The sequence below is a fragment of the Saimiri boliviensis genome, chromosome 1, assembly GCF_048565385.1.
Source record: "Saimiri boliviensis isolate mSaiBol1 chromosome 1, mSaiBol1.pri, whole genome shotgun sequence".
In the NCBI taxonomy this organism is placed as follows: Eukaryota; Metazoa; Chordata; class Mammalia; order Primates; family Cebidae; genus Saimiri; species Saimiri boliviensis.
The window spans coordinates 46,917,642-46,989,730 of NC_133449.1; positions in this window are offsets into that span (position 1 = coordinate 46,917,642).

Genomic DNA, 72,089 nt, shown 5'->3' on the forward strand with positions numbered 1-72,089 from the left:
CCCTCGGCCATATTGGCCCCATGCCTTTTCTGAAGCACACCAGACACACTTCCACCTCGGGGCTTTTACACTCACTGTTCCCTTTTCCTGGAATGCCACTTCCCCAGATACTCCCATGACCCACCTGCTCCCTCACCTTCCCCAGGCCTTTATTTAAATGCCACCTTAGCGAGCACCATGACTCATACCTGTAATCCCACCACTTCAGGAGGCCAAGGCAGGAGGAGAGGACTGCCAGAGCCCAGGAGTTCAAGACCAGCTTGGGCAACATAGTGAGACACCATCTCAAAAAAAGAAAAGAGTAAATGCCACCTTATCAGAGAAGCTTTCTCTGACCATCCTATCTAAAACAATACTCTCCATCATCCTCTGGGTGCTTAGCTCCCTTAATTTTCCTCTAGCACCTGTTAGTCCATAACTACTGGTTATTTTCTTTTATTTGTATGTCGTCTGCCTCCCCAGTCGGAATGTAAGCACCACCAGAATGGAGAGCTTTATCAGTCTGGTTCACTGCTCGGCACCTAGAAAACAACCTGGCACATAGTCAGTGCTCAATAAATTTGTGAAATGACTGAATGATTGTGCCAGGCACTAAGCCAAGTCCCAGGACAGGCCATGAATAATAAGCCTGGGCTCTTGCCCTTGAAGAACAGACTGGCGGACAGGCAGGTAATTACAAACCAGAGCGATGAGTGTTGTGTCTAAATACAGCTGTATATAAAGGACACATGAAAGCTCAAGGGAGGAAATAATTCACCCTGCCTGGAAATGAGAGGAAGGCATGAGTATGATGTCATCTGGTAGGGAAGAAAGGGAAAAGGCATACCAAGCAGAGAGAACAACCAGAGCAAAGGCTCTCAGAGGTGTGAACATATTTGACATGTTCAGGAGGTAGTGAGTCGACTGGCCTGGTTGGAGCACTGTCTGCGGGGCAGGTGTGGCAGGAGGTCATTTGGAAAGACAGGTTGCAGTCACATGATGAAGGGGCATGTGAGAACTATGACAACCAGCTCTCTAAATTTCAGATCTATGTCAGGCCAGTGGGGACATTGCAGGGCAAAGAATCTACTTCTAACCCCGGTGATGGCACCGTGGGAGCCACCCTGTCCTGCCTGGGGAAGGCCTGGGAATGTTGCATAGCTTCCCCAAGTGGGCAGGCTGGGCTCAGAGCACCTGTGGCAGCAGCCTGGTGGTTCTGCTTCCCTTCCTGTTGCTGATTTAAACAGGGCCCTCAGTAAGGACCCTGCCCAGCTCCGCAGGGCCCGAAAGAGTCCCTAGTCACGTGTCCACAGCCTTGATCACGAAGAATCTGTTTCAAAATGTCCTTATTTTGCAATCTGACTCAAAAGGTTGGGGAGTGGAAAAATTACAGACAGAAGCCACCAAGGGATCTTGTCTTAATATAACTGGTGACCTGGGAAACGACAGACGCAGAAAATAATTTCCCTTTTGGACTGAAGGATGGAGAGGACCTCTCATAGCTGATTCAAAATAAAGACTTTCCTTCAAGCAGAGAGATTATTTGTATATAGGGTTTCTTTTTTTTTTTTTTTGTAGACAGAGTCTTGTTTTGTCACCCAGGCTAGAGTGCAGTGACATGATCTTGGCTCACTGTAGCCTCCGCCTCCTGGGTTTAAGCAGTTCTCATGCCTCAGCCTTCAGAGTAGCTGGGACTACAGGTGCAGGACAGCACACCCAGCTAATTCTTTTTTTTTTGAGATGGAGCCTCGCTCTGTCTTCCAGGCTGGAGAGCAGTGATGCAATCTTGGCTTACTGCAAACTCTGCCTCCCGGGTTCAAGCAATTCTCCTTTTTCCACCTCCTCACTAGCTAGAACTACAGGCAAGTACTATCATGCCTGGCTAATTTTTTAAAAATATATTTTTAGTAGATACGAGGTTTCACAATGTTGACCAGGCCGGTCTTGAACTCCTGACCTCAGGTGATCCACCTGCCTCGGCCTCACAAAATGCTGGGATTATAGTTGTGAGCCACTGTGCCTGACCTAATTTTGGTATTTTCAGCGGAGACAGGGTTTCGCCATGTTGGCCAAGCTGGTCTTGAACTCCTGGCATTAAGTGATCCACCCACCTCAGCCTCCGGAAGTACTGGGACTACAGGCTTGCATCGTGCCCAGCCTGTCTGTAACTCTCTTTTCTCTGGCTCCCTCCCTTGTTATTTCGCTCGTCACTCCCCTCCCCTCTTCCCCCAGCCTGTCCTTGCCTCTCGATCCTTCCGGCTTTTCCTCTCTTTGGTTTCCTCCTTTCCCACACTTTTCTCCTTCTTTCCTTCCTTTCTCGGTTCCTTCAACTTAAGCACAAGACTCATATTTGAAACTGTTCAAGGGGCATTTTTAAAAGGTAAAATTATAACTCTTACGCAAATATTAAACAAGTCTGGGCATGGTGGCTCATACCACTAATCCCAGCACTTTGGGAGGCAGGGGCAGGAGGATTGCTTGAGCCCAGGAGTTAAAGACCAGCCTAGGAAACCTAGCAAAACCCTGTGTCTACAAAAAATACAAAAAGTATCCAGGCATGGTGGCATGCACCTGTAGTCCCAGCTATTAGCTTACTCAGGAAGCTAAGGTGGGAGGATTGACTGAGCTTGTGAAGTCGAGGCTGCAGTGAGCTGTGAGTGTGCCACTGCGCTCCAGCCTGGGTGACGAAGTGAGACCCTGTTTCAAAAACAAATTTTTTTTTTTAGATTTAAAAAATAAAAACTAAATAAAAATAAATATAAAATGAGCATGTCAGTGACTCAATTCAACTCACTAATTAATGAGGGAACCAGTAAGATGTTACAGCCAGTTCACAGAAAAATCCAGGAAACAGACACATATACAGGCAATAAGGGATGTTAAAGGGAATTTACTAATTGGTACAAAACTGGCCTCTTCATTTGCATTTCTATCGACAGGAATCTTATGTTTCGGCATCAGCCTACCATAAGTTAACTTCCGTCTCTACAGAGATGCCACATCACTGAAGACAATAAAAGGCACAGATCCCTGTAGAATCAGACAACCCAGGAAGGGTCCTCTGCTCTGGACAATGCCTGGCATTGTTGAAAGGACTCCCAAGAATCCTTGCCCATTTCAAAGCCTTCTACAAGTTTTCTTGACAAAATCTTAGAAGGGACTATGGGAGCTGGTTAATATTTTTTCTCTTCTTTTCTTCTTCTCCTTTTTTTTCTTTTTTTAAACAGAGTCTTATTCTGTCACCCAGACTGGAGTGTAGTGGTGCAATTATAGTTCACTGCAGCCTCAACCTCCCAGGATCAAGAGACCCTCCTACCTCAGTCTCCCAAGTAACTGGGACTACAAGTGTGTGCCATCACGCCCGGCTAATTTTTTTTATTTTTTATTTTTTATGGAGATAGGGTTTTGTCATGTTGCCCAGTCTGATCTCAAAGTCCTGGGCTCAAGCAGTCCTCCCACCTCGGCCTCCCAAAATGGTGGGATTACAGGCATGAGCCACCACCCAGCCAATGGAGTTGGTTAACTTTTTCAAGTTTCCAAACAGGTCTCTGTCTGGAGGTGGATATGGGCTCTAGCCCAGAGGCTTAGTCCTGGGCAGGAATGGGGTTGAAAACAATGATTGCCTGGCTGTGATCAAAGCTGAGGGTGATGGGACAGGTGACCACAGGCCAATGCCCCATAAGCCCTCATTCTTGTCATCTTACCATCATCTTCTGGCCTTGGATATGCAGAAAAGCTCAGGACAAGGTTGAGGGCAATCTACCCGACCTGTGCCCAGAGAGGTGGAAGCAGCCCTGGGTATGGAGATGGCCATCATCCCTTCTTAGACCATCCCTGGTATTTGGCTCTGTCCCCAGGTGACAGCTTCCAGGACCACCTCACCAGGCTTTCATGCCCATTTTTTGAGGCCTGTGACAGCCTTCATTCTCTGCGCTCAGACCCTGCACACACCCTGCCGTCCACTCCCAGGCTTCACACAAGTCCTCCTTCGCTACCTCTCCCCAGATTTGGCATTTCAGGATCTCTGCAGTTACCTGAAAAGCAATTAGACAGATTTCTAAGGTACACGTTCTGACAAGATATGTGAGCTTGGGAGTATGAAGCAATCTGTGAAAGTTTCCTGAACTGTCCAGGTTACTGAGTGCTGAGCCCTGAGTGAGATGCTTGGGAGATGCTGGGGTGGGGTGAGGGAGGATAACATTGGCAAAGAAGTTGTGATCCCTGCTCTCAGGGCATTTATAATCTGGTTTGGGAGGCCAAATACCCAGGAGATCCCAGCAGCTGGTGGTCATGCTCAATGTGTGGGGTGGGAATGAGGATGGCGGACATTCTGATCACAGGACCAGCCCTGGAGAAGGAAAGGAAGACCATTCCTTTCATGGGCAGAGAGCCTACATACTCCCTTATCTCCATGAAAGAAAGGGCAGCTACCTTCCTTGCCTGAGAAGATGTCCTGAAGTTCACTTCCCTATAGATAGAGCTGAGACTGGACCTCAGCCCCTGACCCCTGCCTCTTTATTCCCACCCTTGCAGAAGAGAACTGTTCAGCCTCCAGATAGAAACCTCAAGTGGGTAATGAAAAGATTAAAAGGTTTCTAATATGCAGAGGCTGAGTACGTGATGGAAAGTGCTCCACCAAACAAAGGGCTGTGGGGCAGGTCTTAGGACCAAGTCAGGGACACCCAGGTTTGGTTCTTCTGGTTACTTCGGTAGATAGTCGTATGACTCAGTGCAAATCATTTCCCAGCTCATCCGTCAACAAGGAAGTTGGACTCCCTAATTTCTTTGTTTCTTTTGCCTTTTATATTTTCGAGTGTGGCAAAATATGTGTAACATAAATGTGAGGGTTAATTTTTTTTTTTTTTTTTTTTTGAGACAGAGTTTTCACTCTTGTTACCCAGGCTGGAGTGCAATGGCGCGATCTCGGCTCACAGCAACCTCTGCCTCCTGGGTTCAGGCAATTCTCCTGCCTCAGCCTCCTGAGTAGCTGGGATTACAGGCATGCGCCACCATGCCCAGCTAATTTTTGTATTTTTAGTAGAGACGGGGTTTCACCATGTTGACCAGGATGGTCTCGATCTCTTGACCTCATGATCCACCTGCCTCGGCCTCCCAAAGTGCTGGGATTACAGGCTTGAGCCACCACGCCCGGCCGGGGGCTAATTTTATGTATCAACTTGCCTGGACTACAGAGTGCACAGATATTTGGTTAAACACTATTCTGGATGTGTCTGTGAGGCTGTTTCAGGAGAAGATTAACATTTGAATCAGTAGACTGAGTAAAGCAGATTGCCTGCCCTAATGTGGTCTCATCCAATCCCTTGAAGCCTAATTAGAATAAAAAGACTGATTAGGGGAAAGTTTGCTCTCTCTACCTGATAGTCCTCAAGCTGAAACATCAATTTCTTCCACCTTCAGCCTCAGATTCAGACTGGAACTATGCCATCAGCACTCCTGAGTGTCCAGCTTGCTGGATGCAAATGGGATTGGGACTTATCAACCTCTATAATCATATGATTCAATTTCTTGTAGTAAATTATATATAATTTTTACAAGTCTCTCATAGCTTCTATTGGTTCTGTTTCTCTAGGAAATCCTGGTTAATATAATAAAATTTGCCATTTTAATCTTTTTTTGAGACAGTCTCACTCTGTTGCCCAGGCTGGAGTACAATGGCATAATCTTGGCTCACTGTAACCTTGGCCTCCTGGGTTCAAGTGATTCTCCTACCTCAGCCTCCTGAGTAGCTGGGATTACTGGCATGTACCACTACGCCTAGCTGATTTTTGTATTTTTAGTAGAGACAGGGTTTCACCATGTTGTCCAGGCTGGTCTTGAACTCCTATCCTCAAGTGATCTGCCTGCCTTGGCCTCCCAAAGTGCTGGGATTTCAGGTGTGAGCCACCACGCTCTGCCAATTTTTATTTTTTTATAGATATGGGGTCTCCTTATGTTGTCCAAGTTGGTCTCAAACTCCTGAGCTCAAACAATCTTCCTGTCTCAGCCTCCCAGGTGCTGAGATTACAGGCATGAGCCACCATGCCCAGGCTCTTCTAGGAGTTTCATAGTTTTAGCTAGCTCTTCTCCTTATATTTGATCCATTTTGAATTAATTTTTGTATATGGTGTTAGATAAGGGTCTAACGTTATTCTGTTGCATGCGATGGTTAGGAATTTTGTTCAGCCTGAAGAAGTAACTGACTACAGTAGCCTAAACATACAAGCTTTTATTATTACACACAAAAGAAGTCCATGGGTAGCCTGTTCTCAGCTGCTATAATATGAAGGCTCCATATTCTTCTTTCTCATCATCCAGACATGACTTCCATTGTGGGCCCACTATGGCTGTGTGAACTCCGGCCAACACCTGGGAATTCCAGGCAGCAGAAAGGAGGAAGAGGGAAGAGATGAAAGAATATCACTCTCTTGAAAGGGCCAAGTCTTGAACACTTTCACTTAAATCTCATTGGCTAGAACTTAGTCTCATAGCTGCAAAGGAGTCTGGGAAATGACACACCCTTATCTGGGTACACAGGCATCCCAAATTAAATCAGGTCACTCTTGCGAAGGAGGAAAGGGCAAATGAATGTTGACTTAATAGCTAGCGGTCTCCACCTCAAGAACCTAATGCATCTGAAATTCTATGATGATCTGTCTCCTGGAGGAAAAAAAAAAATAAGAAAATGGTTGCACAGTGCTTAGCAAAATGTCTGGCCCAGGCTATGCCCTCAAAAAATGTTAGCTATTGTTTTTATCTGTATTACTCTCTGATCTCAGAGGTGGACCTGTTCTTATGCCTGGATGGAACCAGTGGGTCTCTATGTGGTGTAATGGATGGACCACAGAAGTGAAAGCTGGTCTCCAAAGAGACTCTCTGCCTTACGTGTTTCTCTCTTCAGATTCTGTTTTAAATAGAACGAGGGTGAAGTAGGAGAGGAACAGTTGGCCTTAAGAAATAGTTCATTTGGACACCTCAGCCTCAGTGCAGCTCTCTGTCTCTGAGCTTTCTGCCTGGCTGCTGGCTGGGATGCAAGCCCCATGGGCGTGGGGGTCGGAGGAAGGGGTCACATGGCAGCCAGGGAGTGCAGGCTAGATGTGGCGCCAGTGAGGACGGAATGCACAGGAAAGGGCTGGCGGCCGCATCTGTTGGGGAGCAGGGATGGGGCCATTTGAAGGGGATGAAGGGTGTGCTTTGCTCCTCCCTGTCCCTCCCAGGCCGTATCGGGACACACTGCCAGGCGTAGCCAGTTAATTGCAGTGAAACAGGGCAGGCCAGGAAGGCCTGAGGTCTGGGAGCTGAAACCAGCAGCACCTGTCAAGTGTGTGGAGGTGATGCAGAACACGGTCCCGCCGCGAAGCCAGGCCCAGGCAGCATCTGCCACATGGCTCCGAGACCTGGGGCCACTCAGAAGTCAGCTCGGAATAAGGTGTCAGCAGGCCCACACTGCCAGGAAGAGGAGTGGGACTGGAACTGGGACCTCATGTCAGAAACCAGGCCACAGGGGGCCTACTTGGCAGCAGAAGAGAGGGCCAGAGGTCGGCCCTGGTGGGCATGATATTGAGAATATGTAATCACCAGTATGGCCAGATTCCCATCAGTGAGGGCAGACCCAGGCCTTACAACGAGGACAGGGTTCTGGAGACCTCCTGCAAGGCCAGGGACCAACGCTTTATTTTCTGCATCATGGAAATGTTCTGGGGATGCAGCAGAGGAGTCAGGGGGTCTGGGTTGGCCGAGGGCACTCAGAGGACATGGGCTGCAGCTGTTTCTCCATTGGTACGGACATCTTTCCATATTTTAACCACTAGTAGAACTGAAGTCGTTCATTAGCATCTGAATGTGAGCCATGGACCTAAAATCAAATGTGGTTTAAAAGAGGCAAAGGAGCCGGGCGCGGTGGCTCAAGCCTGTAATCCCAGCACTTTGGGAGGCTGAGGCGGGTGGATCACGAGGTCAAGAGATTGAGACCATCCTGGTCAACATGGTAAAACCCCGTCTCTACTAAAGGTGCAAAAAATTAGCTGGGCATGGTGGCGCGTGCCTGTAATCCCAGCTACTCCGGAGGCTGAGGCAGGAGAATTGCCTGAACCCAGGAGGCGGAGGTTGCGGTGAGCCGAGATCGCGCCATTGCACTCCAGCCTGGGTAACAAGAGCGAAACTCCGTCTCAAAAAAAAAAAAAAAAAAAAAAGAGGCAAAGGAAACTTTAGGGTCCCCCACTTGCATGGGCTCTTTCCAAGACCCTGGAGAGGCCCAAGCCATGCATGCACGTTCTTTTCCTTAAAGGAGCTTTCCCCAAATTGATAAGCTCTATGCCCACAAAACCTGGCTCTAGTCTGGTCAGGCACCAGGTGATTTGGAGTCACATTTTTTTTTTTTTTTTTTTTTGAGACTGTGTTTCACTCTGTCACCCAGGCTAGAGTGCAATGGCACTATCTCGGCTCACTGCAATCTCTGCCTCCTGAGTCAAACAATTCTCCTGCTTCAGTCTCCTGAGTAGCTGGGATTACAGGCATGCACCACCGTGCCCAGCTAATTTTTGTATTTTTAGTAAAGACAGAGTTTTACCATTTTGGCCAGGCAGATCTCAAACTCCTAGCTTCAAGCGATCCACCCACCTTGGCCTCCCAAAGTGCTGGGAGCCACCACACCCAGCCCAGAGTCATTCCTTGACAAGTGAAAGACACAGGTGAGCACTCTTTCTACTGGGGAAGGCAAGGCTTCATGACCAGCAGTAGGCCAGCTGGTCTTTGGTAGCTTGACGTGTGCTTATTTATTTATTATCTCATAAAATAATAATACCATACATACCTAGCTCACTTTTGCCTTCGTTATCCCAGTCAGTCCTCCCAGAACCCTGTGAGATGAACAGGACAGGTCTTACCAACTCTGACTCAGAGATGATGAAACTGAGGCCCAGGGAAAAGAAGCTAAGAGGTCTACTCAAATTTTCAAGGCTGGCTGGAGACGGAAGTATGTCTTCAACTCCGTACTCTTTACAGCCAGATTTCTTCCCTTTCCTGATTCAAGACCAAACACAGTTATGACACAGCATAGTGTGAGGAGACTCACCCTCTGCACCTGGCAAGGTACCCAGTAGCTGTCTCAGCCACAAACATCTCCATCCTGGTTCTGGGGGCAAAGGAGGCTCACATGGATGTGAAGCACAGAACATAGGACCAGAAAAGCCCAGGAACTTTGGGAAGGGAAGAGGTCTTATTTAATCTTCCCCTGCATTCTTCCTGAACTTTGCATTCTTACTCACAAGTCATTTGAGTCAACTATATTTACTCTAAATATCAACACAGGCAATAATTTCTTTGCAGTGTCCAGACTGGAAACAATTGGAGTTTTAGGTGACCGACACACACACCAGCACACACATGTACATGCTAGCACACTCACGCATCTCCAATCTTTCAAAGCCACAACTGCGTGAAAGAGGGAGACTCAGATCCCACCCGAAATCAAAGCCTGATCTGTAGACTTGGTTTTGCCTAGAAAGACAAACTCACCCAGCAAACCTCAGTACCAAACCTACCAATCAAAATAACCGACAAGGAAAATAGCTGCAGAGTGAGTTGCCTGGATACCTTCAGTTGCTTTATCATGTATAGATAGATAGATAGATAGATAGATAGATAGATAGTTAGAGATATATATTTTTTGAGACAGGGTCTCAGTCATCCAGGCTGGAGTGCAGTAAAGCAATCATGGCACATTGCAGCCTTGACTTCCCAGGCTCAGGTGATTCTCCCACCTCAGCCTCCTGAGTAGGTGGGACCACAGGTGCACACCACCACACCTGGCTAATTTTTTCTATTTTTTGTAGAGACAGGGTTTCACCATGTTGCCTATGCTGGTCTTGACCTCTTGGGCTCAAGCAATCCTCCCACCTCAGCCTCCCAAAGTGCTAGGATTATAGGCATGAGCCACTGTGTCTGGCTCTTGTTATCCTAATAAGGCCACCTGGGGCCCCAGCATAAATAGGTCCAGGTCTCATGGGCCCTGGAGAAATTGTGCATGTGGCACCTCCAGGGCAATGTTCCAAACCTAGGAAGACCACTGAGGAGCAGTGGGAAGGAACAGGCTGAACATCTGAACTTCAGCTCACAAGCTGCTGTCTACATTCTCAATCCAGATCACCCCAGGGGACTAAGCTCCATTCAAGGACATCTTTGAATGTTCCTATAACGTCCTGGCTTTAAAAGAGGGAGTCCTTTCTTTTTTATTTTTTTATTTTTGACACGGAGTCTCGCTCTGTCACCAGGCTGGAGTGCAGTGGTGTACTCAGCTCACTGCGATCTCCGCCTCCCAGGTTCAAGTGACTTTCCTGCCTCAGCCTCCAGAATAGCTGGGATTACAGGCTGGGCCACCATGCCTGGCTAATTTTTTTATTTTTATTAGAGATGGGGTTTCACCATGTTAGCTAGGATGGTCTCAATCTCCTGATTTTGTGATCCACCCCCCTCAGCCTCCCAAAGTGCTGGGATTATAGGTGTGAGCCACTGTGCCCAGCCTTCTTTTTTATTGTATAGTCAGGATCTCACTGTGTTGCCCAGTCTGATCTTGAACTCCTGAGCTCAAGCAGTCCTCCTGCCTTGGCCTCCCAAAGTCCTGGAGTTACAGGGACGAGCCACCATGCCTGGCCTGGGAGCTCCTCTTTCTTTCTTTTCTTTTCTTTCTTTCTTTCTTTCCTTCTTTTTCTTTCTTTCTTTCTTTCCTTCTTTCTTTTTCTTTCTCTTTTTCTTTCTTTCTTTTTTTCTTTGAGACAAATTGTCACTCTGACACCCAAGCTGGAGTGCAGTGGCATGATCTCAGCTCACTGCAACCTCCACCTCCCAGGTTCAAGTGATTCTCCTGCCTCAGCCTCCCAGGTAGCTGGGATTACAGGTGTGCACCACCATGCCCGGCTAATTTTTTGTGTTTTTATTAGAGACAGGGTTTTACCTTGTTGACCAGGCTGTTCTTGAACTACTGACCTCAAGTGATCTGCCCGCCTCAGCCTCCCAAAGTGCTGGGATTACAGGTGTGAGCCACCATACCCAGCCCTGCTTTTGTTATTCTCCTGTAATTTGGCAGAATGGTCTCCTTTCCATCCCTTTCCTGATGTATAAACTCCATTCATGTCTTTCCCTTTATTCTGATGGTGACTCTGAATACTTCTTAGACTGTCTTCAGTCATTTTCCTCCCTCCATCTAATCCCTGCTCATTCCGCTGGATCCTCTGCAAAGCGATATAGCATGTTTCTTTGGAGATGCCATACTAGGATTTGGAGAACACAGAGGGATTCAATTGAAGTTGCCCTTTATCTTACGGCTTATGTGGCAGCCAGGTACCAAGATGTCCCTACAGTGAATGTACCTCCTGATTTTCACAGCCCTATTTAGTCCTCTCCCACATGATGGGCTGACCTTTGTAACCAACAGGATATTGCAGAAATGATGAAACGTGATTTCCAAGGCTAGATCATAGAAGACATTGCAGCTTCTGCCTTGTACTCTCTGCTGTGGCAGAAGCCAGACACCACATGGCGAGGGCATTCAGGAGGCCCTGTGGAGGAGCCTGCATGGTGATAAACTGAGACCTTCTGTGAGCAGCTAGCATAAGCTTGCTATGTGTGGGAGAGGGCCAACTTAAGTGGATTCTCCAGTCCCAATCGTGCCTTCAGATCACTACATCCCTAACTGGCATCTCGATCCTGTAACCTTGTGAGACAGCCTAAGCCAGAGCCAGATCCACCCAGCTTAGCCACTCTAAAATCCCTGACCCCAGATACTGTTTGAGATAAAAAATGCTTACCTTTTTTTTTTTTTTTTTTTTGAGACACAGTCTTGCTCTGTGGCCCCAGCCAGGCTGGAGTGCAATGGCTCACTGCAACCTCTGCCTCCTGGGTTCAAGTGATTCTCATGCCTCAGCCCTGAAAGTAGCTGGGACTACAGGTGTGCGCCACCACGCTCAGCTAATTTTCATATTTTTAGTAGAGACAGCATTTCGCTACATTGGCCAGTCTGGTCTGGAACTCCTGACCTTAGGTGATCTGCCCACGCCAGCCTCCCAAAGTGTTGGGATTACAGGTGTGAGGCACTGTGCTCAGCCTACTGTTTTAAGTTAATACATTTTGGAGTAATTTGCTATGCAGATTTATATAGCTAATAATACAGTTAATCATATTAACCATCAAAAGAAAAGGGAACAGAGGTAGAGAACTGTTTGGAACCCTGCCAAATTATTCTAGTTCTGGTGGGATGCCCAGGCTTCCACTGTCCCAGTGATGGGTGTGTGACCCCAGCTTGGTACACTAGACTCACTGTCTCCTTGTCTCCTTTCTAACTGAAGTTTCTGGAAGTCTGAGCTAAACAACTTCTTTCTCTTGCACATAAACGCTGAAGTAAGGGGATGACGCACAGTCACACACAGAAAAAGGCAGTCAAAAGTACAAAGATGAAGACAAGAAAGTTAAAGTGCCCAGTACTTCAGCCCAGTCAAGGAACAGGAAAGCAAACGGTTCCTAGTAGCTACATTGTGCATTTCCTTAACCATTTTTGATACTAATTCCTGTGCCCTGCCCTTTCTAGGGAGATAGAGACACTATTTGCCTCCATCTGTTTAAGGATAATTAAATGGATACAACTGAGTATTACATGTTGTAGTGGCTGCATTGTTTTTCTCCTATAATTAGGGACAGTGGAACGCTTTTCTACATGTTCTACTTATGGAACATAGATATGGGGGACGCAGGAGACAAGGAAGTATGGCCCTTCTTTTTCAAAAACTTGCTGTCTAAATAGACAATTACCCTCTACTAGGAAGAAATATCATAATTGCTAGGAAATAATGCACACACTGTCACAGCTTCTGAAGTCATTGGGATAGACCTTCCAGTCTGAGTCTGAAATAAACTCTGCAGTAAGTTTCTATGGTAAGAAACCCGCATTTGCTGTCAGCGTCTTAAATCTGTTGTCACTACTATGTTACATAAAGTGCGTTGAAAGCCATGGTAGCCATTTAGAAAACTGCAGCAGGAAGATCATGGTTTGTTTCTTGCGTATCGCTTTTTTTTTTTTCTTTAAAAAAACTGAGATATTAGCTGGATATGGGGGCTCACACCTGTAATCCTGGCACTTTGGGAGGCCAAGGCAGGCAGATTACGAGGTCAAGAGATGGAGACCATTCCTGGCCAACATGGTGAAACCCCATCTCTACTAAAAATACAAAATTAGCTGGTGTGGTGGTACGCACATGTAGTCCCAGCTCCTCGAGATGCCGAGGCAAGAGAATCACTTGAACCCGGGAGGCAGAGGTTGCAGTGAGCTGAGATGGTGCCACTGAACTTCAGCCTAGGCAACAAGAATGAAACTCTGGCCGTGCGTGGTGGCTCACGCCTGTAATCCCAGCACTTTGGGAGGCTGAGGCAGGTGGATCACCTGATGTCAGGAGTTCAAGACTAGCCTGGGCAACATGGTGAAACCTTGTCTCTACTAATAATACAAAAATTAGCCAAGTGTGGTGGCATATGCCTGTAATCCCAGCTACTTGGGAGGCTGAGTTAGGAGGATCGCTTGAACCCGGGAGGTGGAGGTTGCAATGAACCAAGATCGTGCCGCTGCACTCCAGCCTGGGGAAGACAAGCATGAAACTCCATCTCAAAAAAAAAAAAGAATGAAACACTGTCTCAAAAAAAAAAAAAAACAAAATTCAGTGGGTTTTAGTAAAAGTTTGTGCAATCATCACACCACTATCTAATTCTACAGCATTTTTAGTTGCTTCCCATTCCTCCCTTTCTCCAGCCCCTGGAAACCACTAATCTACCTTCTGTCTCTGTAAATTTGCCCACTCTGGACATTTCATATAAATCGGGTCATATATATCATGTGGTCTTTTGTGACTGGCTTTTTTCATGTAGCATTACATTTTCAAGATTTGTTTATGTTGTAGCAAGAATCAGTCCTTCATTTCTTTTCAATGCTGAACAATATTTCATTATATGAATAGACCATATTTTGTTTATCCATTCATTAGTTCATTCATCCATTCATACAAAAATTAGTTGGGCATGGTGGTGCATGCCTGTAGTCCCAGCTACAGGAGGCTGAGGCAGGAGGATCACTTGAAACCAGGAGGTTGAGGCTGCAGTCAGCCATGATTATGTCCCTGTACTCCAACTAAGGCAACAGAGTAAGACCTTGTCTCAAAAAAAAATTATTATAAGTGGTATTTCCTGTTTTCATAGTCAGTGTGGGCTGCTATAACAAAAATGCCATAGTCTGGATAGCTTAAATAACAGACATTTATATCTGACAGACAGTTCTGGAAGCTGGGAAGTCAAAGATTAAGGTGCCAGTATATCTGGTATCTGGTGAAGGCCCTCTTCCTAGTTTGCAGATAGCTGTCTTCTTGTTGTATCTCCACAACGTCAGGGGAGGCGGACACACGCACAAACACAGCCAGTCAGTTCCTTTTTTTTTTTTCTTTGAGACTGACTCTCGCTCTGTTGCCCAGGCTGGAGTGCAATAGCATTATCTCAGCTCATTGCAACCTCCACCTCCCGGGTTCAAGCCATTTTCCTGCCCCAGCCCCCTGAATAGCTGGGATTACAGACACCTGCCACCACATCCAGCCAATTTTTGTATTTTTTAGTAGAGTCAGGGGTTCAACATGTTGGTCAGGCTGGTCTTAAACTCCCGGTCTCAGGGGATCCACCTGTCTCTGTTTCCCAAAGTGTTGGAATTACAGGGGTGAGCCACCATGCTCTGCCCAGTCAGTCCTTATAAGGTCACTAATCCCATCATGAGAACTCCACCCTCAGAAACTGATTACTTCCCAAAGGCCTCACGTCCTAATGCTGTCCTACTGGGGAAGTTAAAATTTCAGTATATTTTGGAGGGGACACAAACACACAGTTCCTAACTCCTGTTCCCTCTCTCCCAGCTGTAGAGCGCCCACCCCACCCCAGGAATTGGTATACTCTGTGTCAGTGCAGTAAAGAAGGAAATCCTGTGTTCTGTGTATGGATGAAACCAGCTACGTAGCTTTGGATTGAGCACTGCAATATTAGCCCATGTTATGAAATTCACCCTGGGCATTTTTCTTACTACTCAGACAAGGTAGCTATTTTCTCAAGCCTTACCCAGTGAGCATGCTAGAATCCCCTTCCAGCCCTGTGTTTTGTGGAGAAAGACCTTCACAGCCCTCCTGCTTCAAAGCTTAGTGAGAGAGTAAGAACTCACCCCAGTGGGGGAACATTCATCTATTCATGAGAGGTCCACCCTCATGACCCGGACATCCCACTAGGCCCAGCACCACCCCACTGGGGACCCAATTTCAACACACATGTTGGTGGGAACAAATAAACCCTATCCAAACCATAGCACCATCTTATCCAGCTCTTCCACTTTTGGGTATATACCCAAAAGAATTGAAAAGAGGGACTTAAAGAAATGCAGTGTACCCCCATGTTCATAGCAGCATCATTCACAACAGGAAAAAGGAGGAAGAAACCCCAGTGTCCATCAGTCAACGAGTGAATAAACAGAATGTGGTATCTAAATATGATGAAACAGCATTCTGCCTTAAAAAGAAATTCTGACATATGCTACAACAGAGATAAACCTTGAGGACTTTATGCTGCATGAAATAGCCAGTCACAAAAGAACAAATACTGCATGACTCCACTTACACAAAGAGTATAGAGTACTCACATTCCTAAAGACAGACATTCACGTTTCTAGAACGCTGGTTGCCAGGGGCCAGGGATTGGGGGTTAGGGGTGGGGGAGGAGGAGGAGGAATGGGGAATTTTTGTTTAAGGGGAGTTACACTGTCAGTTTTACAAGATGAAGAGTTATGGAGAGAGATGATGGGGATGATTGTAATGGTTATACAACGTTACGAATGTATGTAACGCCACTGTACTATACACTTTAAAATGGTTGAGATAGTGCATTTTATGTTATGTTTATCTTAACACAATAAAAAATTACAGAAAACATATCTCGTAGTCATCCTTTTGTTGTATTTCTAAACTGTGCATAATTTTTCCTAAACAGTCTCTCCTGTGACCAGAAATAATCTCTAAAGACCATTCTTGATCACTTAGTAAAAAGGCTGATCTCATGCTTTTGTGCCAAGATCATTATTTGAATTTCTTGCTTAGTTGGGCATTTTCCATAGTACTTTTTTTTCTGAGACAGTGTCTTGCTCAGTTGCCCAGGCTGGAGTACAGTGCTGAGATCTTGGCTCACTGCAACCTCTGCCTCCTGGGTTCCAGCGATTAACATGCCTCAGCATCCTGAGTAGCTGGGATTATAGGCACCCACCACAATGTGGGCTAATTTTTGTACTTTCAGTAGAGACAGGGTTTCACTATGTTGGCCAGGCTGGTCTCAAACTCCTGGCCTCAAGTGATCAGCCCGCCTTGGCCTCCCAAAGTGCTGGGATTACAGGCGTGAGACCCTGTGCCCGGCTTCCATAGTTCTTTTGATGGAAATTAGATGTGGGTATAATTTATAGCACATAGACATGATTATGATGACCAAAAGATTTTTATAAAACTATAGACTTTTAATGTTTTTTAAGTTTATTTTTTAATTAATATGTAATAGTCATACACATTTTTGGGTACATGTGGTATTTTGATATCTGCACACAATGGATAATGAGGGTAATTGGAATATCTATCAAACATTCATCTTTCTGTGTATTGGGAACATTACAAACCTCGTATAGCTATTTGGAAATAGGCAACAAATTATCAATAATTGTAATTTCCTGGTTGTAGTGTGGAATACTAGCACTTAGTTCTACTATCTAATTGTAACCAGAGTGCTGTGTCCCAAGTGAGGAGATATTATTATACTGATTCCGTGGTAGCCATCCCATGTATCCTCTGAATCTCTTCCCTTTTTATTATGTACTTTCTTTTTTTTAATTTTTTTTTTTTTTAGGTGGACTTTTGCTCTTGTTGCCCAGGCTGGAGTGAAATGGTGCAATCTTGGCTCACCACAACCTCTGCCTCCTGGGTTCAGGCGATTCTCCTGCCTCAGCCTTCCAAGTAGCTGGGATTATAGGCCTGTGCCACCATGCCTGGTTAATTTTTTTTTTTTTTTTTGTATTTTTAGTAGAGATGGGGTTTCTCCATGTTGGTCAGGTTGGTCTTGAACTCCCAACCTTAGGTGATCTGCCTGCCTTGGCATCTCCAAGTGCTGGAAATTACAGGTATGAGCCACCGCACCCAACCTTTTATTACATACTTTCTAACTTACTTAGCCTGATTCATATATACAAATGAAGCAAGAGGTATAAGTTAACATAAGCCACCTTTTGGTTAGCAAATCTAGTGCCATAAGATACTGAGAAACTATTGCATCCTGATGATTAACGTCTCTCTGGAGATTATGCAATGTATTTAGTGGTGCATTTTCAAAAGCCTTATCATTCCAAGGTGGCTTCTTAGTTGATTTTTGGTAAGTTAAATAACCTATTCTGAGGCCATGAAGGCAACCTCAAGAAGTTCTTCTTCACTATTCTTTTTATCTATAACTGTCAGGTAGCTACTCTTTTACTCTAGATTCTTGAAATTCACCAATGTTTGTAGCCTGCAGGGAAGTATCTTCTTTACAACCAGTAAGGCTGAGAGAATCTGTAAACTAAGAAACAGGAACTACACAAGTTTCCTGGGAAGACATTGTAGGTGTTAATTGCAGATATTAATTGCAATCTTTATTCCTTAATGTGAATTTGTCATACCTGATTAAGTAAAACTTGTTCTCAAATATTAATGGCACTCCCACTACAGCCTTGGTTGTACTAGCAATCTGTCTGGTTATATCCTATCAAAGGAAACACTGATTCTTTTTTTTTTTTTTTTTTTTTTAAATAAAGACAGGGTTTCACCATGCTGGCCAGACTGGTCTTGAACTTCTGATCTCAGGTGATCCGCCTGCCTCAGCCTCCCAAAGTGCTGGGATTACAGGCTGAGCCACCGTGCCCAGCCTGATTCTTGGCAGATTACGCAAAAATTAGATAACTTTTTACTACCTTTGGTGAAAAACAGTAAAACTTCAAGACCAGAGGCCAGACTCAGTGACTCACGCCTATAATCTCAGCACTTTAGGAAGCTGAGGCGGGTAGATCACCTGAGGTTAGGAGTTCGAGACCAGCCTGGCCAACATGGTGAAACCCATCTCTACTAAATACAAAAATTAGCTGGGCATGGTGTCACGTGCCTATAGTCCCAGCTACTTGGGAAGCTGAGACAGGAGAATTGCTTGAACCCAGGAGGCAGAGGTTTCAGTGAGCTGAGACTGTGCCACTGCACTCCAGCCTGGGTGACAGAGAGAGACTGTCTCAAAAAAAAAACTTAGAGACCAATTTCTTCTCTTCTTCATCACACGTACTTTATTTATTTTAATATTTACATGTATATATTTTTAAACATATCTATACTGCTGTGCAGGAATGACAACAAAAAATTTAAAGACAAATAATTATGTTTAAAGTTATATGAAGATATTAAGATTTTCAGTCTTAGGTTTAAAAGATAATGTTATACTACAAGACAAAGTTGATATTTTACTGAATGTACCTCTTTTTCATTTTATTTATTTTTTATTTTATTTATTTTATTTTTTGAGATGGAGCCTCACTGTAATCCCAAACTGGAGTGTAATGGCTACATCTCAGCTCACTGCAACCTCCACCTCCCAGGTTCAAGCAATTCTCCTGCCTCAGCCTCCTGAGTAGCTGGGATTACAGGCACCTGCCACCGTGCCTGGCTAATTTTTGTAGTTTTTAGTAAAGATAGGGTTTCACCATCTTGGCCAGGCTGGTCTTGAATTCCTGACTTTGTGATCCACCCACCTCGGCCTCCCAAAGTGCTGGGATCACAGGCGTGAGCCACTGCACCTGGCCTATTTTTTGTTTTTTATTTTAGGAACCTCTGGAAGATGAATTTACCTCTTTATTGGCACTTTTTTTTTTTTAAAAAAGGTAAAAACTATGCTTGCTGACACAGTATAATTTTTTCTACCTCTCTGAGTTTTTGTTTTTAAGAAGGTATTCAATGTAACCAAAGAGTTCTCATTAACTAATGGAATACTGTATTATATTAGTCTAATAGCTTAAAGTGGTTTGAGAATCTTGAAAATTATGCTTAAGTTTTGATTACAAAACAACACAATTACGCTGATATTCAAAGTTTGGCAAAGAGATGACAGAAATTTTCCATGGATGTTGAAAGTGAAGTAATAGGCTGGGCTCAGTGGCTCATGCCTATAATCCTAACACTTTGGATAGGCCAAAGCGGGTGCATCACTTGGGGTCAGGAGTTCAAGACCAGCCTGGCCAACATGGCAAACCCTGTCTCTATTAAAATACAAAAAATTACCTGGGCATGGTGGCGGGTGTCTCTAATCCCAGCTATTCGGGAGGCTAAGGCAGGAGAATTGCTTGAACTTGGGAGGCAGAGGTTGCAGTAAGCCAAGATCTCAGCACTGCACTCCAGCCTGGGCACTGTCTCAAAAAAAAAAAAAAAAAAAAAGTAAAGTGAAGTAATAAAATCCAAATAATTTTCAGCATTGTCTGAAATTCACAAGAACCAATTTGTTTCTTTTTCTATTTTATCAGCACTCTAGTTGTTATAATTTAATTTAGTTGAGCACACATATTTACACTCTCATAAACTTAAATATTTTTGTGGAAACAATGATAATTAGTCTAACCCATAAAACCAATTTCAAAAAAATTAGAAAGCTCAAATTTTGTGTGGTTGACTTTCTAAACAACACAAAACAAAAAACCCAAGTCTTACCTAAAATAAGATACACATTTATATTACACTCCGCACTGTAGTAAAATCAAGATGAAGACATATAACTGCTTTTAAACCAAAATTATTAAATCTGTCTTACCTGTTTAAGAATTCACCTTTATTAGGAATACTAGCAAATGTAGATCCAGATATAATTCTGCATTTATTTATCAAATATTAAAAATATTTTATAGAAGTTTTCCTTAGCTTATTTTTTAGACTGTGTATTGATCACATTTTCTTATTTTTTGTATTCTTATTGCTCTGGCATTTGAGGCTTTGATCCTAAGGAGACCACTCTTCCCAGGGCTTGCTAATGTTTAACATACAAATGTTTAATATATAAACCGATCAACCCAGAGCCCATACCCCAATCATCTCCTTTTTCAGACTCTCACATATCAGGCCAATATTCTCACCACCCTAAATCACTCCAAACCTAGGCACCGAACCCCTATGCCCCAGAGTCCCCTGAAATTATTCAAACCATCCAGTCCTAAACTTTCTCAGTGTACCTACCCTGCCTGGATCATTCCTTCCTGTGAAAACCCCAATTAAAGTCTCTGGGCCACGCTTCCCACTTCTGCCTCCTGACCAGCCTGGGTGCTTCCCCATGCCTCTCTGTGTGGCATGCCAACTGTCTCTAGGCATCTGTGAGGACAAACTTCTTTCTTCATGATAATAATTTCTCTGTCTGCATGTCTTACCATACCTGATTAAAACAAATTCTGAGTGCATTTTAAAAACAGACTGCTAATTATTAATAATAGCTTGATACTATCCAGGCATGATGGTTCATGCCTGGAATCCCAACACTTTGGGAGGCCAAGGCAGGTGGCTCACTTTAGATCAGGATTATCAACTTGATTGGATCGAAGGATGCAATATTGATTCTGGGTATGTTTGTGAGAGTGTTGCCAAAGGAGATTAACATTTGAATCAGTGGGCTGGGGAAGACAGACTCACCCTTAGGGGGGTGGGCACCATGTATTCAGCAGCCAGTGAAGATAAAGCAGGCAGAAAAACGTGAAGCAATGAGATGGGCCTACCCTCCCAACCTGCATCTTTCTCTCGTGCTGGATGCTTCCTGCCCTCAAACATCGGACTCCAAGTTCTTCAGTTTTGGGACTTGGACTGGTTCTCCTTGCTCCTCAGCTTGCAGACGGCCTGTTGTGGGACCTTGTGATTGTGTAAGTTAATACTTAATAACATATATATATATATATATATATATATATATATATATATATGCAATGGTGAAAGCCTGTCTCTACTAAAAATGCAAAAATTAGCTGGATGCAGTGGTGGGCACCTGTTATCCCAGCTACTCAGGAGGCTGAAGCAATAGAATTGCTTGAACCCAGGAAGTGGAGGTTGCAGTGAGTCGAGATTGCACCACTGCACTCCAGCCTCGGGACAAAGCAAGATCGTGTCTCCAAAGAACATATGTATATGTTAACTTGATACCTATTTGCATTTTCTTTCCTTCTCTTGATATCCCTATAATGAGTAAAAGTGACAGATTCCTACAATCTGTGGAAGGGTATCAGAATATGCCACCCTAAAATGTACTACTTTGGTATTAAGATTATTTTCAGTGAAGGCAATTAAGAAATAGCAGGCTCAGGAGGAACTCTGCCCTCCCCCTTTCTTTCTGAAAGCAGAGCATACAGTTCCCTTTTGTAAAAGTAATATAAATTCCCATTTGTAAAAGTGTCTCCCTCTGCCATACCAGGAAGAGCGCACTATTAATCACCTGACATGACTATTTCACTGCAGTCTGCACCTGACTTGAGTCTGCATAACAAACCTTACTAAAACATTCTTATCTACAATTAATTCCCTTAGATATTTACCTTCCCAAAATTTGTTTTCGCTGGAAGCCCAAGCCCCTTTTCCTTTGTCTCGTTACTTCTCCACAATTTATTGCCCTTTATTAAATTAACATATGAGCCCTGGGTCCAACCACTTCTTTGGGTTTTCACTGTAATTCTTGCACATAAAATTTAAAGCATTCATTATATTTTCAAGCCTTTTTTTCTCCTGTTGATCTGTCTTTTGTCAGTTTAATCCATAGACTTCAGGCCCAGAACACAAAAGAGTAGAGAAAAAGTTTCGCCTCACCTGCACTATCAACCAGGCTTCTCCACAAAGAAGCCAACCACAGGTATACAGGGCTACAGCTGCAAGCAAACCCCACTAAGCGGCCAGTTGCTTTTCCTCTGTGGGGGTGGGCAAAGGTTTTTCTTTTTCTTTTTTTTTTTTTTGAGATGGAGTTTCGCTCTTGTCACCCAGGCTAGATTGCAATGGTAGGACCTCCACTCACTGCAACCTCTGCCTCCTGAGCTCAAGTGATTCTCCAGCCTCAGCCTCCCAAGTAGCTGGGATTACAGGCACCCACCACCACACCTGGCTAATTTTTGCATTTTTAGTAGAGATGAGGTTTCACCATGTTGGCTAGGCTGGCCTCACACTGGCTGGTCTTGAACTCCTGACCTCATGATCTGCCTGACTCGGCCTCCCAAAGCACTGGGATTATAGGCGTGAGCCACCTCACCCAGCAGGTTTTTCTTATTTACAGCTGCACAAACAAGAACCATAAGCTTCAGTGCTACAGCTTCATCCAGTGCAAATGTAGATACCAACACTGTGCCTTCAGGAAAACTCAAACAAAACAAGCAAAACCAACTGGTCAACATGGTGAAACTCCATCTCTACTAAAAATACAAAAATTAGCCAAGTGTGGTGGTGCCCACCTGTAATCCCAGCTACTCGAGAGAGGCTGAGACAAGAGAATCACTTGAACCCAGGAGGTGGAAGTTGCAGTGAGCTGAGATTGTGACACCACACTCCAGCCTGGGTGACAGAGCAAGACTCTGTCTCAAAAAAAAAAAAAAAAAAAAAAAAGTAAAAAGAATAAAATTAGCTGGGTGTAATGGCACACACCTGTAGTCCCAGCTGCTCAGAAAGCTAAGCCCAAGTTTGAGGCTGCAGTGAGGCATGATGAAGCCAGAGTGCCTCCATCTTGAATAGGGGCTGGGTAAAATAAAACCAAGACCTGTTGGGCTACATTCCCAGTAAGTTAGGCATTCCCAGCTGATTAAACAGGTTGTGGTAAAGAAGCCGGCCACGTCCCACCCAAACCAAGATGATGACAAAAGTGACCTCTGGTCCTTATATACTTACTGCTCATTATGCACTAATTATAATACATTAGCATGCTTAAAAGACACTCTCACCAACACCATGAGAGTTTACAAATGCCATGGCAACATCGGGAAGTTACCCTATATGGCCTAAAAGCAGGAGGAACCCTCGGTTCCCAAAATTGCCCATCTCTTTCTTGGAAAATTCATGAATAATCCACACTTTGTTTAGCATGTAATCAAGAAATAACCATAAAAATAGCCAACCAGCAGCCCTTGGGACTGTGCTGCCTGTGGAGTAGTCACTCTTTTATTTCTCTGATAAACTTGCTTTCACTTTATGAATTTGCCTCAAATTCTTTCTTGCACAAGATCCAAGAATCCTCTCTTGGGGTCTGGATCGGGACTCTTTTCCAGTAACATCTTCAGAAACTTACATTTTCTTATATTTAGTTTATGTATTTTGTGTTTTTAGTTTATGAACAGGAGGTTGATGACCTTGTGGGGAAGAAAATATTTTCCTCTACTCTCTTAGGTTTTGTAATTGGGGGCCTAAAATAAACTGACAAAAAACAGATTCACAAGAGAAAAGATGAATTTTAATCATGTGCAGGCATTTACGAAGAAATGCAACTGAAAGGTGTGGATAGACTTTAGGGCTTTATGCCACCCTCATAGGTGACAGGGAGTGGGAATAGAGTACTTACTAGGAAAATAAATGACTTCTTATGTGAGGGGAGGAGAAAGAGCGCTTATGGAAAAACAAATGACTTTTAAGAAAGATAAATGGGTCCTTAGGAGAACAGATGGAGATATGATAGTTTTCTGATAATGTCTCTTTGGGTGTGCTGCCAAATTCTCTCTCAAGATTAGAGTTGTTCCCAGGGAGAAGATTTACAACAGCTGAGTTCTTTTGAGTTCTTTTGGGAGCCTCTGCCTTTAGGTAGGTAAGAGACTTCAAGACCTCAAACGCTTTCAACTCATAATAATTTTTATGCCACAGTGGCTTAATTCTGGACACCTTCAATTGCCTTGAATCTCAGGGCCTCCAAAGTTGTTGATAATGATGAGTACTCTTTGTCTATGGCTGGGTGTTACGGGGATAGGCTACTTGAGAATTTGGGAAGGAAGGAACTAAGATTGCTCTAGCTGGGTGTGATGGCTCACATCTCTAATCCCAGCACTTTGGAAGACCAAGGTGGGTGGATCACGAAGTCAGGAGTTCGAGACCAGCCTGGCCACCATGATGAAACCCTGTCTCTACTAAAAATACAAAAATTAGCCAGGCAGGGTGGCATATGCCTACAATCCTGGCTACTTGGGAGGCTGAGGCAGGAGAATTGCTTGAACCCGGGAGGTGGAGGTTACAGTGAGCTGAGATCATGCCACTGCACTCCAGCCTGGGCAACAGAGCAAGACTCCATCTCGAAACAAACAAACAAAAAAGATTGCTCTAGATGTTGAACGATAAATCCTTTGATTAATGGATTAAGCACAGATATGCAAAATCATTGCAAGAGGCTCAGCTGGCCAGCAGGACTTGACTGCAACCTGATTTAAAGTATTAACCTATCTGGGGCTGGGCTTGGTGGCTTGGTGGTTTAGTGCCTCACACCTGTAATCCCAACACTTTTGGAGGCCAAGATGGGCAGATCACTTGAGGCCAAGAGTTCCAGATCATCCTAGCCAACATGGCAAAACGCCGTCTCCACTAAAAATACAAAAATTTGCATGGTGGTGCACATCTGTTATCCCAGGTATTAGAAAAGGCTGAGGCACAAGAATTGCTTAAACCAGGGAGGCAGAGGTTGCAGTGAGCCAAGATCACACCAATGCACTCCAGCCTGGGTGACAGAGAGATACCCTGTCTCAGAAAAATTTTTTTAAAATAAAGCATTAGCATATCCAAAGAAAGAATGTGTCATTTGGAAAGAGAGCTGAGTTTTCCCCTCCCAGATAATTACTGTGCTCCCCTACTGCTTGCCTATAAAGCAGACTTCCCACAGATGTTTATAAGTTTGGATTGGAATGGAATTGAACAATATCGCCATTTATTGAACAGCAGATATCAGACATTGTGCTAAAGGTTTTTAGTACATTATCTTATTTGAGTCTCATAATAGCCTGAAGTCAGTATTATTAACCCATTTAACAAATTTTAGAGCGACAGTGTGTTTTCCAGGTGATAACCAGGCTATCTGGTGGCAGAGCTAAGACTGGCCCTTGGAAACCAAGCTCCTATCCTCTATCTTGCCATATTCCCATCTCTGTTCCAGGTATTATTCACCCACAATTTGAGTGGTTTGCCTGGGTTCCATTGCTGAGACTTTTGCTCACTGTGGCAATGAACCAGAGAAGTAGGAAATAAGCCCCCACTCACCTGCCTCTCTTTTGGGTGACCCACAAGAACATATATCTTGCAGGGTCTTCATCCAAGATGCCTAAAAGCTAGATGGTGTCAAATCCGTCACCCAAAAAACCGCCAGAATAGCTAGACAGTGGAAAGGAGAGCTTTATTGGTGATATTAGTTTGCAACTCAGAAAGAAAAAATCTCCGGTGTGGACAGAAGGTCCTGTCTTGGCTGGGTGCAGTGGCTCATGCCTGTAATCCTACCACTTTGGGAGGCCAAAGCAGGCGGATTGCCTGAGCTCAGGATTTTGAGACCAGCCTGGGCAACACGGTGAAAACCTGTCTCTACTAAAATAGAAAATAAATTAGCCGGGTGTGGTGGTGTGTGCCTGCAGTCCAAGCTACTTGGGAGGCTGAGGCAGGAGAATTGCTTGAACCTGGAAGGCAGAGGTTGCAGTGAACTGAGATTGTGCCACTGCACTCCAGCCTGGGTGAAAGAACAAGACTCCATCTCTACAAATAAAAAAGGAGAAGGTCCTGTGTAGAAAGCTTGGGTTTCAGGCTTCACAGGGCCTGTATCATACAACAGAGTCATACATATTCATCAGGTTTGGGGGGGAAGCTATACGTAATTATGAGGGGAGCCTAATGCATGGACAATGGATAAACATATAGGTAACATACTCCATGTTCACTTTGGGGCGGAGTTTTGGCATAAAAATCAGATGGGCCAGGCACGGTGGCTCACGCCTGTAATCCCAGCACTTTGGCAGGCCGAGGCGGGTGGATCACGAGGTCAAGAGATTGAGACCATCTTGGTCAACAAGGTGAAACCCTGTCCGTACTAAAAATACAAAAATTAGCCAGGTATGGTGGTGCGTGCCTGTAGTCCCAGCTACTTGGGAGGCTGAGGCAGGAGAATTGCTTGAACCCAGGAGGCAGAAGTTGTGGTGAGCCGAGATCGTGCCATTGCACTCCAGCCCGGGTAACAACAGCAAAACTCCGTCTCAAAAAAAAAATAATACTAATAAAATAAAATCAGATGGAATTTGGCTCTTTATGTCAAAAGGTGAACTAAAGGACACAAAGACAGTTTGTGTGCAGCTTCTGTAACCTGGCTGAAACTGGCTTAAGGCCTAAGGTCTGCAGTAGCTTATTCAGGAAAGAACCTTTGTACGGCTGTCCTGCTGTCCAATCAGAGTTGTAGTGGTTTGGGTTGTAAATTGGCGTTAGGAGAGGGCTGATATTTCTTATTGCTAGGGGGTTTAGAGCCTTAGGAATTTAGCGATTTGTCATGCTAGCTGGGCGCTGAACCCTACACCAGTAAGTAGACCCGTAGGTGACTTTGTTTCCTTAACCTTAGAACTTGTCTTAGTTGATAAAAGGATGTCTGTTTTGGTCTTTCAGATCACAAACCCAGGCATTACCGTGGTGGAGAAGCTAGAAAGCCCCTGTTTGAACCATTCTGCAACCGACTGCCTGGGTGATGTAGGGGAAATAGCTAAATCACCCTGAAGCTAATTTTCTCATTATAAAATAAGAGCAGGCTAGAGACAGTTATAGTCCCAGCATTTGGGAGGCCAAGGCAGGAGGATCACTTGAGGCCAAGAGTGTAAGACCAGCCTGGGTGACATAGCAAGATCTTGTCTCTATAAAAAATAATTTAAAATAAAAATTAAATTAAATTAAATTAAAATGACAGCAGCAGACTAGATCAATCCCTATCACTCCCATTCTGGGATTCTGTAGTTCAGTAAAAAAGATCAAAGTCTCAGTAGAGGCCGGATGTGGTGGCTCACGCCTGTAATCTCAGCACTTTGGGAGGCCGAAGAGGATGGATCACGAGGTCAAGAGATCAAGACCATGCTAGCCAACATGGTGAAACCCCGTCTCTACTAAAAATACAAAAATTAGCTGGGCGTGGTGGTGCGTGCCTGTACTCCCAGCTACTCAGGAGGCTGAGGCAGGAGAATTGCTTGAACCCGGGCGGCGGAGGTTGCAGTGAGCCAAGATCGCGCCACTACACTCCAGTCTGGCACCTGGCGATGGAGTGAGACTCTGTCTCAAAACAAAAAAGTCTCCGTAGAGGTAGAGGTTGCAAGGAGAGAGGCTGAATCCTCACTAAAGTTTTTCCAGTTCCAGTGATGGAGCTATTTTTAGATTTGATCAGGTTCTCTCATGCATGTTGCATATTGTAGGATGGTTTTCTGGGTCAACCTTTCTCAAGTAAACTGTCACTTAATCTCTGGCAAGGACAGTTGCCCTGATAGAGTAACAGCTTTTCCCACACTAGCACTGGCTATTTTGAGATTGCTTTGTCCCAGCACATGACTGGCCTTCAAAGAACTGTGATGTAGGGGTTCACACATTCTGGGCTTGAAAGGGGTATCCTGGAGGGAGTAGTTCTAGTCTATCATATGTGGAGTTTCTCCTCTGTCTTCTATACATGCATTCATTCAGTGATTATTTTCTTGAGTGCCTACTGTGTTAGGAACTTAGAATAAAATGGTGAGCAAAAATAGGCAGGACACTTACCATCAAGAAGCTTTCAGTCTATTGGGGTAGAAGATATTAATCAAACAATCATACACCCCAGCACTTCAGGAGGTCAAGGTGGGCAGATCACAAGGTCAGGAGTTCAAGACCAGCTTGGCCAATATGGTGAAACTATGTCTCTACTAAAAATACAAAAATTAGCTGGGCATGCTGGCTGGTACCCATAGTCCCAGCTACTCGGAAGGCTGAGGCAGGAGAATCACTTAAACCTAGGAGGCGGAGGTTGCAGTGAACCAAGATTGCACCAGTGCACTCCAGCCTCGATGACAGAGTGAGACTTCATTTCAAAAAAAAAATTATAATCATAATCATAAACATTTTTATTGCTAGTGTAAGACGTGCTATAGAGGTCAGAGAAGGCTTCCTCCAGGAGTTACTATGTGAAATAGTTTAAAGGATAAGGAGTAGTTATATAAATGCCAGTGGAGGGGAAAGCATTCTTGGCAGAGAAAAGGGTATGGGCAGAGTTCCGGCAAGAGGAATCATAAAACTAAAAGGAGCCATGGCCAAGCACAGTGGCTCACACCTGTAATCCCAGCACTTTGGGGGGCTGAGGAGGGCGATCACGAAGTCAGGAGATTGAGACCCTCCTGGCCAACTTGGCGAAACCCTGTCTCTACTAAAAATACAAAAATTAGCTCGGTGTGGTGGCCCATGCCTATAGTCCCAGTTACTTGGGAGTCTGAGACAGGAGGATCTCTTGAACCCAGGAGGCAGAGGTTGTAGTGAGCCAAGATCACACCACTGCACTCCATCCAGCCTGGTGACAGAGCAAGACTCTGTCTCAAAAGAAAAGAGGAAAAACTTTTCCTCTATCCTCTTACGTGTATAGTATCAAGGAGTCCGTGAATTAAACTGGCAAAAGATAGATCAACAGAAGGAAACATTTATTTGTGTGCATACAGGAGTTTACAAAAGAAGTAGCTCAATAAATGATTTAAGTTACAAGCTTAAATTTCTAACTTAGGAGGGAAAAGGGAAGGGAGAGAAAAGGCCTCTATCAGAGGATCAAATGAGTTTCTTTAGAAAAGACAAATGGGTTTCTGCAAGAACAAATGGAAGATAAGAAATTTTGTGATGATGCTTGTTCATGCAGATATGAGTGTTCTTTCAACTTTCTTCTGTGGCCATAAAAAGTTCCCCCAGAGTGGAGATTTATGTAGGTTTATTCTTGATCTCCTTCCTGGGAGAAAAGCTGCCCTGAGGAGGAAATTTATGATGGCCTCATTTCCCAAAAGTTTCTGCTTTTAGTCAGATAAGGGAAGTTCTGAGAAGGCTTCTTTCTGCATTGGTTGAGCCTCAAATGTCTTCAGCTTCAAATAATCTTCATATTAACTCTGAGATTCTAAGTGGGTCCCCACAGGGGTCTGAGGTAAGGAGATGCCAGAGAGGTACTGGCTAGATGACATACAACGTAGCTATGTTAGTTTCATCTTCTTCCTAAGAATAATGGGATGACTTAAAGCATTTTAAGCAGGAATGCTGCATGATTAGATTTCATTTGGTGAACTTGGGGTGCATTGATGATAAGCAGCTAGATGCGCCAGTTAGAACTCAGAGGAGAGCTCTGAACATCCTTGTGAGTCAGCTATGTATAGATGGTCATTGTAGATCAATGAGTGGATGAGATTGCCTAACGGGAAAATGTGTAAGAAAATAATGTTCCTTTTCACCTCTGTAGATTGAAAACAGACAAATAACAACAAAAAAGAAAGAAAAAGAGTAAGTTGCAGGGAAGGAATGCTAGCTTTTAGGAAACCAACCCATTTCTAGGTTTGCAGAGAGGACCCATAAGAAATTATAACGGGCCGGGCACGGTGGCTCACGCCTGTAATCCCAGCACTTTGGGAGGCTGAGGTGGGTGGATCACGAGGTCAAGAGATTGAGACCATCCTGGTCAACATGGTGAAACCCCGTTTCTACTAAAAATACAAAAAATTAGCTGGGCATGGTGGCGCGTGCCTGTGATCCCAGCTACTCAGGAGGCTGAGGCAGGAGAATTGCTTGAATCCGGGAGTCGAAGGTTGCAGTGAGCCGAGATTGCACCATTGCACTCCAGCCTGAGTAACGAGCGAAACTCCATCTCAAAAAAAAAAAAAAAAAAAAGAAAAAAAAAGAAAAAAAGAAATTATAACGATATTATTTGTATTATTTATTGCAACTCCAACCTTGTAATGATCTTATCTGACAAATTAAAAATCCTTGCCTTGGCTACTTCAAAGAAAGCAAAAAGACATAAAAATTTGTCAAAAATACAAACTATTAAACCATTGTTGCTCTTATCCTATCATTGTTGGCTGAGGAGGGAAGGAATTAAAAGAGAGAAAATGCCATTTCTGTAAGCTTACTCATGTAGCAGCCTATGTGCCAGCCAATTGGCATTATTAATCCACACTAGATCATAATAAGGTAGGTGCTATATCTCCATTTTACAGATGGTAAACTAAAGTGAGGCTCAGATAGGTAAAGAAATTGCCTAAAGTCTCATAGCTGGAACATAATAGAACTGAGATTAATATTCACATTCATGTATCTGACACTGTGGCCTATGCTTTTCCTTTAAAAAATTTTTTCTCCCCTGCTGTGCAAACCCATCCTACTAAACACACAAGAAAGAATTTTTTCAGCTCAAACTGTGCAATACAATGTCAAAGAAATGTCAAATATCTGAAGTCATAAAAGTGTGGCCTAGACTACTTTTTCAGATTTCTCCAGGCCAATAGAGCTGTTGCTCTGACTCTAGGGAAATTAGGAAGCTTGTCAGCTTGGGTTTTTGCTGTTCCGCTTCTGGGCATGAAGTTTGGCAGTGTTATATTATTTGTTGACTTGTAGATGTCATCATAGATTTTTTACAGGAAGGATTGGTGTCTGTTTCATTTAAGGAGTTAAAAATTTATGGCCAGGTGCGGTGGCTCATGCCTGTAATCGCAGCACTTTGGGAGGCCAAGGCAGGCTGATCACCTGAGGTCGGAAGTTCAAGACCAGGCTGGCCATCATGGTGAAACCTCATCTTTAAAAAAAAAAAAAAAAAATACAGGAAAACATTCACTAGAACAGTGAGGAAAAATTTTGGACGGCAAAGGTGTGTCATTATTCAACAAATATATACTAGGAGCCTTAAATGCTGTGGATGATACAAATATATCCAGGTCCAGTTCCTGCCCTCAAGCTCATCCTACCAGGTATTGCAAGTGAGGAAGGTCAGAGAGGTTTCAGTGAGTAGGATGTGACAGGAGAGGAGATGCTTGAGCTTTGAAGAAAAGGCAGGGTGCAGATGGGTGCATAGGAGAACATTCCAGGCAGAGGGAACCACATGAACAAAGGCACAGAGGTCAGAACTAAGAGGACAGGTTTAGGAATAGGAACAGGACCTGCCTGAGTGGGGCATTGCTCCCTGTGTTGGAGAACAATGGTTGGATACTTGGATTAGGGGCACAGAATGGGGGGCACTGATTGCTGAGTCAACTTAACTCAGGGTTTCTCAACCTCACTGCTGTTAACATTTTGAACCAGATCAATTTTTTTTTTTTTAATTTTGATACAGAATCTTGTACTGTCACCCAGGCTGGAATGCAGGGGCACAGTCTTGGCTCACTGCAACCTCCGCCTCCCGGGTTCAAGCAATTCTCCTGTGTCAGCCTCCCAAGTAGCTGGGATTACAGGCATCCCCACCATGCCTGGCTAATTTTTGTATTTTTAGTAGAGACAGGATTTCATCATGATGGCCAGGCTGGTCTTGAACTCCTGACCTCAGATGATCCACCCACCTCAGCCTCCCAAAATGCTGGGGTTACAGGCGTGAGCCACCATGCCTGACCCATATCATTCTTTCTGTGTGGTGGGGGAGGGAAGAGGGGAGCCGGTGCATTGTAGGATAGCTAATAGCACACCTGGTTTCTACTCACTAAATGCCAATAGTACTCTCATCCCCAGGTGTGCTCTGCCCCCAAGTCATGACACAAAAAAATGTCTTCAGGCCAGGCACAGTGGCTTACCTCTGTAATTCCAACACTTTGGGAGGCCAAGCCTGGAGGATCACTTGAGCCCAGGAGTTTGAGACCAGACTGGGCAAGAAAGTGACCCTGTCTTTATAAAAGAAAATTTTTTTAATTTACTGGGCATGGTGGCACATGTCTATAATCCCAGCTAGTTGGAAAGCTGAGGTGGGAGGATGGCTTGAGCCATGGGGAACAAGTCTGCAGTGAGCTGTGATCGTGCTATTGTACTCCATCCTGGGCAATAGAACAAGACTCTGTGTTTAAAAAAAAAAGTCTTCAGACATTGCCACATGTCCCCTGGGGTGGAAAATTGCTCAGTGGGTTGAGAGCCATTGGGTTAAGATGCTGTGATAGTGTATGTGATCTGCGTGTGATTTTTCTGTGTCAACAGGTCTGCTGTGAGCTGACTTGGTTCTTCCATATGCCATCAGCATTCCTGTGCTTGTAGCCTAGGACAGTGGCCTTGCAGCTCTGGAGAAACCATTTTCCTGTTGGACTCCTGGGTCCAATGTGAGTGGTGTCCTTACTCACCACCCCCCCTTTCACATGTCTAGAAAATGCCACTGGGGGAGAAAGAACAGGTAAACACAGCAAGCTAAGGCTAATAAGGATGGTCTAGCCTCTGAGTAGAGATAAAACACCTAAAACAAAGATACAAGCAAAAACGTGGAAAGCTCTGAAGCAATTTATTATTAACATCAGTAGAACCCATTAGCAATCAAACCACACATCACTGCCAGGCACGGTGTCTCATGCCTGTAATCACAGCATTTTGGGAGGATGAGATAGAAGGATCTCTTGAGCCTAGCTGTTTGAGATCAGCCTAGGCAATACAGTGATACTCTGTCTCTACAAAATAATTTAAAAATTAGCTGGGTGTGGTGGTGTGTGTGCCTACAGACCCAGCTATTTGGAAGGCTGAGGCAGGAGGATCACTTAAGCTGGAAGGTTGAGGCTGCAGTGAGCCATAATTGCACCACTACACTTCAGCGTGGGTGACGGAGTGAGACCCTGTCTCAAAAAAATAAAAATTGAAATTAAAAATAAAGAAAGAAAAGAAAAATAAAGCAACACACATTGTGATTGTCCCAGAGCTGGGCAGCGAAATTCTGCCCAATTAGGCCTGGCATCGAGCCAACTGGAGCCCGTGGTTAACACCAGTGAGAATGTTTAGAGGATGACACACATTTTCTTGTCCTCTGTGCCAGGCAGGTTGTTGATATAAGCACACTGTGAAAATGTTTACCATTATTCTGCCTTCACATAATTAGAGCTTTTGGAACTGCAGACTTTACTCGGAGACTTCGACATGCAGAATGGAATGTCAAGTTCAACAACACTGGAATACAGCTTATGTATAGCTGAGTGACCTCAAGGAGCTGAGACTTTTTTTTTTTTTTTTTTTTTGAGACAGTCTCATTCTGTTGCCCAGGCTGAAGTGCAGTGGTGCGATCTCAGCTCACTGGCTCACTGAAACCTCCGCCTCCCAGGTTCTAGTGATTCTCCTGCCTCAGCCTCCCAAGTAGCTGGGAATACAGGCTTGTGCCACCATGCCCAGCTAATTTTTTGCATTTTTAGCAGAGACAGGATTTCACTGTGTTAGCTGGGATGGTCTGAATCTCCTGACCATGTTAGGCAGGATGGTCTCAATCTCCTGACCTCCTGATCCACCCTCCTCAGTCTCCCAATGTGCTGGGATTATAGGCGTGAGCCACTGCACCCAGCCGGAGCTGAGACTTCTATCTCCCTACAAGCCTGCCTGCAACCGGTTCCCTTCTGGTTTTGTTTGGTTGAAAAGGCTAATGAAATACCCATGATGGAGGCTTGGAATCTTTTTGCAGTTTCCCACCCCTGGGATGTTTGAAAGGCTAAACCTCCATGATAAGGATAGCTAGTATTTTTTGAGTATTTACTACCTTAAAAGATATTGCAATCTTGTGGCAAGTGAGGAAGCTGAGGCTTGGAGATGGTAGATGATCTGCCAAGGACACACAGATGATCAATTGTACAGTGAAAAAAAATTTTTTTTTTTACAAAGAGTCTTGCTCTGTCACCCAGCCTGGAGTGCAGTGGTATGATCTCAGCTCGCTGCAACTTCTGCCTCCCGGGTTCAAGTGATTCTCCTGCCTCAGCTTCCTGAGAAGCTGGGATTAATCAGATGCCTGCCACCATGCCCAGCTAAGTTTTGTATTTTTAGTAGAGACGGGGTTTTGACATGTTGGCCAGGCTGGTCTTTAACTCCTGATCCTCCCACACAGTGGGCGTGAGCCACTGCGCCTGGCCGTACAGTGAGAATTTGAACCCAGTTCTGTATGACTCCTGAATCCCCTTAACTTCTACACTACATCAGTATTCAACAGTCAGGACTGCCTATACAGGCTGCTGACGGGGCTTCTCCGGACTTTACAAAAAGAACCTCTCTTCATTAAGGTTTGCTTTACATTAAGACTGGGACCTGCAGCATCTTCTCTGAGTCCCCTCCCTGACCAGCTTCCTTCTAGTTGCAGTTGTGAACTCACTACTACTTCTCTCCTACTCCAAAAAGTGCTGGTTTTTCTCTTAAAAAAAAAAAAAAAGTTTCTTCTGGTTATTTATTCACTGTAGAAAATTAGGAAAATCCTGAAAAGCACAAGAAGAAAATCAAGTAATCCATCATTACAAATTCAAGATAATCTTTTAAAACAGCTTGGCATGGGCTGGGTGAGGTGGCTCATGCCTGTAATCACAGCACTTTGGGAAGCCGAGGCGGGTGGATCACCTGAGGTCAGGAGTTCGAGACCAGGTGACCAACATGGTGAAACCCCGTGTCTACTAAGAAATACAAAAATTAGCTGAGCATGATGACGGGCGCCTGTAATCCCAGCTACCTGGGAGGCTGAGGCAGGAGAATCGCTTGAACCTGGGAGGTGGAGGTTGCTGTGAGCCGAGATTATGCTATTGAATAATCTTTGTTGCCTGGGCAACAAAGCAAGACTCTGTCTCAAAAAACAAAAAACAACCAGCTTGACTTATTTCCTTCATGTACAAGGTGATTTTCAGAAGCCTGTGGATCCCAGCTCCTTTACCAGCTCCTGATGCATAAGCTTTTCCCAGAAGCTTCTCCCTTTACTCTCATGGGCAAAGACTTCCTCCCACAAAGTGACACAAGGCTATATCCTGCCATCTTCTAGTCTCAACTGAAAGTCAGAATTTTGGAGCCAAATTTTGGAGAAATGTGGAGAACTAATACATGACAATTGGTACACTAATTCCTCACTAAACTTTTAAATTTATTTTTTATTTTTTATTTTTAGAGCCAATATCTTGCTGTCACCTAGGCTGGAGGGCAGTGGCACGATCACAGCTCACTGTAGCCTTGACCTTCCAGGCTTAAGTGATCCTCCCACCTCAGCCTGTCAAGTAGCTGGGACTACAGGTGCACACCCAGCACGCCCCACTAGTTTTTGTATGTTTAGTAGAGTCAGGGTTTTACCATGTTGCCCAGGCTGGTCTCAAACTCCTAAGTTCAAACAGTCTGCCCACCTCAGCCTCCCAAAGTGCTGGGATTACTGGCATGAGCCACTGTACCTGGCCTCACTACAGCCTTAAACTCATGGGCTCAAGTGATCCTCCAGCCTCACCCTCCCAAGTAGCCACACCTGGCTAATTGTTTTTTTTTTTTCTTTTTGAAACAGAGTCTCACTCTGTTGCCTAGTCTGGAGTACAGTGGTGTGCGATCTCAGCTCACTGCAACCTCAGCCTCCCAGGTTGAAGTGATTCTCCTGCCTCAGTCTCCTGAGTAGCTGGAATGACAGGCGTGCACTACCACGCCTGGCTAATTTTGGTATTTTTAGTAGAGACGGGGTTTCACCATGTTGGCCAGGCTGGTCGTGAACTCCTGACCTCAAGTGATCTGCCCGCCTCAGCCTCCCAAAGTGCTGGGATGACAAATGTGAGCCACCATGCCCGGCCTGTGTGTTTGTTTTTTGTAAAGGGTTTTTGCTTTGTTACCCAGACTGGTCTCAAACTTCTGGGCTCAAGCAATCCTCCCACCTCAGCCTCCAAAGTATTTGATTATAGGCAGGAGCTACCTCACCCAGCCCTGAACTTCTTACCCTAAGCATAATGCTGATTTGGTTCAAATCTGAGCCTGGTTTCTTGAGAAGGCAGGCATCCTACCCAGGCTAATATGGGCATACAGTTATAGCCCTAGTAACTACCCAGGGTATAAATCACCCTTCAGACTGGTGCTGTCCAATAAAATATAACACAAGCCAAACATGTAATTTAAAATTTTCTTTTTTTTCTTTTTTCTTTTCTTTCTTTTTTTTTTTTTTTTTTTTTGAGATGGAGTCTTGCTCTGTCACACAGGCTGGAGTGCAGTGGCTTGATCTTAGCTCACTGCAACCTCCACTTTCTGGGTTCAAGCAATTCTCCTGCCTCAGCCTCCTGAGTGGCTGGGATTACAGGCACGCGCCACCACGGCCTGGCTAATTTTTGTATTTTTAGTAGAGATGAGATTTCACCATGTTGGCCAGGCTGGTGAAACCCCATCACCTGGCTTCATTTTAAATTTTCTGGCAGCCACATCAAAAAGGAGAAAGGTTGGCTGAGCACAGTGGCTCATGCCTGTAATCCCAGCACTTTGGGAGGCCAAGGCGGGTGGATCACTTGAGGTCAGGAGTTTGAGACCAACCTGGCCAACGTGGTAAAACACTGTCTCTACTAAAAATGCAAAAATCAGCAGGGCATGGTGATGCACGGCTGTAATCCCAGCTACTCAGGAGGCTGAGGCAGGAGAATCGCTTGAACCCAGGAGGTAGAGGTGGCGGTGAGCCGAGATTGCACACCTGCGCTCCAGCCTGGGAAACAGAGCAAGACTCTGTCTCAAAAAACAAAAAATATTAAATATATTATTAATGAGATGTACTTTTCTGTGCTAAGTGTTTGAAATCTGGTATCTATTTTTTCCTTATAGCAGCTCTCAGTTGGGAGCAGCCACAGTTCAAATGCCCAGTAGCCGTAAAGAACTGGTGGCTGACAGTGCAGTTTCAGACCAACTTTAGCTCCATTGGTGACCTGCAGCAGCTTCTTCCAACTCAGCCCCATTTTCAGATAATTTCCCTACTGGTCCTAAATGCCCCAAGGGTGGGAGAAACGGAATAAGCCATATTGCACACTGGATGTCCCTGCCTGCCGTATGCCAGTTGGCAAGAAGCCAAAACTGCTAGGAATCACTGCAGATCTGGTGACAATAGGTTCAGTGACATCTCGTATTTGAGCACAGATCACCCCGAGGGGAAGCAGGTACAGATTCCTCTCCTCAAAACCCTCCCAGTGGCTTCCTGTTGCACACACAAGAAAGTTCAAGCTCTGTAGCCCACCGCCTGGCACTGATTCACCTAATTTCCAACTTTTCTTTTCTTTTTTTTTCTTTGGGACTGAGTCACACTCTGTCACCGAGGCTGGAGTGCAGTGGCGCTATCTTGGCTCACTGCAACCTCCACCTTCTGAGTTCAAGTGATTCTCATCCCTCAGCCTCCAGAGTACCAGGGATTGCAGATGTGCACATGTGTATTGGTATATTGGCTACTTTTGTATTTTTTTTTTTTTTTTTTTTGGAGATGGAATTTTGCTCTTGTTACCCAGGCTGGAGTGCAATGGCGCGATCTCGGCTCACCGCATCCTCCACCTCCTGGGTTTCAGGCAATTCTCCTGCCTCAGCCTCCTGAGTAGCTGGAATTACAGGCACGCACCACCATGCCCAGCTAATTTTTTTTTTTGTATTTTTAGTAGAGGTGGGGTTTCACCATGTTGACCAGGATGGTTTTGATCTCTTGACCTCGTGATCCACCCGCCTCGGCCTCCCAAAGTGCTGGGATTACAGGCATGAGCCACCGTGCCTGGCCCCTACTTTTGCATTTTTAAGAGACAGGGTTTTACCATGTTGGTCAGGCTGGTCTCGAACTTCTGACTGCAAGTAATCCACCCACCTCAGCTTCCCAAAGTGTTGGGATTACAGCTTCCCAAAGTGTTGTCAGCCATTGCACCCAGCCCACCTTTTATTTTTCACAATACCCCTGTAGGGACCTCAGCTAAAGCCAAGCCAAAGCAACCGGGCACCCCACAAACACGCCTTGCCTTTTCTTGTCTCCATAAATTGTGCGTGCTATTTATACACAGAATGTTCTTACCTACTAAATTCAACCAATTCTGAACACCCAGTTCTTGGTCTCTTCCCTGAAGCCTTCTGTAATGACTCCTGACTGGAGGGTTTTGATACCTTCCTCTGCCATCTGTAGCACATTTATCAGCAATAACCAGGCCAGGTGGTGGTGTATTTCAGAACACACCTTATTAGCCTTTCCCTTTAGCCTGTAAACACCCAAAGGGCAGGGGTAAGAGTCTTAGATGATAATAGTAATAATAATAAATAATGATTAATATCTGTTGAGCACTGTTTCAGGCCTATGCTAGGTGCTTAACATTTAAAGTTGATAAATGCCTCAGAAGTTATTCCCATTTTATAGGTGAGAAAACAGAAGCAAAGAGAGGTAACTTGTCTTCAAAGATGGGCAGTTTGAGTGTAGAACCTAACCACTCCCACCTAACCATGCACTCTACCACCTTGCTTACTGTGGTGGTTCATTCTGTTTGTTTTTGTTTTTGAAACAGTTTTGCTCTTGTTGCCTGGTGCCTGGGCTGGACTGCAATGGCTCGATCTCGACTCACCGCAACTTCTGATCCCGGGTTCAAGTGATTCTTTTGCCTCAGCCTCCTGAGTAGCTGGGATTACAGGTGCCTGCCACCATGCCTGGCTAATTTTTTATATTTTTAGTAGCTACATGGTTTCACCATGTTAGCCGGGCTGGTCTGGGACTCCTGACCACTCAGCTGATTACCGCTATCTTGTCTCCTGCTAAATCACAGAGGTTTGGGGAGTAACATCAGGCCCCCAATAAACTTGTTTGTGGAGGCCTAGGGAATTTCTTCAGACCCCCAATCAAACTTGTTTAATCCTAAATGGATCCCGTTAAGAATTCCTCCGTTATTTTGTCATGCTTTAAGGCCCAGGAATGGCGTAGGCAAAGCTCTTGGTAGGCTTCTGTTACATTCCGGTCTTTGTATAAGGGCACTGGCTCTTTCGGCTTTTTAACTTAAGTACTCAGTTAAGTTTGAAACAGTTGAAACAGTACTGGAACCGTTGTTACAGAGGCCTGCGTTAGTGAGACCTGGCCTGCCACACATGATCTTGCCACTGCACTCCAGCCTGGGTGACAGAATTGTATTCACACAGCCGCCACAGGACTGGACCTTCGTGAACAGTGCAGCATGGCTCATTCCTCTGCATCCCAACCCCTGCTCAGCATCTGCAGCGTGGGGCACAGAGCAAGCACACCTACCAATGCTGCTCTGGTCACTAGACGGCAGCTTTCTTCTCAGCCCTCGGTGTTCAGCTTGTGCACAGAAGACATGAATCTAGATAACAGGAGCAAAGAACGTCTCCACGGGACACAAGTAAACCACCCCTACCCCACCCACCTCTAGCCACCTTACCTGCTTACCTCGAGCTCCGATCTCTAACAGGCAATTTAATCCTCCCTTGTGGAACCCAAAAGTCACATACCCATTCCCGAGGGAGCTGGGTGATAAGAAAGCACAAAGTTTAGGATTACTCTCTGATAAGAGTCTTGCTTAAACAAGATCACATACAAAAGGCTGTCTGATCCCTAGACCCTTCTCTCCTGGCTCCCCTCTCTCCTTTCTCCCTCTCCTGCTTGTAGATTTCAAGATTGTGCAACCCACCCCAGAGACTTGGGCTCTGAAAGACCTAATGCAGATTGCTTTTAGACACACACATTTCTTTCCCAGCCCTCTGTGGTCTTCCACTCCCCACCCAGCATGCCTCGCCCTTAGCCCGTACCTGGGAGTTGACGCTTGGGGCTCCCCCAGGGGCTGATTGCCCAGTTCTGCTCCTGGCCATTTCCCATTGGCACTTGCTCATTTACATTTTAAAATTAGAGCAAAGTTCAACACTGTGGTTGGCTTTAGTGCTCTATGACTTGCCCTACCCTGGTGAGAAAAATGCAAACAATAGCAACCTGGGAAAACTTCCCTCCTAAAATAGCACAGCCCCAACAGCATTCTGGCAACAGGTCACTCTGTGGTGAGTCTCTGGCTCTGGGCTGATGGAAACATTCAGGGATGTAAATAGCAGTGAGAAAAGGCCACTTGTGCCACCATGAAGTTTTGTGTGGGTAGGTTCTTCTCCCACCCCAACCCCACCTAAGTTCTCTATTTTTGTTTTGCTTAAACTTCAGCTCCCAGCATGAACATCAAGGGTTGAAGCTGTGTTCTGCTCTGGAGCTGTCAGTGCAGGGTGAGGGGTTGTGGTGTCCTATTTCTCCTGCCATGTGCCAGCCCCTCGGTTTCAGTCTCCGCACTGTCCTCTCAGACCCTCCCATCTGAAGGTCAGTTCCCTCCACTGCAAAGCAGGAGTAACAGCACTTGTTGGGAGGGTTGAATGAGTTGGCAAAGCCCGTGCCTGGCACAGTACCAGCTGTGGCAGGCTGCAGTGTTTCAGGCCATGATTAGGACGGGGTTATGGGAGTGATGCAGGTGCACACAGTGGTGAGGAAGCAGGCAGTGGGGACCCTCTTGGCAGTCCCCGGCCACACAGATGCATGGCAGGACCAGGAGATGGGGGGCCTCAGGCTGAAGTGGCCAGCTCCCCCACTCCTCCTTGTTTGTAGGATTCCAGGCCAGCGCCTGGCAGCCCTTCAGCACAGAACTTCTTGTACATTCCACAGCAACTGAAAGGGCTTTTGTCCCCACACAGGAAGAACAAATAACAAAGGCAATTGTATGTCTCCCCACGGACCCACACAGCAGGCTTGGGAAGAGAAACTTCTTTCCCCAAGAGTCCAGCTTTGCTGGAGCGGCTGCAGTCACAGATCAAACTGTTGCACAGCTCTGGAGGAAAGTGGTGTCTGAGCTCCCACACATGTGGCAGGATGCTCATCACACACCCAGCACACACACTCATACTCAGATGCACAAATTCCAACATAACACTCCTGCCCAAACTAGCTGGGCAATGAGCCACAGATGCTGCAGCCACAGGGGCTCAGGAAAGCATCACACCCATCCCTTTCAGTAGGTTATGGCTTTATTATTCCCTGATATGGTTTGGCTGTGTCCCCACCCAAATCTCATCTTGAATGGTAGCTTCTATAATTCTCATGTGTTGTGGGAGGGACTCAGGGGGAGATAACAGAATCATGGGGCAGATTCCCCCATACTGTTCTCATGGTAGTGAATAAGTCTCAGGAGATCTGATGGTTTTATAATGGGAAACCCCTTTTGCTTGGCTCTCATTCCCTCTTGCCAGCTGCTATGTAAGACATGCTTTTGCTCCTCCTTGCCTTCCTCCATGATTGTGAGGCCTCCTCAGCCATGTGGAACTGTGAGTCCATTAAACCTCTTTTTCTTTATAAATTATCCAGGCTTGCTGGGCAAGGTGGCTCACACCTGTAATCCCAGCACTTTGGGAGGCCAAGGTGGGTGGATCATGAGGTCGAGAGATCGAGACCATCCTGGCCAACATGGTGAAACCCTGTCTCTACTAAAAAAAAAAAATTTAGCTGGGCGTGGTGGCACACACCTGTAGTCCTAGCTACTTGGGAGGTGGGAGTAGTCCTAGGTACTGCCGTGGAGGCGCTGCCCCTGGTGGAAGCCATTGAGATCTACCCTCTGGCCAAGGCTGAAGGGGTCCAGATCAGTGGCTAACTCTGCCCGACTTCCTCTTCAGCACCTCCATGCCCTGTTGCTGAAGGCCCTCCAGCATCCCCTTAAGCCTCTGTACATACTGTGTCCCTTCCTCTTCCCATCCCACCACCATGTAAGTTCTAAATTGGATTTATTCTCTCCTGAGGGGGTGCTCTGGGGTCCTTAACACACACAAAGGTGCCCCCAACCTTCCACCTCTTAGCACTGGTTACCCCAAAAATGAAACTGTCAATAAAGACTGAGTTGCCAGCAAAACAACAACAACAACAACAACAACGACAACAACAACAAACTACTTGGGAGGCTGAGGCAGGAGCATTGCTGGAACCCGAGAGGCAGAGGTTGCAGTGAGCTGAGCTCACGCCACTGCTCTCCAGCCTGGCACCTGGTGACAGAGCGAGACTCTGTCTCAAAAAAATTAAAAAATAATAATAGTAAATAAAATAAATTACCCAGTCTTGGGTATGTCTTATTAGCGATCTGAGAACAGATGAATACATTCCCCTAACCAGGTGAACCACAAAGGCTCAGAGGGTCCTACAACTCACCATGGGTCTCATCATGCTTGTTCTCTTCAGGCCTTATGACCCACACCTTAAAAAATGTTAGGCACGGCCGGGCGCAGTGGCTCAAGCCTGTAATCCCAGCACTTTGGGAGGCTGAGGCGGGTGGATCACGAGGTCAAGAGATAGAGACCATCCTGGTCAACATGGTGAAACCCCATCTCTACTAAAAATACAAAAAATTAGCCGAGCATGGTGGCGCGTGCCTGTAATCCCAGCCACTCAGGAGGCTGAGGCAGGAGAATTGCTTGAACCCAGGAGGCGGAGGTTGCAGTGAGCCGAGATCGCGCCATTGCACTCCAGCCTGGGTAACAAGAGTGCAACTCCATCTCAAAAAAAAAAAAAAAAAAATGTTAGGCACTATCACAGAAAGACCTGTTTTCAAGAAGTCTACCCTGAAATCCCTTCAAACACGTAGTCATTGAGGGCCTATGAAGGGAGGAGACTCTAGACCACCCACAGGAGATAAATTATACCAAAGAAATCATTCTCATTCAGACAGGATAGATCTCTCCTTTCGTCATTTTTTTCCTTCCTTATTTTCCCTATTCTCTTGTAATTGTCATAATAGGACACTGAGGGTTTGGAAGGTTTTAAAATTTGTTAAAGGAAAACACTTTTCTTATCAAATGAAATTATTATGCATCATTTTATTGGACCCAATGAATGGAATGGAATAATCCAACCCATTTCTGCTGCAGACTTGGCTGCCAGAGCCCTTGGTTGCTGAATTTAGTGATCAACCACAGTAACCAACTCATTCCAGGTACATCTGGTGCTCCTAATAGATGTCTGACCTGGCATCTGCTTTTATGCCTTATATCTTCTTGTATCCTGAACTTAAATTTCATAAGTGATCTTTGTGCTGTGCAGAAAACTTTCATTAGCCTAACAGAGTTGGGAAATCTAGATGTTATTCCCAGTTCTGCCTGACTGACCAGTTCCACCTTGAGCAAGACATTCCCTCCATCTGGGCCCCATTTCCTCATTTTGAAACCTATCTGTGTCTCCCAGACTTTCCTGTCACAGAATCGGCTCTAGTGCTTGTTAAATATACAAAGCCCCAGGCCCCCTCCCTGAATGAGGGGTGGGAACAGGGAGCAGGAATCTGTATCTTTAAACCAAGCACGCTGGTAGATTCTAATCATCTGTCAAGTCTGAAAAACACGAACACCAGATGGTTACCAAAGTTCCATTCTATGCTATGATCTATAATTTGTACAAACAATCTCTTGGAAGAAAGAAGATGAAGTTTGGTACAGATTTTGATACAGAAATCACGTATCTTGTTTTTTACTAAATGTAGTTTATTCTGATCCTCAGTTTTCACTTATAAACACACACGAGGGGAACATTTTGTATTTTCCTTTGCAAGGTAAAAAAGCCAACCTAGGTGCCTGTTCCTCCTGTGGCTTTCCACTGGCTTTTTACCAGGGTTGGGCCCCCTACTCCTGCATGGAGGCGGTGCTTCCTAGAAAGCTCCACAAATGTTTCCCCAGACACCTGTATGACTCATTCCATCACCGCCCTCTCTTGGGTGTTGACTCAAATATCGCCTTATCAGTGAAGCCTTCCATGGGCTAATATCACAGCTCCCTCTCCAACATTTCCTATCCTCCTCCCCTACTTCGTTTTTCTGCTTAGCACTCATCACTATTTAACCCATTGGAAATTTTACTTGTTTGTTTGCCATCTATCTCCCCCGCTAGAGATAAGCTCCACAGGGACTTCTCTCTGCTGTGTTCCCTGCTATAGCCTCAGTGCCTGAGCTGAGACGTAGAAGGTGCTCAATAAATATCTGTGGACTTAATCAACGGAATGCTTGCTAGATGAAGGAAGGAACAAATGAACTTCCTGGAATGGTGCAGACTATGTCTGCACAGTCATAAGGACAGCCCCTGTAACCCCAGCCCATGCTCCAGCCTTCCCACAGCCGTGCTCCTCGCCTCTGGGCTCGTGCACACACTGGTCATGTCTGAACCCCATGACTGAGTTTTCCCTTAGGTGACTGCATATCCTCCATCCTCTGTGGGAGAGCCGGGGGTTACACGCAGCTCCACCCCTGCTCACAGCACACCCCCTGATGTCCAATGCTCTCTATATCCTTTCACCCCAGCTGCTCCCCACCCTTCTTACTCTCCCACCGGGACCAGTGAGACCTTGGTTGCCTTTGCTCCAGTAGGGATTATCCAACACCCAGCCACCCTCCTGAACCTTTCTCTAAAAACAAAATTTTTTGTCTGGGCGCAGTGACTCACGCCTGTAGTCTTAACCCTTTGGGAGGCTGAGACAAGTGGATCACTTAAGCCCAGGAGTTCGAGACCAGCTTGGGCAACATGACAAAACCCAGTCTCTACAAAAAAAATACAAACATTAACGAGGTATGGTGGTACACAGCTACTCAGGAGGCTGAGGCTGGGGGAACCACTTGAGCCTGAAAGGTGGAGACTGCAGTGGGTCAGGATCGTACCACTGCACTCTAGCCTGGGCAACAGAGTGAGACCTGTCTCAGACAAACAAAAATAATTTCAGCCTGGCAACAAAGCAAGTCCCCATCTCTACAAAAAGAAATTAAAAATTAAGAATTAGCTGGCCGGGCACGGTGGCTCATGCCTGTAATTCCAGCACTTTGGGAGGCCGAGGTGGGTGGATCACAAGGTCAAGAGATCGAGACCATCCTGGTCAACATGGTGAAACCCCGTCTCTACTAAAAAATACAAAAAAATTAGCTGGGCATGGTGGCACGTGCCTGTAATCCCAGCTACTCAGGAGGCTGAGGCAGGAGAATTGCCTGAACCCAGGAGATGGAGGTTGCGGTGAGCTGAGATCGCGCCATTGCACTCCAGCCTGGGTAACGAGCGAAACTCCGTCTCAAAAAAAAAAAAAAAAAAAAAAAAAAGAATTAGCTGAGTGTGGTGGTGCATGCCTGTAATTCCAGCTACACGGTAGTCTGAGGCAGGAGGATTGCTTGACTCCAAGAGATTAAGGCTGCAGTGAGTTGTGGATTGCATCATTACCCTCCAACCCTTGTGACAGAGCAAGACCACGTCTCAAAAATAAATAAATAAATAAATAAATAAATAAATAAATAAATAAAATTTTATTCTTCTTATTAAAAAGACAGCTACTAGCACCAGGCCTGGTGGCTCATGCCTGTAATCCCAGCACTTTAAGAGGCCGAGGCAGGCGGATCACCTGAAGTTGGGAGACAAGCCTGACCAACATGGAGAAACCCTGTCTCTACTAAAAATACAAAAAATTAGCTGGCCGTAGTGGTGCATGCCTGTAATCCCAGCCACTCGGGAGGCTGACACAGGAGAATCTCTTGAACCCAGGAGGTGGGGGTTGCGATGAGCCAAGATCTGGCCATTGCACTCCAGCCCAGGCACCACGCAACAAGAGCAAAACTCCATTTAAAAAAGAAAGAAAGAAATAAAGGCAGCTACTTGCACCTAGAGGGATGAAACAGAGTCCCAGAGCTATGAGGGAGGTGGGATTAAGCAGGGTCCGTTAAACTTGAATCTTGCGCTGGGGCCCAGAGAAACTGGTTCCAGGACTTGTGGCTCTTTGACCTTAATTGGCCTAGATTTTAATATAAGTGAGCATTTGAACTAGGAAAAAATGGGTACACATGCTTACTGCAGAAAGTTTATAATAAACAGAAACAGCTACAGCCAACACACAGAATGCTTACAAGTGCCAGCATTCTAAGGGCCTTTACATTGACCAACTTGTTTAATCATATCACAACCTGTAGAAGCAAAAACTTGCCCTGCTTCCAAAGTTAGCACACATTTAATATGGCACAGTCAGGGAAACAAAAACAAAATATTTTGCAACCCAAGATAAACCAACACTAGCAGGTTCAACTCCGACTAGTTGTGGTACCCAGAATAATAAAACCTTGAGTATTGCCAGTGAACTTGGGCTACTTAACGAATTCAATTTCTGGCCAGGCATGGTGGCTCATGCCTGTAATCCCAGCACTTTGGGAGGCCAAGGTGAATGGGTTGCCTGAGCTCAGGAGTTCGAGATCAGCCTGGGCAACATGGTGAAACCTTGTCTCTACAAAAAAAATTTTTTTTAAAAATAGCAGGGACTACAGGCATAGTCCCAGTTACTTGGGGGGCTGAGATGAGAGGATCACTTGAACCAAGAAGATTGAGGCTGCAGTGAATTGAGATTACACCACTGTACTTCAGCCTGGGTACAGAGCAAGACCCTGTCTCTGAAGAGACAAACAACAACAAAAATCCCTGTTCCTAATTTTTGTTATCCTGGTGTTTAACAATGTCGTGGCCCTTAGTAAAGGTGGTAATCATGTGAGAAAGTCACAATGAGAGGACACATGTAAACTATATTAGTTTCCCAGTTACCATAACAAGTTAGCACAAAAAATCAGCTGGGCATACTGGTTCCATTAAATAACAGAAATTTGTGGTGGCTTAAACAACAGAAATTTATTCTCTGATAGTCCAAGACGTCCAGAATCAAGATGTTGGCTGGGCCATGTTCCTCTGCAGTGTGGAGAGGAGGCTCCTTCCTTGCCTCTGCTGGCTTCTGGAGGGTTTCTTGGCTGTGTCCACGTCACTCCTATCTCAGCCTCTGCCTTCACATGGCTTTCTCCTCTGATGCCTTTGTCTTCTCCTGTTCTGCCTCTTATCAGAAGTCTTCTCATTGGATTTAGAGCCCATGTCAATAATCCAGGAGGATCTCATCTCAAGATCTTTAAAAATTAATTACATCCTCAAAGACCCTTTCCCCAAATAAGGTCACAGCTCCCAGGCATTAGGTCATGGACGTATCTTTTCGGGGCCACTGATGAACCCATTATGTTAGCTCTAGTGGTCTCGGGGGTGTGTTCGTTTTACTTAAACGCTACGGTTGTGTTTCGGTATTCGGAGCATCAGTCCTGCAGTTCAGCTCCTGCGCTGTTTGCAAGTCACTTGTTGCTTGCCTTTTCTGAAACTTTTGCCTCAGAGTTTTTCTTTAACCAAATCTATGATGTGGGTTGGTGCCATTATTATCCCTGTTTTGTTTATTTATTTTGAGATTTAAAGTTTTGCTCTTGTTGCCCAGGCTGGAGTGTAGTGGCGCGATCTCGGCTCACTGCAAACTCTGCCTCCCAGGTTCAAGCGGTGTTCCTGCCTCAGCCTCCCAAGTAGCTGGGATTACAGGTATGCGCCACCACGCCTGGCTATTTTGTATTTTTTAAGTAGAGACGGGGATTCATGACTCATATTGTTCTGGCTGGTCTTGGCCGCAAGTGATCCACCCGGCTCGGCCTCCCAAAGTGCCAGATTAAAAGGTGTGAACCACCGCACCCAGCCTATCATCCCTGTTTTAAAGATGAGGCTACTGAGGCATAGAGAGGTTGATTATGTACATGTGAGTTACGTGGATTCATACAGGCAGTCTGCTCCAGAAACACCAGCACCCATAACCTAACCACTCAAGAGATAACCAGCATTAGCCCTTTGATGTTTAAACTTCCAGACTCTCTCTCTCTTACATATTGTGTGCATAATTATTTTATTTTACAGAATAAGAATCAACCTGTTTCCATTTCACTACATACTCCTCAATCTAGTTTTTCATTGCTGTGAGCATTCATCACATGCATGGACATCGCTTAACGCTATTAGTCCTACATCTTTCAGTTCAGCACTCTTGCGTGCAGCCCTTTCTCCATGCAAAGCACTTCTGTGTTAGGGAAGAGAGGTGAGACAGCCAGGGTTTCTGTCCTTCAGGGGCTCTCTGGCAAGTGTGGTGATTCTCAGCCTTGAATGCATTCTAGAACCATCTAAGGAACTTTAAAAACATGCCCAGCCACTCCACACCTCAGATCAAGTGTCTCTGAATTCCTGTAGCAGGGGCCGGGCATCAATGATTCCAGTGTCCCAGTTAAGGGAGAGCTCTGAGGACCCCAGGGCACAAGCTCCCACCAGGATATGCTCAACACCTGCTCTCTCTGAAGCGCCTTTCCTGCCTCCTGTGCCTAGAAGCCAGACAGCTATTCCCTGGGTCTACCAGACCACAGAACTCTTTAGAAAATGAATTAACCCTTTGGGTTCTGTACATATGCTCTGCTAACTTCAGCAGCGATGGTCTCTGGACCTTCGTGCCCATGTGGATGGCTCTGTTCTTCCAGCTCTTTTCTCTGTGTTGTTTTTGAGTGCAGAAAAGAGGCAGGATATTAGTAAGTGGTTCAAGAGAAACATCACAGGTATGGGGATCAGAAAACCTGGGCTTTAGGGCTCTCTTGGAGCCCATATGACCCTGGCCTAGCCACTTGGCCTCTCTGGAAGATGGCAAAACAACAAACAAATAGCTTGCTCTCTTCAATACCTGTAAACTGGTGGGGCAGTTCTGAGTCTCCAGGGAATTCATCAATTTAGAAAGTGACCCAGCACCTCTAGTCCATAAAGGATTTGTGCCTCCATGGCTGGGCGCGGTGGCTCATGCCTATAATCCCAGCACTTTGGGAGGCCAAGGTGGATGGATCACCTGAGGTCAGGAGTTCGAGACCAGTCTGGCCAACACGGTGAAAACCTGTCTCTACTAAAAATACAAAAATTAGCAGGGTGTGGTGGCAGGTGCCTGTAATCCTAGCTACCTGGGAGGCTGAGGCAGGAGAACTGCCTGAACCTGGGAGGCAGACGTTGTAGTGAGCCAAGATCGTGCCACTGCACTCCAGCCTGAGCGACAGAGTAAGACTCCATCTCAAAAAAAAAAAAAAAAAAAAAAAAAAAAAAAAAAAAAATTGTGCCTCTGTACAAATCCAGCTGTGTCTTCACCGGAAAGATGATGAAGAGACTGTATATGGGAAAGGGTAGAGGAGAGACAAGAAGCTCCAAAAGCCACTGCTGCAACTCACCCAGCTTCATATGGCTCCCGGGGAAGCCTGGGTAACTCTGGTGGCAGCCTGCCCTCGCGCCCTCCCAGCAATCCATAGGGCCCAAGAGCTGCTTTCTAAACCTTGCAACACAGGCTGATTTGCCCACATTCACAGCTTCACACAGAGAGACTGCAAAACTAAAAATGCAAATTGAAGAGATTCACAGCAGCTACAGATCTTACCATTCCCAAAATGGGGTAAGGCCCATCTGGACATTTATGAAATTGGGCAACTTTGCTCTAAGACACTTCCATCTCCACTCTGCTTTTTTCTTCTTTTTTTTTTTTTTTAAGATGGGGTTTCACCATGATGGCCAGGCTGGTCTTGAACTCCTGACCTCAGGTGATCCACCCACCTCAGCCTACCAAAGTGCTAGGATTACAGGCGTGAGCCACCGCGCCCAGCCTTTTCTTTCCTCTTTTATACCTACTTAACTTTTTTTTATTTTTTGAGACAGAGTTTCACTCTGTCGTCCAGGCTAGAGTCCAGTGGCATGATCTCGGCTCACTGCAGCCTCCACTTCCTGGGTTCAAGCGATTCTTCTGCCTCAACCTTCCAAGTAGTTAGGGCTACCAGCGTGTGCCACCACACCCAGCTAATTTTTTGTAGTTTTAGTAGAGATGGGGTTTCGCCATGTTGGCCAGGCTGGCCTCCTGACCTCAGGTGATCTGCCCACCTGAGCCTCCCAAAGTTCTGGGATTACAGGTATGAGCCACCTTGCGCAGCCCCACTTAACCCTTTAAATGCCCCGTGGCCCTGGCTCCCTCTCCTGTGCTCCCTCTCCCTCCACCATCTCACCCTCATTCCATTCCCATGCTACCCATTCCAGTTATCCTGAAGAGTTATTGGAAAACTACGGACTTCACAATCAGACAGATCTGAATTTAATTTCTTACTAACTCTGTGAACTTGGGCCAGTTATAAAATGCCTTTGGGCCTCAGTTTCCTCATCTATGAAATGAGGACAAAGATATTTAGCTGATATAATCATACTTAGCTGATAGGGTTGCTGTGCTAATTATTTAAAGGTGCTTAATAAATGCAAGTTCTACATTTTTCCTTGGAAAGAATCTGCTCTTATTTAAGTCTCGGTATACATTTTATTATTTATTTATTTATTTATTTATTTAGAGATGGATTCTTGGCTCTGTTGCCTAGGCTGAAGTGTAGTGGTGCAATCTTGGATCACTGCAACTTCCACCTCCTGGGCTCAGCTTTCTCCTGAGCCTCCCAAGTAGCTGGAATTACAGGCATGTACCACCACACTTGGATAATTTTTCTATTTTTGGTAGAGAAGGGGTTTTGCCATGTTGGCCAGGCTGGTCTCCAACTCCTGACCTCAAGTGATCCGCCTGCCTTGACCTCCAAAAGTGCTGGGATTATAGGCGTGAGCCACCATGCCAGGCCTCCAGTATAAAATTTAATTATATCTTCCTTTTTCCCTGTCTGGGTATTAATACTTTTATTATTTTTATTTTTTGAGACAGTGTTTTGCTCTTGTTGTCCAGGTTGGAGTGCAATGGCATGATCTAAGCCCACTGCAACTTCTGCTTCCCTGGTTCAAGTGATTATCCTGCCTCCGCCTCCTGAGTAGCTGGGATTACAGGCATGCACCACCTCGCCTGACTGATTTTGTTTTTTTTTTTTTTTAGTAGAGATGGAGTTTCTTCATGTTGGTTAGGCTGGTCTCTAACTCCTGACCTCAGGTGATCCACCCTCTTCGGCCTCCCAAGGTGCTGGGATTACAGGTGTGAGCCACCATGCCCACCCTACTTTTTATTATTAAAAATTATCTTTTTAACTGGGCTCAGTTGCTGACACTGTAATCCCAGCACTTTAGGAGGCCAAGGCAGACAGATCACTTGAGGTCAGGAGTTTGAGACCAGCCTGGGCCACATGCCCATCTCTAGTAAAAATACAAAAATTAACTGGTCATGGTGACACACACTTGTAATCCCAGCTACTTGGGAGGCTGAGGATGGAGAATCACTTGAACCCAGGAGGCAGAGTTTACGGTGAGCTGAGATCAGGCCACTGCACTCCAGCCTGGGCAACAGAGTGATATTCCATCTCAAAAAAAAAAAAATTACCTTTTATTTGTTTTTACTACAAAAGCAAGGCATGTTAATTTGCTAAAAACCCAAAGAAGGAAAAAGAAAACAGAAAACACCATAACCTTACGATCAGCACATTTATAATAAACAACCACTCATTGAGTAGTATAAGCCAGAAAATGTGATCAGCCCATTATGTGATTTTTAAATTTAATCCTCACAACCTTATAAAATAGATACTATTTAAGTTGCCATCCAACATGTGATTGAACAAGGCCAGGCACAATGGCTCACGCCTGTAATCCCAGAACTTCGGGAGGCAAAGGCAGGCAGGTCATTTGAGGCCAGAAGTTCAAGACCAGCCTGGCCAACACGGTGAAACCCCACCTCTACTAAGAATATGAAAATTAGCTGGGTGTGGTGTTGGGTGCCTGCAGTCCCAACTACTCAGGAGGCGGAGGCAAGAGAATCATTTGAACCCTGGAAGTACATGTTGCAGTGAGCCAAGATGGTGCCGCTGCACTCCAGCCTGGGTGGCAGAGTGAGGCTGTCTCAAAAATAAAAGTAAGGCCAGGCACAATGGCTCACATCTGTAATCCCAGCACTTTGGGTGGCTGAGGTGGGTGGATCACCTGAGGTCAGGAGTTCGTGACCAGCCTGACCAACATGGAGAAACCTTGTCTCTACTAAAAATACAAAATTAGCTGGACATGGTGGTGCATGCCTGTAATTCCAGCTACTTGGGAGGCTGAGGCAGGAGAATCACTTGAACCTGGGAGGCGAGATTGTGGTGAGCCAAGATCGTACCCTTGCACTCCAGCCTGGGCAACAAGAGCAAAACTCCATATCGGAAATAAAATAAAATAAAAATAAATCAAACATTTAAAAAATTTTTAAAACATACGATTAAACAAAATTTCAGAGAAGTTAGGTATCCTGCTCAAGTTCATACAACCAGTGAGGAGCCCAGCTGGGACCTGCACCCAGGTCTGTTAACTTGAACTGTAAAGATTTATTCCCTATTTAGAAGTTTTATTTTGTTTTTTTTTGAGACAGAGTCTCACTCTGACACCCAGGCTAGAGTGCAATGGCACAATCTCGGTTCACTGCAATCTCTGTCTTCCAAGTTCAAGTGATTCTCCTGCCTCAGCCTCCTGAGTAGCTGGGATTACAGTTGCCTACTACCACGCCCAGCTAATTTTTGTATTTTTAGTAGAGATGGGGTTTCACCATGTTGGCCAGGCTAGTCTTGAACTCCTGGTCTTAAGTGATCCGCCAGCACTGCCCTCCCAAAGTGCTGGGATTATAGGTATGAACCACTGAGCCCAGCTGTTTAGAGGTTTTCAAGGAGCTCAGTGGGTAGGGAGCCAAGAGCTGTTTCTGGGGCCCAGAAGTATCCATCTGTCAGCAGCCTTTGCTCAGGAGTTCCCTGCCTGGCTGGCTATCCCTGGGCATCCCCAGCTGTACCCATCTGCTCGCCAGCCTTCTGCAGTTGCATTATCCTTAATGGCTGTAACAGCAATATGTTTGCCTGTAGCCCTATGGGGGCTACTACAGAGCACGAACAGAGCCCTGGGTGGCAAGGCTACTAACACAAGAGTGCTACTTTTTTTTTTTTTTTCTTTGAGACAGAGTCTCACTGTGTTGCCCAGTCTGGAGTGCAGTGGTACAATCTCAGCGCACTGCAACCTCTGCCTTCTGGGTTCTGGTGATTCTTGTGCTTCAGCCTCCCACGTAGCTGGGATTACAGGCATGCACTACCATGCCCAGCTAATTTTTGTATTTTTAGTAGAGATGGGGTTTCCCCACGCTGGTCAGGCTGGTCAGGCTGGTCTCGAACTCCTGACCTCAAGTGATCCACCCACCTCAGCCTTTTAAAGTGCTGAGATTACAGGCATTAGCCACCACACCCAGCCCTATCACTACATTGTAAAGTAAACTTGGGCAAGTCCCTTGAGAGTCCCCATCTCTCATGGAAATAATAACAATTAGTTTTTCCTGTGGTTCTGAAGAAAATAAAGTATTATATACAAGACCATCCAGATAGTTTAAATACCATATAACATGGAATATAATGTTACTGAGATAACTAAAGATAATAATAATCTGTATATTACATGCCTGCAATGTTCAAAGAGTAGTTGATGATTTCAGATTTGAGAACACACAGAGCAGACCCATCAATACCCAAGGAATACCTTAGTCACAGAATAGGAATAGGCAAATGCATGTTGATCAAAAAATGTACCTGACATGCAAACCCAGAACAGGTAAGTTTGATGTGGCAATCGATGGAGGAAAGCTGGAACCCTAAGGATAAGACTGAGATTGGGCTGGAGTCAGGAGAGTCTGGGCTGAGGACAGAATTCCCACTTATTATGGGATCCAGTGGGACCCTTCCTAGATGAGGTTGAGTTTCACAATCCTGGTCTATCTGATTTGGAGAGTTCTTAGAACCTGGGGAGACACCCCACAGGCTTTGTCTAAGGACTATTTACAGCTCTTTGAACCTCAGAATAAGAAGACTGAAGTGAGAAGTCAGAGAGTAGGCCAAGGCTACTCTGAATGCTCAAAACCAGGGGATGGGTCCTACTGCTTTCCACATCTGAGCATAGCCAGCCCAGCCAGCCCAGAGCCCTCAAAGTCAAGCCCTTCATTGGTTAGCCTCATGGCATTCTTGATCCAATGCCCTGTGACTTTTAAATAGCCAGCTTCTGCCAAAGGAAGAAGAAAGTCCTGTATTTCTTCTGGGCTCCTACAGGCTCTTTAAAACAATGCTGTTTCTGTTTCAGATGATGGTACCCTCAAATGACCTGTGCACTCCTGCAGCTTCTCATGTGCCCAGTCAATAACAAATTGACCAACTGACGTTCTTAGAGACGCCACTGAAGACCCAGTGCTGGGTTGGACCTATGGGGAGACCCAGAGGTTTACAACCCGGTCTCTGCCCTCAAGGAGTTTAGTGTCCAGGGATTTAGGTGGTATTTGAGTCACTTTGGACTTCACCATGGGCACAGGAAGAAAGTCCAGGAAATGTCTTCCTTAGTGTCAGCCTAAGCAAAATAACGCCCCTGCTGACATTTCCCTGTGTCTGGAAATGTTTACATAGGGATTGCACCGTGCAGAGTGCTATACCACATGGATTTGCCTTTGTAGGTTGCACTACACTTGCACATTTCCGAGGGCTGAGGAAGGGAAAGTGAAGAACATGGTGATGAGCCCCACTGAAGCCAGCACTGTTCCAAAAGATCTTTAAAGGTGGTGGTTTTAGCCTTACAGCCACCTGGGTGGACAGTATTGTCATTCTCACTCTGCAGTGGAGAGACTGCAGCTCTAGGTACTGAATGCTCTGGCTCAGGGGGCTGGGGCTGAGAGTGTACCCTCATAAGCTGGTGGGGAAGAAGTCTGGCGGCAAGGTAGCTGGCAGCTTTGGAAGCACCTGGGCTGTTTGCTAAGGGGTGGGACTTTCTTCCAGAAGCTACAGGGGGCCCAGTACAGCAGTGAGAGAGCCATCTGATCAGATCTGCTGGAAAGCTGTCTGGCAGCTGTGTGGGGGCAGCCTGGGTGAGGAAGGAGGAAGAAAGATTGCAGAATGAGATCAGAGAGAGGACTGTGGATGGACAAATCTGTTGTCCCTCCTCCCCCTACCCCAGGCATACCAAATAATGGTCTCTGGAGTCAAAACAAGCATTTTATTTTATTTTATTTTATTTTGAGACAGCGTCTCCATCTGTCATCCATGCTGGAGTGCAGTGGTGTGATCTCGGCTCATGGTAACCTCCACCTCCCGGGTTCAAGCAATTTTCCTGCCTCAGCCTCCCAAGCAGTTGGGACTACAGGCGCACAGCAACACACCTGGCTGATTTTTTTTTTTTTTGAGACAGAGTTTCGCTCTTGTTACCCAGGCTGGAGTGCAATGGCGCGATCTCGGCTCACCGCAACCTCTGCCTCCTGGGTTCAGGCAATTCTCCTGCCTCAGCCTCCTGAGTAGCTGGGATTACAGGCACGAGCCACCATGCCCAGCTAATTTTTTGTATTTTTAGTAGAGATGGGTTTTCACCATGCTGACCAGGATGGTCAGACTGGTTTCAAACTCCTGACCTCAAGTGATCTGCCTGCCTCAGCCTCTCAAAGTACTGGGATGACAGGCACGAGCCACCATGCCTGGCCAAAGCAAGCATTTTAATAACCCATTTTAAAATTTTAGACCCAAATCAGTGGTATTAATTTCGATAATCAGAAGTTGGCTAAATTGAGCCAGCTGAGTGAGAGAAGGTTGTGCTGTGAGCACTACCCTGGCAGGTGTGCTAGGAGGACGTGCTAAAAAAGATCGGCCATCGTGACAGAGGAGGAGCAGGGGAGGCACTGACGGGGTTTGGGATTGAGGCAGACCTGCAATTGATTTCTGGCTCAGCCATTTACTAGTCATGAGACATTGAAAATATCCTTTAATCTCTCTGATCTTCTTTACTTCATCTATAAAAGAAGGGTCAGCTGGTTGCCATAGGTCACACCTGTAATCTCAGCACTTTGGGAGGCTGAAGGGGGAGAATCACTTGAGCCCTGGAGTTTGAGACCAGCCTGGGCCACACAGTGAGACCCTGTCTCTTCAAAAAATACAAAAATTATCCAAGGGTAGTGATGTGCACCTGTAGTCCCAGTTATTTGGGAGGCTAAGGCAAAAGCATTACTTGAACCCTGGAGGTCAAGGCTGCAGTGAGCTGTAGTCACTGTACTCTAGCCTGGGCAACAGTGAGACCCTGTCTTTAAAACTACGATACTATACCATGCCATAGCATACCATACCATACCATATAGGTCATCAACCTTCTCTGGCATGATTGCATGAGTACTATATTCAAAGTGATTAACACACCACCGGTACTTGGGCTAGCACCACTAGGGGCTAGCTAATATCCTCATTCAGAGTTGGGAGCCGCAGTGATGGGTCACACCTGCCCAGCCCCTTCCTGTGGAGCAACACTGCCCTTCAGTGGCTAAACAGGGAATGACAGGTATGCCAGCTGCTCCCGCCCCACCCTGTATTCCATAACTCAGAAGAGGTGTAAGGGTCAGACCTGCCACATACACTTTTCACAAAAGTTGGAGCTACCTTGGCCAGCAGGTGACAGGTTTCACTGTTCCCAGGACAGGGGGACCTCAAGCCCAGTGGATTCTGAATCTTGGGCTGGAAAGCAAACACAACCTCAAGTAGCCTTGGAACAGCTCTCTAGAGATGGCCATGACCTCCAACCCACCCCACCCTGGCCACAAGAATAGTGTGAATGAAAAGCAAATGCCAGTGGCACATCTGGCAGCTGTTGGCAAAACAGGAAGGAAGCCATTCCACAGATACTTAGCGGGCACCGTCCAGACCTCTAGTCCATGCTAGGCTGCAGATACATGGCAAACAAAAAGGAAGCTGACTATTTAGTTGGGAGAATTTTGCCATTAATGAAACCATCACCCAGATACATAATTGCAGACTCTAACAAGGATCTGAGGGGAAGGCTCAGGGTGCTGACTCCACACAGAACGAGAAAAGCAGGGCTCCTTGGTGCTACCATGAACTTCATGAGCATCTCCTGGCCAAGCCGCTGCCCCTGGGCCCTGCGCACACTGTGAACATTGAAATGCTCACTGCTTCTGGAAGTGGGCTGATGTGGCTCTGGGCTGTCTACTCCTCCAGCTGGTAGACAGGAGTCGGGGAAGTCACCAAAAGATGAACAGGCATTAAAAAGTACTGGTGGAAACCCAGGAGCAGGAAAGCCATGCTCAAAAGCTCCAAGGTGGGCCCAGCACAGTGGCTCACACCTGTAATCCCAGCACTTGGGAGGCCAAGGCAGGATGGCTTGAGCTCAGGGGTTTGAGACCAGCCTGGGCAACACGGCAAAACCCTGTCTCTACAAAAAGTTAAAAAAAAAAAAAAAAAAGAATTAGCTGGGTATAGTGGTGTATACCTGTAGTTCCAGCTACTCAGGAGGCTGAGGTGGGAGGATTGCCTCAGCCCAGGAGGTAGAGGCTGGAGTGAGCTGTGAGTGTATCACTGCACTCCAGCCTGGGCAACAGAGCAAGACCTGCCGGAAAAAAAAAAAAAAAAAAAAAAAAAAAGCCCCAAGGTGAGGTCCCATGGGAATATCTTTAAGGAAATGTGTCTGGAGCCCAGAAACCCAGAACAAGAGCAGTGGAAGTGGCACTAGAGCAGTAGGCAGGGGCCAGGCATTAGGCACTGGGGGCCAGTATCATGGGCGTGGTCTTGATCCTAAGACAGTGGGACACCATAGGCAGTGCTCCTGCCTCCCTGCCAGCTGTCCTCCTCCAGGGACAAGTCCCTTCTTGCTGCTTCCCTTCCTCCCCTCACTGCCATCAAGTCTTTTCTGGATTTCATCCTTTTCCTCGAACTCCCAGTAACATCCTCTCAAATTGTGTCTGGGATTTTTTTTCTTCCACCTTTCTTACCACAGTAAAATTCTGTTAAATAAAAACTGGCATCTAAAACCATACCCCAGGCCGGGCACAGTGGCTCATGCCTGTAATCCCAGCACTTTGGGAAGCCGAGGTAGGCGGATCACCTGAGGTCAGGAGTTCGAGACCAGCTTGGCCAACATGGTGAAACCTCGTCTCTAATAAAAATACAAAAATTAGCCGGGAGTGGTAGCACATAGTAATCCTAGCTACTCGGGAGGCTGAGGCAGGAGAATCGCTTGAACCTGGGAGGTGGAAGTTGCAGTGAGCTGAGATTGTGCCATTGCATCCAGCCTGGGTGCAACGCAAGACTTCATCTCAAAAAACAAACCAAAAAACACTCCAACCAGGCCCAGTGGCTCTCGCCTGTGATCCCAGTACTTTGGGAAGACAAAGTGAGAGCATAGCTTGGCCCCAGGAGTTTGAGACCAGCCTAGGCCACATGGCAAGACCCTGTCTCTAAAAAAAATTTTACTTAATTAAAAAATAAATAAAAACCACACTCACGCTTCTAAGCTGCAAGGATTTCTTGCCAGCACTGTGTGCTCATCCCTGGGGGCTGAGCCTGGGGATGAAAGAGGAAATGTCCTTCTACCTTGCTCCTGAGGGGCTTCCCATCTCGCCCTGAATCCAGAGGCTGCCTTTCAGCCAGCTGCACTACTCCATTCTGGGCACTTTCAATGGAAATGGCACTTGGAAATGCTTCTCTCTCTGAACAGTTAGGTCACCAAGCCGGTGGTCAGGGAGTGCATCTTGTGAATGGTTTGAGGTATAGAAGAGCACTGAACCTGGAGTCTGAAAACGTGGATTTACAGGCACGGTGGTTCACACCTGTAATCCCAGCACTCTGAAATGCTGAGGTGGGTGGATCACGAGGTTAGGAGATCGAGACCATCCTGGCTAACACGGTGAAATCTCATCTCTACTAAAAATACAAAAAATTAGCCAGCTATGGTGGGACGCATCTGTAGTCTCAGCTACTCGAGAGGCTGAGGCAGGAGAATCGCTTGAACCCAGGAGGCAGAGGTTGCAGTGAGTCGAGATCGCCCCACTGCGCTCCAGTCTGGGAGACAGAGTGAGACTTTGTCTCAAAAAAAAAAAAAAAAAAAAAAGAAAGAAAAAGAAAACGTGGGTTTGTAACCTGGCCCTGCCATTTTTAAGGCTGTGTATCCTTAAACAAGAATTCTCTGAGCCTCGGTTTCTTCATTAATAGAGTGAGGTAAACAAGACCTTCCCTGACTACCTTGCTAAGGGTTTACAACAGGCGTCCCCAAACTTTTTACACAGGGGGCCAGTTCACTGTCCCTCAGACCGTTGGAGGGCCGCCACATACTGTGCTCCTCTCATGGACCACCAATGAAAGAGGTGCCCCTTCCTGAAGTGCGGCGGGGGGCCAGATAAATGGCCTCAGCGGCCGTAGTTTGGGGACACCTGGTTTATGGGGATAGTATGGGGCACCATGGTGGTTCCTGGAAGGCAGTCCTTAAACAGGTGCCACCCATGAGGATGTTTTCACCAGCCCACGGTGAGATGAGGAAAATAAGCGCAATGAAAGGAGGTATTTACAAAGGTAGAGGCCTGGCCTATACTCTGAGATTGTGTCTTTCTTGGGGTTTATTTATGTTGAAATTACATTTACTTTATGAAACGATAGTGATGTTAGCAGATTTTTTTAAACTGCTTTTATTTGACAAAATAAAAGGATAGGCTGGCGTGGTGGCTCATGCCTGTAATCCCAGCACTTTGGGAGGCCAAGGCGGGAAGATCATGAGGTCAGGAGATCAAGACCATCCTGGCCAACATGGTGAAACCCTGTCTCTACTAAAATATAAAAAATTAGCTGGGCGTGGTGGCACGCACCTGTAGTCCCAGCTACTCGGGAGGCCGAGGCGGGGGAATCACTTGAACCCGGGTGGTGGAGGTTGCAGTGAGCTGAGTTTGTGCCACTGCACTCCAGCTTGGTGACAGAGCGAGACTCCGTCTCAAAACAAAAACAAAAACAAAATAAAAAGATAACTACCCAATTTGGAGAGAACTTACCAGTCTGTAAAGCCCCAAATCCTTTTGAGTCAGTGAACCAAAAAGCCTCGGCAAACCACAAAGCGCTACGACCAGGGGCCGCCTCTTGCTGTCTTCCTTTGCTGCCCCTCGGCTAGCTAAAGCCTGTGTGCTAGGAGTGGGTTCCAAGGGTCAAAGGCCAGATGTGCTTTTCTTTTTTTTTTTTTTTTAAAGATGGGGTTTCACCATGTTGGTCAGGCTGGTCTTGAACTCCCCACTTCAGGTGATCTGCCCGTCTTGGCCTCCAAAGTGCTTGGATTACAGGCATGATCCACCACGTCCAGCCCCAGATGTGCTTTTCATCTTGACTTTAAAAGCACAGTTTCTGGAACCAGACTGTTAGGTTTAAACACCGGTTATGCTCCTTTCTAGTTGCATATGACCTTGGGTAAGTTGCTTCTGCTCTCCATACTTTGATGTGCTTATTTATAATATGTGTGTATTCATGTGAAGATTAAATGTAAGGCAAGGGTTGGGTGTGGTGACTCATGCCTGTAATCCCAGCTCTTTGGGAGGCTGAGGCAGGAGGATTGCTTGAGTCCAAGAGTTTGAGACCAGCCTGGGCAATACAGTGAAACCCCATCTCTACAAAAAATACAAAAATTAGCCAGGCGTGGTGTCGTGCACCTGTAGTCCCAGCTACTCAAGAGGCTGAGATGGGAGGATGGCTTGAGCCTGGGAGGTAGAGGCTGCAGTGAGCAGAGATCACATCACTGCACTCCAGCCTGGGTGACAGAGCAAGACCTTGTCTCAATAAATAAACAAATAAATAAATGTACATATGTAACCGCCCAGTGGGTTCACCTTGCCTGCTGCCTAGACAGAGCCAATTTATCAAGACAGGAGAACTGCAATGGAGAAAGAGTCATTCCCCTCGAGCCGGCTGTGCGGGAGAGCTGGAGTTTTATTATTACTCAAATTAGTCTCCCTGAGCATTCGGGGATCGGAGTTTTTAAAGATAAGTTGGTGGCTATGGGCTCAGGAAGTGGGGAGTGCTGATTGATCAGGTTGAAGATAGAATTACAGGCGATCAAAGTGAAGTTTTCTTACTATCTTCTGTTCCTGGGTGGGATGGCAGAACTGATTTGTTTTGTTTTGTTTTGTTGAGACAGAATCTTGCTCTGTCACTAGGCTGGAGTGCAGTGATGTGATCTCTGCTCACTGCAACCTCTGCCTCCCGATTCCAAGCGATTCTCCTGCCTCAGCCTCTCTAGTAGCTGGGACTACAGGCATGTGCTGCCACATCTGGCTAATTTTCATGTTTTTACTAGAGACAGGGTTTTGCCATGTTGGCCAGGATGGTCTCGATCTGTTGACCTCGTGATCCGCCTGCCTCAGCCTCCCAAAGTGCTAGGATTACAGGCGTGAGCCACTGTGCCTGGCCAGTAGAACTGGTTGAGCCAGATTATCAGTCTGGGTGATGTTAGCTGATCCAGCTGATTCATCAAGTGCAGGACCTGCAAAATATTTCAAGCACTGATCTTAGGTTTTACAATTGTGATGTTATCCCTAGGAGCAATTTGGGGAAGGTTCAGACTCTTGGAACCAGAGGCTGCATTACCACTAAACTGTAATTTCTAATCTGGTAGCTAATTTGTTAGTCCTGCAAAGACAGACTGGTCCCTAGGCAAGAAGGGGGTCTTTGAAAAGGGCTGTTATCAATATTGTTTCAGAGTCAAACCATAAACTGAATTCCTTCCCAAAGTTAGTTCGGCCTATGCCCAGGAATGAATAAGGACAGTTTAAAGGTTAGATGCAAGATGGAGTTGGTTAGGTTTGGTCTCTTTCCTGTCTTAATTTCTTAGTTATAATTTTTGCAAAGGTGGTTTCAAGCAGAACAGTGTGTGGCTCATATAGGCACTCAAGAATGCTAACTGTGATTGTTGGCTGGGTGGAGTGGCTCCTGCCTGTAATCCCAGCACTTTGGGAAGCTGAGGCTCGTGGATCACAAGGTCAGGAGTTCGAGACCTCTCTGGCCAACATAGTGAAACCCCGACTCTACTAAAAATACAGAAAAATTAGCCGAGTGTGGTGGTGTGCACCTATAATGCCAGCTACTCAGGAGGTGAGGCAGGAGAATCACGTGAACCTAGGAGGCAGAGGTTGCAGTGAGCCGAGATCGCATCATTGAACTCCAACCCCAAGCAGCAGTGCAAGACTCTGTCTTAAAGAAAAAAAAAAGGGGGAATGCTAGCTGTGATTATTGTATTATTTTTTCTCCCCATCCCAACTCACCTCGTCACAGCTGCCTGTGCCAAATGTTGACCACCTGGCCCTCTGCTTCTCCTTCCCCATCTACAAGGCATGTCCACATCTGTCTCACAAAACAAGGACTTTTAACTGTGCTTTTCTTTTCTTTCTTTTTTTTTTGAGACAAAGTTTCACTCTTGTCGCCTAGGCTGGAGTACAATGGCACAATCTCAGCTCCCTGCATCCTGCATCTCCTGGGTTCAAGCAATTCTCCTGCCTCAGCTTCCCTGGTAGCTGAAACTACAGGTGCATGCCACCACACCTGGCTAATTTTTGTAGTTTTAGTAGAGACAGGGTTTCACCATGTTGGCCAGGCTAGTCTTGAACTCCTGACTTCAAGTGATCCACCTGCCTCAGCCTTCCAAAATTCTGGGATTACAGGCGTACAGGCGGGAGCCACTGCACCCAGCCTTTTCTTTTCTTTTTTTTTTTTTTTTAAGACAGTCTTGCTCTGTCACCCTGGCCGAAGTCCACTAGCCCTAATCTCTGCTCACTGAAAACTCTGCCTCCCAGGTTCAAGTGATTCTGCTGTCTCAGCCTCCCGAGTAGCGGAGATTACAGATGTGTGCCACCACACCTGGCTAAATTTTGTATTTTTAGTAGAGATGGGATTTCACCATGTTGGCCAGCTGGTCTCCAACTCCTGACTTCAAGCCATCTGCCTACCTCAGCGTCCAAGTGCTGGGATTACAGAGTGAGTCACTGCACCTGGTCATTAACTGTGCTTTTCTTTCCACCTAAAAATCTGCCATTGAGGTTGGGCATGGTAGCTCATGCCTGTAATCCCAGCATTTTGGTGGCCAAGGTGGGTGGACCACCTGAAGTCAGGAATTCAAGACCAGCCTGGCCAACATGGTGAAACCCCGTCTCTACTAAAAATACAAAAATTAGCTGGGCATAATTGCACACACCTGTAGTCCTGGCTACTCCAAAGGCTGAAGGCAGGAGAATTGATCACTTGAACCCGGGAAGCAGAGGTTGCAGAGAGCTGAGATCACACCGCTGCACTCTAGCCTGGGCAACTGTCTCAAAAAGAAAAAAAAAAAAAAACACAACAAGAACTCTGCCATTGACTTGCAAATGAGGAATTGCTTCCAGGTTCTCAGCAACCATTTGCTACAGATAAGCCAGGAAGTAAACCGGGAAGCCAAGAACCTGGGAAAAGCCACCTGCTTGGCAGAGGCCAGGTTTTTGTTTGTTTGAAGAGAAACTTTGCCTAGTTTACTATTCCTCTTCAGAACACAGCCTCACAATACCTTCCATGTGCATCAGATCTGTGTGCTCTTGGCCATTTGCTAAGAGGACATTGCAGCATTGGTCCCTCTTGTGATTACAGGGGTGCAGGGAGCTGAAATGTGGATCCCCTGAAGACTTTCTTTCCAATAAGAGAGAACTTGGCCAGGCACAGTGGCTTGCACCTGTAATCCCAGCACTTTGGGAGGCCAAGGTGGGCAGATTATGGGGTCAAGAGATCAAGACCATCCTGGCCAACATGGTGAAACCCCGTCTCTACTAAAAATACAAAAATTAGCTGGGCATCGTGGTGCGCATTTGTGGAGGTTGCAGTGAGCCGAGATCACACCACTACACTCCAGCCTGGGTGATAGAGGGAGACTTGGTCTCAAAAAAATAAAAAATAAAAATACAAAACACCATTGGAGATGTGGTAAAGGTAACTGAAGACCAGAAAGGAAAACTCCCAGGTGTCCTGGGTGAAAGAGAGAGGGAAGTACAGTGGGGTGGTATATTAGTCTGTTTTCACACTGTTATATAGAACTTCCCTGAGACTGGGAAGTTCTCAGAAAATTTATAAAGGAAACAGTTTTAATTGACTCATAGTTCCATATGGCTGAGGAGGCCTCGGGAAACTGACCTTCTTCACAAGGCGGCAGGAGAGAGCATGTGAAGAAGGAACTGTCAAACACTTACCAACCTATCAGATCTTGTGAGAACTCACTCAGTATCAGGAGAACGGCGTGGGGGAAACCGCCCCCAACATCCAATCACCTTTCTCCCTTTACATGTGGGGATTACAAGTCCCTCCCTCAACACATGGGGATTACAATTTGAGAAGAGATTTGGGTGGAGACACAGAGCCAAACCACATCAGGTAGATTGTGAGGTGGACCCCTAAGCCAGGAATACGTTATATCATTTTGAGGAAAGGTTCAGAGAAAGAGACACCTTATTGTCCATCACGTGGGCTTTGAAAAGCTGTTTCTTTGGATAGGTTGAATAAACCTCTTGCTGATCTGTTCGTGCATTCTAAGGGGTGTTCCTTGAAAGATGTAGGAACAAAAAAATGAGTTTACTCCAAAGAGCATCCAGTTGACTTGGTCCCTTTTGAGGCTACTTCGGAAAGAAGAGTGACTAGGTTTAGCCCCTCCTCTAGTGTCTCCAGGACCACAAAGGAAGGGACGTGTAAGACGGACAACTGGATCACTTGTAAAAGTTAATAGAAGTGGAGCAGAGACAGAGAAGTGAAATGCATTCATGATGTATTCAGTCTGGGGATTGTCTTAGTTCAGGCTGCTATAACAAAGTACCATAGATTGGGTGACTTATAAACAACATCTATTTCTCACAGTTCTAGAGGCTAGAAGTCTGAGGTCAGGGTGCCAGCATGGTCTAGTTCTGGTGATGGCTCTCTTCTGGGTTGCAAACAGCTGACTTCTTGTGTTTGTTTATTTATTTATGTATCTATCTGTTACACATGTAGAGGTCACTAAATTGTCATCTGTTTATCACCACATAGATTTTGCTTACATTAAAGTAAGTATATTGTCAGTGATGCAAATTTGTTTACACTAAAATAATACGGCAGAAGATAAATTTCAAATTCAAGGTGGTGATTACCCGGAGGAGTGAAGAGGGTAAGGATGCACAGAGGTGTTGCTATTGTTTCATTTTTTTTCTTTTTTTTTTTTTTTTCTTTTTTTTTTTGAGATGGAATCTTGCTCTGTCACCCAGCCTGGATGCAGTGGCTCGATTTCCATTCACTGCAACCTCTGCCTCCTGGGTTCAAGAGATTCTCCTGCCCCAGACTCCCAAGTAGCTGGGATTACAGGGTGTGCCACTGCACCTGGCTAATTTTTTTTACTGTTATTAGAGATGGGGTTTTACCGTGTTGGCCAGGCTGGTCCTTTTTTTTTTTTTTTTTTTTTTTTTGAGACAAGAGTATCGATCTGTCACCCAGGCTGGAGTGCAGCTGTGTGATCACGGCTCACTGCAGCCTCTGCCACCCGGGTTCAAGCATTTCTTCTGCCTCAGACCCCAGAGTAGCTGGGACTACAGGTGCATACCACCATGCCCAGCTAATTTCTGTAGTTTTTAAAGTAGAGACAGGGTTTCATCAAGTTGGCCAGGATAGTCTTCATCTCTTGACCTCATGATCTGCGCACCCCGGCCTCCCAAAGTGCTGGGATTACAGGCATGAGCCACCACCCCTGGCCTATATTATTCTTTATTTTCTTTTGAATGCTGTGAGTAAAGTATTAGTTAATTGCAGGCCTAGATCCTGGACAGACCTAGGCCTTCTCACAACACTATTTCCTTGAAAACGTATCAAGTTCAATGTGGAGTAATGTATGTTGGAAACTGGTTACCTGCTTTGTTAACTGCGAAGTCCTTGGTCTGTGGGACTGTTCCTGACCTGGGAATGCACACAGACCTGAGCTTTCGTTCACAAGGAATATATAAACACTTGTGGGAAACCAAGGCAGGGACTTCTCTCTGTCAACATGAACCACATACACCTTCATCTCTTTCTCTCTCTTTTTTTTTTTTTTTTTTTTTTTTTTGAGATAGAGTCTTGCTCTGTCGTCCACACTGGAATGCAATGATGTGGGTCTCGGCTCACTGCAACCTCCGCCTCCTGGGTTCAAGCCTCAGCCTCCCGAGTAGCTGAGACTACAGGTGTGTGCCACTGCGCCTGGCTGATTTTTGTGTTTTTAATAGAGACTGGGTTTTGCCGTGTTGGTCTGCTGGTCTCAAACTCCTGGCCTCATGATCTGCCCACCTTGGCCTCCCAAAGAGTTGGGGTTAAAGGTACGAGCCACTAGGCCCGGCCCTTCATCTCTTCTCTAGCCACTGTGCATTCTCTGCATGTGGGTGAGGGAAGGGATGAGAAACTATGTGCATGGGTACTGCTGAACCTCCCAGTGAGCTGTAAGATGCTGGACATACTGTATTCCTGTTCTGCATTCTCTGTACAGCTAGAGAAATGCAGTGCTAAATTAAAGACCATTGAGACTTATGGATCTGATTGCCAGTCTGAATATGTGCCCAGTGCTGCTGATAGGAAACATACCTTAAATAAATACATCTAAATTTGAATTAACTTGAAGCCATATGAAAAACCGAAGATCTCTGGTAAAGGTAAATACGTGGGCAATTATAAAGTAGTTATTGTAATTTTCATTTATAATTCTATTTTTATTAATAATTGTCTGCATTTAAAAAAGACAAATGAAAAAGCAAGTATTAACCTATTTATTGGGCACATAATATATAGATATAATGTGGGACATCAGTAACTAACAGCAGAAGACAAAGATGCGTGGAGCAGAGATTTTGTACGCTACTGATGCTAAGTTGGTATAGACTCAAAATAGAATGTTGTAGCTTTAATAAGTTAAATATCATCCTCATGGAAACTAGAAAGAAAATATCTGTACAATACACTCAAAAGGAAATGAAAAGAAAATAAAAATTTTTCTCTAGCTAAACACAAAATAGGTGATGATGGAGGAAAAGAGGGCACTAAAGAAATGGCACGTAGATGCACACGAATGTTCATTGCAGCACTGTTTACAATAGCAAAGTCCTGGAACCAACCCAAATGCCCAACGATGATAGACTGGATAGGGAAAATGTGGTACATATACACCATGGAATATTACGCAGCCATCAAAAATGATGAGTTCACGTCCTTTGTAGGGGCATGGATGAACCTGGAAACCATCATTCTCAGCAAACTGACACAAGAGCAGAAAATCAAACACCGTATATTCTCACTCATAGGCGGGTGTTGAACAATGAGAACACATGGACACAAGGAGGGGAGCACTACACACTGGGGTCCGTTGGGGGGAAATGGGGGAGGGGCAGGGGGTGGGGAGGTGGGAAGAGATAGCATGGGGAGAAATGACAGATACAGGTGAGGGGACGGAAGGCAGCAAACCACACTGCCATGTGTGTACCTATGCAACAATCTTGCATGTTCATCACATGTACCCCCAAACCTAAAATGCAATAAAAAAAAAAAAAAGAAATGGCACGTAGAAAAAAAAGCACAAAGTGGCAATAGTATTTACTACTTGTCAGCAAATACTTTAATTATAAGTGGGTTAAGTTCTCTAATTGAAAGACAGAGATGGGCAAAATGGATATAAAAAACCAGGATCCTATTATTGTATACAGGAGACTCACTTTAGGTCAAAAGACACTAATAGGTTGAAAGTGAAAGGATGGTAGAAAAATATTTCATGCAAATAGTAACCAAAAGAGAGCTGAGGTGGTTATACTAGTATTAGATAAAATAGATTTTAAAGCCAAAAAGTTTACAAGAGACAAGGAAGGACATTAATAAAAGGTTCAATACAGAAAAAAATATAGCAAGCATAAATATTTGCACACTTAATAGCAAAAATATATGAAAAAAAAATGACCGAATTGTAATAGGCAATTCTAGAGCAATAGTTTGAAAATTCAATATTCCACTTTCAATAATGGAGAAAACAACCAGAGAGAAGGTAAGAAGTTCGAGGACTTGAGCAACAAGACAAACCAACGAGCCCCAACAGACATAGACAGAACGCTCTGCCCAATAACAATAGAATGTACATTGTTCTGAAGTGCACATGGGATGTTCTCTAGGACAGAGCATCTGTTAGGTCATAAAAATGTTTTAATAGATTAAAAAGTATAGATATCACACAAAGTACTTCTCTAACCGCAATGGTGTGAAGTCAGAAATCAACAACTGAGGAAACACCAGAAAATTCACAAATATGTTGACATTAAACAATGCACTCTCTCAAAACTAAAGCATCGAAGAGGAAACCACAAAAAATATTTGCATCTTGAGATAAATGAAAATAAAAACACAACTTATCAAAACTTATGAGATGCAACCAAAAAGCAGGGCTAAGAGGGAAAAGTTGTAAATGTCTATATTACAAAAGATCTCAAATCAATAACTCAACTTTACATCTTACACAACTAGAAAATGAAGAGTAAACGAAACCCAAAGATAGCAGAAATAAGACAATAATAAAGATTAGAGCAGAGATTTTTGAAAAATAGAGACAATAAGCAATAGAAAACATCAGTAAAACAAATAATTTCTTGGTAAAGATAAACAAAATTGACAAACTTATATCTAGACTGACAAAAAACGAAAGAGAAAAGATTCAAATGACTTAAATAAAAATAAAAATGGAGACATTACCACGGATTCTACAGAATTAATATAGATTATAAGAGAATAGAAAAATAAATGAAAAAATAAACAACCTACAGGAAATGAAGAAATTTTTTGAAACCTAGAAACCTAGATTGACACAAGAAATAGAAAATCTCAACAGTTCTATAACAAAGCGATTGTAATCATAATTAAGAAAAAACTTGTTAGATGTGGTGGCTCATGCCTGTAATCTAAGCACTTTGGGAAGCTGAGGTGAGAGGATCATGAGGTCAGGAGTTCGAGACCAGCCTGGCCAATATGGTGAAACGCCATCTCTACTAAAAATACAAAAATTAGCTGGGCATGGTTGTGCACGCCTGTAGTCCCAGCAACTTGGGACACTGATGTAGGAGAATTGCTTGGGGGCAGAGGTTGCAGTGAGCCGAGATCATCACTCCAGCCTGGGCAACAGAGGGAGAGTCCATCTCAAATAAATAAATAAATAAGAAAAAGAAAAAACCTCCCCCAAAAAGAAAAGTCCTGAATCAGATGGCTTCACAGGTGAATTATACTAATCATTCAAAGAAAAATTAACACAAATCATTTCTCAAATAATTTTTTAAAAATTGATTTTTTGGGATAGCAAGGAACACTTGCTATGCATTCTATGAGACCAGCATTACCTTGCTATCAAAACCAGATGACATCACAAGAAAAAAAAATCACAGACTAATATTGTTTATAAATATAGCTGCAAAACCCTTAACAAATATGAGCAAACTGAGTTCATCAGCATACTATAAGGATTATTCACAATCAAATGGAATTTTACCATGGAAGCAAGGATGTTTCAACAGAAGAAAATCAATGTAGTACATCACATTATTTGAACAAAAGAAAAAAAATCACATTATCATCTCAATTGACATGGAAAAAACATTTGATGAAATGCAACACCCTTTCTTAATAAAAACTCTCAGCAAATTTGCAACAGAGGGAAAATTTCTCAACAAGATAGAGTGTGTTTCTGGAAAATTTACAGCTAACATTGTATTCAGTGGTAAAAAATTGTATGAGTTCCCCTTAAGATGAGAGACAAGAAAAAGATTCCCTCTGCTATTTGACACTGAATTGAAAGTTCTAGCCAGATAAGAAAAGCAAATAGACTGGGTGTGGTGGCTCACACCTCTAATCCCAGCACTTTGGGAGGCCGAGGTGGGTAGATGCTTCGAGCCCAGGAGTTTGAGACAAGCCGGAGTAACACAGTGACACACTATCTCTACAAAAAATTCACAACAACAACAAAAAGCAAAGCTGGGCAAGCTGGCATGCACCTGTAGTCCCAGTACTCAGGAGGCTGAGGTGGGAGGATTGTTTGAACCCAGGAGACGGAGGTTGCAGTGAGCCAAGATCTCGCCACTGCACTCCAGGCTGGACAACAGAGCCAGAACCTGTCTCAAAAAAAAAAAAAAAAAAAGTCAGCTGGGGGCTGTGTCTCAGGCCTCAGGCTTGTAATCCCTGTACTTTGGGAGGCTGAGGTAGGTGGATCACTTGAGATCAGGAGTTCAAGACCAGCCTGGCCAATATGGCGAAACCCATCTCTACAAAAAATGTAAAAATTAGCTGGGCATGATGTTGGGTGCCTGTAATCACAGCTACTTGGGAGGCTGAGGCGGGAGAATCACTTGAGCCTGGGAGGTGGAGGTTGCAGTGAGCTGAGAGTGTACATTGCTCTACAGCCAGGTGACAGAGTGAGACTCCATCTCAAAAAAAAAAAAAAAAAAAAAAAAAGAAAGAAAAAAAAGTCATCTAAATCTAAAAAAAGAGGTGAAACTATTTCTATGTATAGATGACATAATCCTTTGTATACAAAACCCCAAAGAATTCACAAGGAAGCTCAGAGCTAATAAATGAATTCAGTAAAATTGCAGTGTACGAAATCAATGCAGAAAAACAAATTGTTTTCTATATACCAGAAGGAAATTAAGAAAGAAATTCCACTTACAATGGCATCTAAAAGAATTAAATACTTAGAAATAAATTTAACTGATGAGGTGAAAGAAAACTATAAAAGATAAAAACTACGAAAAAATTAAAAAGATCAAAGTAATTGAAAATACATTCTGTGTTCATTGATAGTAAGACTTACCACCCTTAAGATGTCAGTACTACTGAAAGTGATCAGCAAATTCAATACAATCTCATCTAAAATTCCAACAGCCTTTTTTTTCCTTCCACAAATAGGGAAGCTGATCCTCAGATTTAAATAGAATTGAAAGTGACCCTGAATAGCCAAAACAATCTTGATAAGAAAGAATAGAGTTGGAAGACTCACACTTGCTGATTTCAAAGCTTCCTATTTTTTTTTTTACTTCTCTCTCTCTCTCTCTCTCTCTCTCTAAGTAGCTATGCATTGGCCACTTTATTTTTTATTTTTTTAGGGTGTCGCCCAACTTCCTGTTGATTTGCAATGTTAGCCATTTTAATAGAAAACATGATCAAAACTTGATTACAAGCCTTCAAAAAGACAGAGAAAAACCAATGAATTTCAATTTTATTACAAGTTTTTGTTTTGTTTTGTTTTTTAACTTAAATGCTAACTTCAGCTCAGGGATTTTTCACAACCAAACTAAAAGTTACTTACTACATGGGAACATCAATGCAACAAACAGTAAAATTTGTAAACTCAAGCCACAAACTTACAGTTAATAATCATGGTAAGGGACATTGCCAAAGGACAACTGATGTCTCAGTGAAGTTGGAAAGAAACTGCCTTCTGTGAAGGCAGAGAAGAAATATGCAAGTAATTCTGCTTCAGAGAAATTTAAATAGAAGTGGAAAATGCTAGCGCCTTTAATACAAGTGAAATTGCAAAGCCTCAACATGTTCAACTCAATCTACAGAGCACTAGATGTCAAATTGGAGCCAAGGTAGGACTGAACATTGAATTTTCAGCTTGCAGCTCGCAGAGCACAATTTCAGGTGTGGAAACCATCTGTAGGCAAGCTCTTTTAAAAACATGAATTTTGTACACTGTGAATTCTAAAACACATACTTCTGCATTTTTGTTCGAATTTCAGAAGGGCACCACAAGATACCAGGGTCTTTCAAAGTCACTCATGGCAATGATTGCGTCTTTTTTCCCAGCCTTGGTAGCCCCCTTCTGCAATTCTGTAGCCTCTGCATGCACTGCGGCACACCACTGTTTGTAGAATGAATCCTGACGTTGAATCCAGTCATGTCCTAAGTTGCATGAGGCAGCTGTTCCCGGGCACCTCCCATCTCCTTGGCTTGGGAGGCTTCCCAGTCACTTCTTCGGGCCCCACACAGGAGGCCACTTCTGGAAGTACTATTCCTCTAGCTCCCTCTGCTGGAGACCAAAGTGACAGTTTGTTGCAAAGACTTGCAGAAACAGATGACTTACACATTCGTTTTGTACACATTTAGTTAACTTAGAACCTGGGACTTTTACAATTGATTTCCCAAACTCATTTATGGAGCGTGATGAACTATGCAGCAACACCAAAGCAGCACAGTTTCTGTTTCTAGGAACAAGAGGACTAGTAGACATAATTGTGTGGGTCAAGAGAAATTTTAATAAAACAATTAAAGGAAGACCAATGGCCCAGAAACCTGCATTTTATTGACACTGACATTTTCTCAGATAAAGAATCTTAGAAAGATGTCATGTTTTCTTTTCTTTCTTTATTTTTTTGAAACGGAGTCTTGCTCTGTCCACCCAGGCTGGAGTACAGTGGCATGATTTCGACTCATTGCAACCTCCGCCTCT